The sequence below is a fragment of the Rutidosis leptorrhynchoides genome, chromosome 2 (genome assembly GCF_046630445.1).
Source record: "Rutidosis leptorrhynchoides isolate AG116_Rl617_1_P2 chromosome 2, CSIRO_AGI_Rlap_v1, whole genome shotgun sequence".
NCBI lineage: Eukaryota > Viridiplantae > Streptophyta > Magnoliopsida > Asterales > Asteraceae > Rutidosis > Rutidosis leptorrhynchoides.
In genome coordinates this window covers 323,374,978-323,447,066 of record NC_092334.1, presented here as the reverse complement: position 1 = coordinate 323,447,066, position 72,089 = coordinate 323,374,978, and the positions used below count along the sequence as shown (strand labels likewise).

Sequence of the window (72,089 nt, the reverse complement as noted above, 5' to 3'; positions counted from 1 at the left end):
AGAAGTATAGCTTTTAAATCAAAGTTCTTCTTAGCTTTTAATTATCCCAACCAAAACAGCCCCCGGTTTTACTACGACGGCGTATATCCAGTTTTATGGTGTTTATCATGTTTCTGGGTTTTAAATCATTAAGTTAACATATCATATAGATATATAACATGTGTTTAGTTGATTTTAAAAGTCTAGTTAGAAGGATTAACTTTATTTGCGAACAAGTTTAGAATTAACTAAACTATGTTCTAGTGATTACAAGTTTATAACGTTAAATAAGACAGCTTTTTATGTATGAATCGAATGATGTTATGAACATCATTACTACCTCAAGTTCCTTGGATAAACCTACAGGAAATGAGAAAAATGGATCTAGCTTTAAAGGATCCTTTGATGGCTTGAAAGTTCTTGAAGCAGAATCATGACACGAAAACAATTTCAAGTAAGATTTCCACTCGAAATAAGATTGTTATAGTTATAGAAATTGAATTAAAGTTTGAATATGATTATTACCTTGTATTAGAAAGATAACCTACTGTAAGTAACAAAGGTTTCTTGATCTTGGATGATTACTTGGAATGGATTTAGAAAACTTGGAAGTAAACTTGCAATCTTGGAAGTATTCTTGATTTTATGAAACTAGAACTTTTGGAATTTATGAAGAACACTTAGAACTTGAAGATAGAACTTGAGAGAGATCAATTAGATGAAGAAAATTGAAGAATGAAAGTGTTTGTAGGTGTTTTTGATCGTTGGTGTATGGATTATATATAAAGGATATGTAATTTTATTTTCATGTAAATAAGTCATGAATGATTACTCATATTTTTGTAATTTTATGAGATATTTCATGCTAGTTGCCAAATTATGGTTCCCACATGTGTTAGGTGACTCACATGGGCTGCTAAGAGCTGATCATTGGAGTGTATATACCAATAGTACATACATCTAAAAGCTGTGTATTGTACGAGTACGAATACGGGTGCATACGAGTAGATTTGTTGATGAAACTGAACGAGGATGTAATTGTAAGAATTTTTGTTAATTACAAGTATTTTGATAAGTTTCTTGAAGTCTTTCAAAAGTGTATGAATACATATTAAAACACTACATGTATATACATTTTAACTGAGTCGTTAAGTCATCGTTAGTCGTTACATGTAAATGTTGTTTTGAAACCTTTAGGTTAACGATCTTGTTAAATGTTGTTAACCCAATGTTTATAATATCAAATTAGATTTTAAATTATTATATTATCATGATATTATGATGTACGAATATCTCTTAATATGGTCTATATACATTAAATGTCATTACAACGATAAAAGTTACATATATGTCTCGTTTCAAAATCATTAAGTTAGTAGTCTTATTTTTACATATGTAGTTCATTGTTAATACACTTAATGATATATTTACTTATCATTTAACATAATTAACCAAGTGTATCAATATCTTAATATGATTCATATGTACCTAGTAAGACGTTATAACGATAATCGTTATATATATCGTTTTCGAGTTTCTTAATTTAATAGTCTCATTTTTATGTATATAACTCATTGTTAAAATACCTAATGAGATACATACTTATAATAAAATCATGTTAACTATATATATAACCATATATATGTCATCGTATAGTTTTTACAAGTTTTAACGTTCGTGAATCACCGGTCAACTTGGGTGGTCATTTGTCTATATGAAACCTATTCCAATTAATCAAGTCTTAATAAGTTTTATTGCTTAACATGTTGGAAACACTTAATCATGTAAATATCAATTTCATTTAATATATATAAATATGGAAAAGTTCGGGTCACTACAGTACCTACCCGTTAAATAAATTTCTTCCCGAAATTTTAAGCTATTGAAAGTGTTGACGAATCTTCTAGAAATAGATGCGGGTATTTCTTCTTCATCTGATCTTCACGCTCCCAGGTGAACTCGGGTCCTCTACGAGCATCCCATCGAACCTTAACAATCGATATCTTGTTTTGTTTAAGTCTCTTAACCTCACGATCCATTATTTCGACGGGTTCTTCAATGAATTGAAGTTTTTCATTGATTTGGATTTCGTCCGACGGAATAGTGAGATCTTCTTTAGCAAAACATTTCTTCAAATTTGAGACGTGGAAGGTGTTATGTACAGCTGCGAGTTGTTGAGGTAGCTCCAGTTGGTAAGCTACTGGTCCGACACGATCTATAATCTTGAATGGTCCAATGTACCTTGGATTTAGTTTCCCCCGTTTACCAAATCGAACAACGCCTTTCCAAGGTGAAACCTTAAGCATGACCATTTCTTCAATTTCAAACTCTATATCTTTTCTTTTACTGTCCGCGTAGCTCTTTTGTCGACTCTAGGCAGTTTTCAATCTTTGTTGAATTTGGATGATTTTCTCGGTAGTTTCTTGTATTATCTCCGGACCCGTAATCTGTCTATCCCCCACTTTATTCCAACAAATCAGAGACCTGCACTTTCTACCATAAAGTTCCTCAAACGGTGCCATCTCAATACTAGAATGATAACTGTTGTTGTAGGAAAATTCTGCTAACGGTAGGTGTCGATCCCAACTGTTTCTGAAATCAATAACACATGCTCGTAGCATGTCTTCAAGCGTTTGTATCGTCCTTTCGCTCTTTCGATCAGTTTGTGGATGATAGGCAGTACTCATGTCTAGACGAGTTCCTAATGCTTGCTATAATGTTTGCCAGAATCTTGAAATAAATCTGCCATCCCTATCAGAGATAATAGAGATTGGTATTCTATGTCTGGAGACGACTTCCTTCAAATACAGTCGTGCTAACTTATCCATCTTGTCATCTTCTCTTATTGGTAGGAAGTGTGCTGATTTGGTGAAACGATCAACTATTATCCAAATAGTATCAAAACCACTTGCAGTCCTTGGTAATTTAGTGATGAAATCCATGGTAATGTTTTCCCATTTCCATTCCGGGATTTCGGGTTATTGAAGTAGACCTGATGGTTTCTGATGCTCAGCTTTGACCTTAGAACACGTCAAACATTCTCCTACGTATTTAGCAACATCAGCTTTCATACCCGGCCACCAAAAAATGTTTCTTGAGATCCTTGTACATCTTCCCCGTTCCAGGATGTATTGAGTATCTGGTTTTATGAGCTTCTCTAAGTACCATTTCTCTCATATCTCCAAATTTTGGTACCCAAATCCTTTCAGCCCTATACCGGGTTCCGTCTTCCCGAATATTAAGATGCTTCTCCAATCCTTTGGGTATTTCATCCTTTAAATTTCCCTCTTTTAAAACTCCTTGTTGCGCCTCCTTTATTTGAGTAGTAAAGTTATTGTGAATCATTATATTCATAGATTTTACTCGAATGGGTTCTCTGTCCTTCCTGCTCAAGGCATCGGCTACCACATTTGCCTTCTCCGGGTGGTAACGAATCTCAAAGTCGTAATCATTCAACAATTCAATCCACCTGCGCTGCCTCATGTTCAGTTGTTTCTGATTAAATATGTGTTGAAGACTTTTGTGGTCGGTATATATAATACTTTTGACCCCATATAAGTTGTGCCTCCAAGTCTTTAATGCAAAAACAACCGCGCCTAATTCCAAATCATGCGTCGTATAATTTTGTTCGTGAATCTTCAATTGTCTAGACGCATAAGCAATCACCTTTATTCGTTGCATTAATACACAACCGAGACCTTGCTTTGATGCATCACAATAAATCACAAAATCATCATTCCCTTCAGGCAATGACAATATAGGTGCCGTAGTTAGCTTTTTCTTCAATAACTGGAACGCTTTCTCTTGTTCATCCTTCCATTCAAATTTCTTCCCTTTATGCATTAATGCAGTCAAGGGTTTTGCTATTCTGGAAAAGTCTTGGATGAACCTTCTGTAGTAACCACCTCTGGCGTATGTGTTTCGGAGTTTTCGGGGTTTCCCACTTTTCAACAGTTTCTATCTTTGCTGGATCCACCTTAATGCCTTCTTTGTTCACTATGTGACCGAGGAATTGAACTTCTTCCAACCAAAATGCACACTTTGAAAACTTAGCGTACAATTCTTCCTTCCTCAATACTTCTAACACCTTTCTCAAATGTTCACCCCCGTTCTTGGTCATTCTTTGAGTAAATAAGTATGTCATCAATGAAAACAATGATAAACTTGTCAAGGTATGGTCCACACACTCGGTTCATAAGGTCCATGAACACATCTGGTGCGTTAGTCAATCCAAACGACATAACCATAAACTCGTAATGACCATAACGCGTCCTAAAAGCAGTCTTTGGAATATCATCTTCTTTCACCCGCATTTGATGATACCCGGAACGTAAGTCAATCTTTGAATAAACAGACGAGCCTTGTAGTTGATCAAATAAGTCGTCGATTCTCGGTAGTGGGTAGCGGTTCTTGATGGTAAGTTTGTTCAACTCTCGGTAGTCGATACACAACCTGAATGTACCATCTTTCTTCTTGACAAACAAAACAGGAGCTCCCCACGGTGATGTGCTTGGTCGAATGAAACCACGTTCTAAAAGTTCTTGTAATTGACTTTGCAGTTCTTTCATCTCGCTGGGTGCGAGTCTGTAAGGAGCACGAGCTATTGGTGCAGCTCCTGGTACAAGATCTATTTGAAATTCAACGGATCGATGTGGGGGTAATCCCGGTAATTCTTTCGGAAATACATCGGGAAATTCTTTTGCGACGGGAACATCATTGATGCTCTTTTCTTCAGTTTGTACTTTCTCGACGTGTGCTAGAACAGCATAGCAACCTTTTCTTATTAGTTTTTGTGCCTTCAAATTACTAATAAGATGTAGCTTCGTGTTGCCCTTTTCTCCGTACACCATTAAGGGTTTTCCTTTTTCTCGTATAATACGAATTGCATTTTTGTAACAAACGATCTCTGCTTTCACTTCTTTCAACCAGTCCATACCGATTATCACATCAAAACTCCCTAACTCTACTGGTATCAAGTCAATCTTAAATGTTTCGCTAACCAGTTTAATTTCTCGATTCCGACATATATTATCTGCTGAAATTAATTTACCATTTGCTAATTCGAGTAAAAATTTACTATCCAAAGGCGTCAATGGGCAACTTAATTTAGCACAAAAATCTCTACTCATATAGCTTCTATCCGCACCCGAATCAAATAAAACATAAGCAGATTTATTGTCAATAAGAAACGTACCCGTAACAAGCTCCGAGTCTTCCTGTGCCTCTGCCGCATTAATATTGAAAACTCTTCCGCGGACTTGTCCATTCGTGTTCTCCTGGTTCGGGCAATTTCTAATAATGTGGCCCGGTTTTTCACATTTATAACAAACTACATTGGCATAACTTGCTCCGACACTACTTGCTCCGCCATTACTCGTTCCGACACCATTTGTTCCTTTCGTTCTGTTAACCCCTGGTCCGTAGACCTCACACTTCACCGCGCTATGACCATTTCTTTTACACTTGTTGCAAAATTTGGTGCAGAACCCCGAGTGATACTTTTCACACCTTTGGCATAGCTGCTTCTGATTGTTATTTTGTTGCGGTTATTATTGTTGTTAGGATGATTATTGTAGTTGCTGTTGTTGTTGTTGTTGTTGTTGTTGTTGTTGTTGTTGTTGTTGTTGTTGTTGTTGTTGGGCCGTTTGTTGTAGTTGCGATTGATGTTGCGATTGTTGGGATATTTGTTGCGATTATTGTTGTAATTGTTGTTGTTGTTGTATTGGTGATTCTTATCACCGTTTTCCTCCCACTTTCTTTTGACTTGCTTCACATTGGCCTCTTCAGCAGTCTGTTTTTTAATTCTTTCTTCAATCTGGTTCACTAGTTTGGGAGCCATTCTACATGCCTGTTGTATGGAGGTGGGCTCGTGTGAACTTATATCTTCTTAGATTCTTTCCGGTAATCCTTTCACAAATGCGTCTATCTTCTCTTCCTCATCTTCGAACGCTCCCGGACACAATAAGCACAATTCTGTGAATCGTCTTTCGTACGTGGTAATATCAAATCCTTGGGTTCGTAACCCTCTAAGTTCTGTCTTGAGCTTATTGACCTCGGTTCTGGGACGGTACTTCTCGTTCATCAAGTGCTTGAATGCTGACCACGGTAGTGTGTACGCATCATCTTGTCCCACTTGCTCTAGATAGGTATTCCACCATGTTAACGCAGAACCTGTGAAGGTATGCGTAGCGTACTTCACTTTGTCCTCTTCAGTACACTTACTTATGGCAAACACCGATTCGACCTTCTCGGTCCACCGTTTCAATCCGATCGGTCCTTCGGTTCCATCAAATTCCAAAGGTTTGCAGGCAGTGAATTCTTTGTAGGTGCATCCTACACGATTTCCTGTACTTCTAGATCCAAGGTTATTGTTGGTATGTAGCGCAGCCTGTACTGCGGCTATGTTTGAAGCAAGAAAGGCACGAAATTCCTCTTCACTCATATTCAAGGTGTGTCGAGTAGTCGGTGCCATTTCCTTCAAAATAGTCAAATGAAACGAGTTAATCATATAGAATATCAAGAGTAGTCAATAGTATTTCGTAGCGTAATATGAACTTATTTATAAAAGCTCTTTCTTCATATTAGCGTTTTATACTCTTTAATTCGGGTAGTACCTACCCGTTAAGTTCATACTTAGTAGCTAACATACCATTTCAACTTCTACAATTCTATATGAAAAACTAATCACAACAAAAAATAAATATCATATTCAAACCTTTATACAATAACTTGCAAACTTACAATACCGCTATTTTACATATAGCATGAAATATAGCACATAAAACTTTGATACAAAGTAGTTGCGAAGATAATTCTAGTTAATAAATAAGGCGTTCAGCAAAGGCAACAAAGACACGTAATTCATACGTCCAGAAACAAGTCATGCATTCTGGTTTTACTAATACCACTTCCCATCCTTGGTCTTGCGGAACGTAACCATTGTGACCGATAGTATGACAACGTGTTGTAACGTCGTCAAAAGGGCGAAGGTTACGTAATGACCAACAGTCTCGTAATAACCTAAAAACCTCATTTCTTACCCCAATTACCGACTCCGTCACTTGTGGGAACGTTTTGTTTAATAGTTGTAGCCCGATGTTCTTTTTCTCACTTTGGTGAGAAGCGAACATTACTAACCCATAAGCATAACATGCTTCTTTATGTTGCATGTTAGCCGCTTTTTCTAAATCATGAAGTCCTATATTCAGATACATTGAGTCAAAATAATTTCTTAACCCGTTGCGTAAAATAGCATTTGGGTTCCCCGCAATATATGCGTCAAAGTAAACACATCGTAACTTATGGGTTTCCCAATGTGATATCCCCCATCTTTCAAACGAAAGCCTTTTATAAACCAAGGCATTCTTGGAACGTTCTTCGAATGTCTTACAAACTGATTTTGCCATAAATAGTTGTGCCGAGGAATTCTGACCGACTCTAGACAAGATTTCATCAATCATGTCTCCGGGTAAGTCTTCTAAAATATTGGGTTGTCTATCCATTTTGTGTTTTTATACTGTAAAATAGACAAGAGTTAGATTCATAAAAGATACTTATTAATACAAGTAATTTTTACATATATCGTAAAGCATAAGCACACTATATTACATATATTACACCGCACAAATACAACTATCTTATTCCGACTCACTCGTTTCTTCTTTTTCGAACTTGGTTCTTTTTGCTAAGTTTTTAGGGATATATGATGTTCCCCTAATACGAGCCGTCGTTTTCCACATTGGTCTAGAAAAACCTGGTGGTTTAGAGGTTCCCGGGTTATTGTTACAACTTAAGAAATACGGGTGTTGACAATACATATAAAGTTCATCGGGGTTGGAATCAGATTTCTCTATTTTTATGCCCTTTCCCTTATTGTTCTCTTTTGCCTTTTTAAATTTAGTTGGGGTAATTTCTATAACATCATCAGAATCCTCGTCGGGATCCAATTCATCGGAGAATTGGTAATACTCCCAATATTTTGCTTCCTTGGCGGAAACACCGTTGACCATAATTAACCTTGGTCGGTTGGTTGAGGATTTTCTTTTACTTAACCGTTTTATTATTTCCCCCACCGGTTCTATTTCTTCTTTCGATTCCTCCTCCTCCGGTTCCGATTCTTCTTCCGGTTCCTCTTCGGGAACTTGTGAAGCAGTCCACGAATCATTTCAAATTACATTTGACTCTTCATTATTATTAGGTGAGTCAATGGGACTTGTATTAGAGGTAGACATCTATCACATAATATCAAACATATTAAGAGATTAATATATCACATAATATTCACATGTTAAAAATATATAGTTTCCAACAAAATTTGTTAAGCAATCATTTTTCAAGTAAACACGGTCGAAGTCCAGACTCACTAATGCATCTTAACAAACTCGATAAGACACACTAATGCAAAATTCTTGTTCTCTAAGATCAACGCTCTGATACCAACTGAAATGTCCCTTTCTTATTGATTAAAAGCGTTCCATATTAATTGATTTCGTTGCGAGGTTTTGACCTCTATATGAGACGTTTTTCAAAGACTGCATTCATTTTCAAAACAAACCATAACCTTTATTTCATAAATAAAGGTTTAAAAAGCTTTACGTAGATTATCAAATAATGATAATCTAAAATATCCTGTTTACACACGACCATTACATAATGGTTTACAATACAAATATGTTACAACAAAATAAACATGCTTTAAACGGAAGCTCTTAGTATGCAACAGCGGAAGCTCTTAGTATTCACCTGAGAATAAACATGCTTTAAACGTCAACAAAAATGTTGGTGAGTTATAGGTTTAACCTATATATATCAAATCGTAACAATAGACCACAAGATTTCATATTTCAATACACATCCCATACATAGAGATAAAAATCATTCATATGGTGAACACCTGGTAACCGACATTAATAAGATGCATATATAAGAATATCCCCATCATTCCGGGACACCCTTCGGATATGATATAAATTTCAAAGTACTAAAGTATCCGGTACTTTGGATGGGGTTTGTTAGGCCCAATAGATCTATCTTTAGGATTCGCGTCAATTAGGGTGTCTGTTCCCTAATTCTTAGATTACCAGACTTAATAAAAAGGGGCATATTCGATTTCGATAATTCAACCATAGAATGTAGTTTCACGTACTTGTGTCTATTTTGTAAATCATTTATAAAACCTGCATGTATTCTCATCCCAAAAATATTAGATTTTAAAAGTGGGACTATAACTCACTTTCACAGATTTTTACTTCGTCGGGAAGTAAGACTTGACCACTGGTTGATTCACGAACCTATAACAATATATACATATATATCAAAGTATGTTCAAAATATATTTACAATACTTTTAATACATTTTGATGTTTTAAGTTTATTAAGTCAGCTGTCCTCGTTAGTAACCTACAACTAGTTGTCCACAGTTAGATGTACAGAAATAAATCGATAAATATTATCTTGAATCAATCCACGACCCAGTGTATATGTATCTCAGTATTGATCACAACTCAAACTATATATATATTTTGGAATCAACCTCAACCCTGTATAGCTAACTCCAACATTCACATATAGAGTGTCTATGGTTGTTCCGCAATATATGTATAGATGGGTCGACATGATAGGTCGAAACATTGTATACGTGTCTATGGTATCTCAAGATTACATAATATACAATATAAGTTGATTAGGTTATGGTTGGAATAGATTTATTACTAACTTTCACATAGGTAAAATGAGTAGTTTTTATCAATCTTGTTTTACTCGTCATTTCTTCGTTTCTAATCCGTTTTGATTGATTCCAGTGGCCACGGTTTCGTATTGAACTTAACTTTATGAATCTAAATAGAAAAAGTATAAGTTTATAGTCAGAAATATAAGTTACAAGTCGTTTTTGAAATAGGTACTCATTTCCTTCGAAAGAACGACATCTTGATGACCATTTTGAAAAACATACTTTCACTTTGAGTTTAACCATGATTTTTGGATATAGTTTCATGTTCATAAGAAAAATCATTTTTCCAGAAGTATAGATTTTAAATCAAAGTTCTTCTTAGCTTTTAATTATCCCAACCAAAACAGCCCCCGGTTTTACTACGACGGCGTATATCCAGTTTTATGGTGTTTATCGTGTTTCTGGGTTTTAAATCATTAAGTTCGCATATCATATAGATATAGAACATGTGTTTAGTTGATTTTAAAAGTATAGTTAGAAGGATTAACTTTATTTGCAAACAAGTTTAGAATTAACTAAACTATGTTCTAGTGATTTCAAGTTTAAACCTTCGAATAAGATAGCTTTATATGTATGAATCGAATGATGTTATGAGCATCATTACTACCTCAAATTCCTTGGATAAACCTACTGGAAATGAGAAAAATGGATCTAGCTTCAAAGGATCCTTGGATGGCTTGAAAGTTCTTGAAGCAGAATCATGACACGAAAACAATTTCAAGTAAGATTTCCACTCGAAATAAGATTGTTATAGTTATAGAAATTGAATTAAAGTTTGAATATGATTATTACCTTGTATTAGAAAGATAACCTACTGTAAGTAACAAAGGTTTCTTGATCTTGTATGATTACTTGGAATGGATTTAGAAAACTTGGAAGTAAACTTGCAATCTTGGAAGTATTCTTGATTTTATGAAACTAGAACTTTTGGAATTTATGAAGAACACTTAGAACTTGAAGATAGAACTTGAGAGAGATCAATAAGATGAAGAAAATTGAAGAATGAAAGTGTTTGTAGGTGTTTTTGGTCGTTGGTGTATGGATTATATATAAAGGATATGTAATTTTATTTTCATGTAAATAAGTCATGAATGATTACTCATATTTTTGTAATTTTATGAGATATTTCATGCTAGTTGCCAAATGATGGTTCCCACATGTGTTAGGTGACTCACATGGGCTGCTAAGAGCTGATCATTGGAGTGTATATACCAATAGTACATACATCTAAAAGTTGTGTATTGTACGAGTACGAATACGGGTGCATACGAGTAGATTTGTTGATGAAACTGAACGAGGATGTAATTGTAAGCATTTTTGTTAATTAGAAGTATTTTGATAAGTGTCTTGAAGTCTTTCAAAAGTGTATGAATACATATTAAAACACTACATGTATATACATTTTAACTGAGTCGTTAAGTCATCGTTAGTCGTTACATGTAAATGTTGTTTTGAAACCTTTAGGTTAACGATCTTGTTAAATGTTGTTAACCCAATGTTTATAATATCAAATGAGATTTTAAATTATTATATTATCATGATATTATGATGTATAAATATCTCTTAATATGATCTATATACATTAAATGTCGTTGCAACGATAAAAGTTACATATATGTCTCGTTTCAAAATCATTAAGTTAGTAGTCTTATTTTTACATATGTAGTTCATTATTAATACACTTAATGATATATTTACTTATCATTTAACATAATTAACCAAGTGTATCAATATCTTAATATGATTCATATGTACCTAGTAAGACGTTATAACGATAATCGTTATATATATCGTTTTCGAGTTTCTTAATTTAATAGTCTCATTTTTATGTATATAACTCATTGTTAAAATACCTAATGAGATACATACTTATAATAAAATCATGTTAACTATATATATAACCATATATAAGTCATCGTATAGTTTTTACAAGTTTTAACGTTCGTGAATCACCGGTCAACTTGGGTGGTCATTTGTCTATATGAAACCTATTCCAATTAATCAAGTCTTAATAAGTTTTATTGCTTAACATGCTGGAAACACTTAATCATGTAAATATCAATTTCATTTAATATATATAAACATAGAAAAGTTCGGGTCACTACAGTGTTGGTTTGTGGTTGAACTCGAGGTGAAACAGAAACTGCAGCAGCAACAACCGAAGGTGGAGGTAGTTCTTGGTGGTGTTTGGTTCCTGTTTTTGGTGTCTGTTCGAACTCGGAATAATACAGTAAGTAGTAGCAACAGTCGTGCATTGCAACCGTAAATTAATGGTGTAACAAATGTTGTTTATGAGCAAAGTAAAAGAGAGAGAGCTGAGTAAAGAGAAAGATGGTGGCGTGTGGGTGGTTGTAGGGTGGTGGTACTTGGTGGCTCTGGTGACCAACGGTTTTGAGGGTGAAAGATTGTGGAGGTCGATTAATCAAGGAAAAAAATATACACTGGGTGTTGGTGGGTTTGGTTGTAAAGATAGTGGCTTGGTGTTATATATGTATCATATATATATATATAGAGAAGGAGTACGTATATGAATATTTATATTTTCGTTGGAAAGACAACACAATAAACAAAAATAAATATAAATCAAATATCAAGAACAGTAACCCATAATCTCAAAGCAGCAATTAAGCACAGTTTAAATTGTTGAAAATGTCGAAAGAAATCAAAGTAGTGGTTGTAAAGTAACCTCATAATTAAACTTTTTAATATAATGAATATTATAATTTAGAATGAAAACGTGTGATTATACTAGCCGTCGTCATTTACGGACTGGAATTCGTACTCCGTTGTTACTAAGTGGCGAATAAAAAGTCTTCGTAAAAATCTCGAATTTTTTTACAGTGATTATATTTATTTATTTGATTCATTATGGTATAAAATTTGGTCACTAATTATTAAATAAAAATTACATCGACTGTCCCTCTCGATTCTGGGAAAAATATAAAAAGTGTTAAAATTAAATAACTAGCTCTTAAATACATTTTTAGTAAGCCTAAATTTTATAGAACTCATTTTCGGATCACCATTTATTTTAAAATCATATAAGTTCGAATTAAACATCTCAAAATAATAATCAGAATGTCAAACATTTATTACAATCAATTAATTATTATTTTTACTTTACTTATATATATATATATATATATATATATATATATATATATATATATATATATATATATATATATATATATATATATATATATATATATATATATATATATATATATATATATATATATATATTCATAACAACTTAATTATATCGTTTATTATTTTACAACTTAATTCTTACAATCAAATCATCTATTATTATATTATATATCATATATTTATATATTTACATATATATGTATCTATTTACAAATAGTGGTTCGTGAATCGTCGAGAACAGTCGAAGGTCAAATTGAATGTACAAAAATAGTTCAAAATATACTAGACTCAACCTAACAGACTTTGCTAATCGTGTCAAAAATATTACATCGTATCGAGAGTTTGGTTTAAAATTAATCGAAATTTTTCGGGTCGTGACAGTACCTACCCGTTAAAGAAATTTCGTCCTCAAAATTTGATAGAGGTCATCATGGATAACAATAAGAATGTTTTCATGACGAATATGAGGTGATAATGGAGTTTTATCATCATTGAGTAATATAGATAAAACAATTCGATCATGCGAAGCGTACGAGTGAAGCTATCACAAAAGAGTGTAAAGTTTCGTCTTAACTTTTGATGTAGTCATGGTGGATTTCCGAAATTCAAGGAATTTAAGGAAACCTTCTAATCAGAAAGAAAATGTAATAGCACGATTTATTAGCAACTGTTGGAATTACGGAAGAACATAAATATCAAGGAAATAATTCCGTGATATGCTTAGAGATTAAGTAGAATGAAAGAGTCGTGTAACATGGCACATGATGAGGGTATGATCTGTAAATCATCACGTTCCATTACAAAATCAGCATGATTTACTGTAATATAATCACGTTGGCCAAGTGTCATTATATTATACTAACTCATGCATCAGTTCCCAACACTACTTCAAAATCATTCATATTTATACTTAGATTTTACAGAAGTTTCCAATATAATGAAATGCCGAAAACACGCAGAGGTAGATAATTTCGAACAAGAATATTTATGAAAATATCCTCAGAAATATCGAAGATATTTATGATGATATTTTGGAGTTTCTAAGTTCGAAGGTTGATGAAGAAAGATTTTTCGCAAGATTTTAACATGACTTCGGAACAAGATATTCTCTAAAGATTTCGGTGGATCCAGAATTACCTGGATTCTTTAAATATAGGGCTTGGTCCTTGTATTTGTCCTTGGTCTCCTTCATGGTTAGCTCAATCCGTTTTTCAATATCAAATTTTCTATCGAGCGTTCCCAACACTCCATTCTTTATCATCAAACTCTTGGCCATTAGGCCATCTACAATTTTACTGTTTCCTCTTCATTTAATGCAGCCATATCTGAATTCATTGGTTAGCAATCCGAGGTGTTTTTAAGAGAATTGTGTTTTTAGATAATTAAACGCTGATGGTAATATGGTGGAATATAAAAGGTTCTCCGGTAACAATAAAAGAGCACGCATATATATCAAAGTTATAATAAGGTTGTTTCGAACGAAAAGTCAAAATTGTCTCACTGAAGCTGTGACAAAATTTGCTACTTTGAAAGGAATTATTAAGTTATTTTGGGTAATAATAACACTAAAGAATTAGCACTGCTACGTGTTAAACGTTTACTCAGGTTTCGAGTGTTTTTCAGGTGCATAACTATATGCATCAATCTTTTCTGCTGTAGATGAAGTGTGGTTGGTTCATTCTCTCGATTGAGGTGTTTTCAAGAATCATGAAAGGTTTGAACGCAGATTGTAATCACCAAGATACAAATGAAGTTTAAAATGAAATCAAGTGGCAAACTTAAAGAAATGTTTAGTTTCATATGTTATAATCAATATTTTAATTCATTTTAATTGTCCAATATTATTAGTCCACAGTCGATAGTCCACAGTTAACAGTCCAATAATTCATATATAGTTTAATATATAATATTCGAATTAATTAATACGTTTCGTGACCCGTATACGTCTCAGACTCGATCACAACTCAAACTATATATATTATTGTAGAATCAACCTCAACCCTGTATAGCTAACTCCCGCATTACTGCATATAGAGTGTCTATGGTTATTCCAAATAACATATATAGATGCGTCGATATGATATGTCAAAACCTTGTATACGTGTCCCGATATTTAAAGTGCGTAAAAATAAATAACATAAATTAAATGACGATAAATAAAGTGCGTAAAGTAAATAACAGAAATTAAATGACGATAAGTAAAATTGCGAGAATGTAAATTGCGATAAATAAATTGCGATCACTAAAATGTAATCAGTTAGCTAGGAACAATTAGCTAGGAACAGTTAGCGTGGATTCTTAACAACATTTTTTCTCGTAGTTAATTTGTTTGTTTCTAACAAGTTTTATTTTGTCCAGTGTTTTCTTCATTATGCCACTTGTTGGATTCTGATAGATTAAAATCCAAATATGAAATTGAATGAAAATGGTTATTCTGTGATGAACGGATACGTATATCGATGGTTGTAAATAGGATCGTAAATGACTATTGAATTAGATTTGGAAGAATGTACAGTATACTTATTAATGTGAAATCTGAATATTCCTCGGGTATTACCTACCCGTTAAAATATTTTCAACATTAACAGTTTGTACGAAAGAATTTTTAATTACAATTTTTATGAAAATATACTTACATATATATTTTCTTCAGATTTAATCATGGATTTAATGAACTAATATGATATTAATCTCATTTGCTTTTCGGTTTGAGCTAGAAAAGCTATTCTCTAAGACTTTAGAGATTACATAATCGCCATGTTCTATGAAGATAAATGATATAGAACAATTCGTAGAACGAAAATTAATCGATGTAGAACAAAGTGTAAAACGGAGATTATGCTCGAGGTACAGAATGAGATGTTGAGGCATGGATTGTTGATGGTACTGGTGCTGTTACTGATGGTACTGTTGGTGCCGGTGATGTTGTTGAAGCTGGTAACTTTTGCACCGTATTCTCCCAATTGATTACTCGAGCGCGAAATTCGTTGACTTCTTCTATTATTCCGGGATGATTGTCGGTCGAAATGAGCGGGTGAATAAGGTTCAGAATTGTGGATAGAATATAATCGTGTCGAACTACTCTGGAACTGAGGCTGAAAATGGTATTACGAACAGGTTCGCCGGTAAGTGCTTCAGGTTCTTCATCAAAAGGTGAATTCTGTTAGTGGAAGGGATTCTGCGCGTCTCCATTGATTAAGTCGACAACAACCCATCAGATGAATTGGGGATGGATGATTGGTTAATTCATTCTGGTGACACTACTTTCGGAGCTTAGGTGAAACTCCATATTAGAATAGCTGTCGGAATCCGAGGAATTCTAACTGGTTAAGGGATTCATCTCGTACAATCAGATGAAGGATTTTCGATAAGAAATAGATTATAGGATGTAGATTAGTACCCTGCAATACATAATTTACATATGCATATATAATACTAAAATCCCATAAGTTACGGAGGAATCTACTGAAGCTGTCAGGGAAAGGTAACAGTAACAGATACGCTAAGATATGAATTTATCTATATACTGTCTATGCAATAGAGGCATTAAGACGTGTCTAGACTTTAAGGATGATAAGCAAATAATTTTCGACACTAAATGATAAGCAAAACTTTTGACATGCAGACACGGTCGAAGTCCAGACCCACTAATGCATCTAAACAACTATTAGTTAGACACACTAATGCAAGACCTGGTTCGCTAAGACCATCGCTCTGATACCACCTGTAAAGACCCGTCCTTATCCACCTGGATGAAGTCATCAACATTTGGTCCCATTGCGAGGCGTTGACTTAATATGCCATGAATGACTCCAAGTAATATCTCTAGAATGAGCAAATGCACAGCGGAAGGTTTCTTTCATACCTGAGAATAAACATGCTTAAAAGTGTCAACTAAAAGGTTGGTGAGTTCATAGGTTTATCATAACAATCATTTCAATATCTTAATAGACCACAAGATTTCATATACTCAATCATTTTAATAAAAATATTCGAAGTGTTTGAGCAATTGGTGACCATACTTAACATTTAATCAACGTCTCATATTCCCTTTATTATGAAATCTCACTACACTGTACCAAGTGTAGTCACTGAAACGAAGTACTGTGCAACCGTTGAATACTGGTCATCCAGCCCGGTTGGGGTTGTCAGGCCCGATAGATCTATCAACAGGATTCGCGTTTACAATACCCATGTAAATAGTAGTTACCAAGCTACAGAGAAGTATGCCAGTGGTACAACTCAACGTAGAATATATTTTTAAGTACTTGTGTCTATTTTGTCAAACATAAAAGCAGCGCATGTATTCTCAGCCCAAAAATATATATTGCGAAAGCAATTAAAAAGGGAGCAAATGAAACTCACCATACTGTATTTTGTAGTAAAAATACATATGACGTCATTTAACAAGTGTAGGGTTGACCTTGGATTCACGAACCTATATCATTTATATATATATTAACACATATAATTGAAGTCGAATAACTTTATATATTATTATTAATATAACTGTTAGTTTTAGTATTTCATATGTTTCATTATTAACTTAAATATATTTACTTTATATACTTTAAAAAAAATGTAGTTTTATTAAATATAACAAACTTTTATAATAATAATATTAATAGTAATATTGATAATAAAAATAATATAGTTGTAATAATAATAATGGTAAAAGTAATAATAATGATAGTAATAATACTAAAAATGATAAAGATATTAATAATAGTGTTAATACTAATAATAATAATGATAAAATAATAGTAATGATCCTAAAAATATTAATTTTAATAATAATGATAAAAATGATAAGAATAATAATGATAATTAAATAAATAAATAAATAAATAAATAAATAACTACCTTAATGGAGTAATCCTAAAAAAATGCCCAAGTCCGGGTTTGAACCCGCGACGTCCCGCTAACCCGATAATATCCTTAACTGCTGCACCATTGTTTCACTTCTAATCAAATTAGGATTTTAATTTCTTTTAAATTTTTGTTTCCTTTTTCTGCTTCTTCATTAATCACTTTTATCATTCATCATCCATCATCTTTATTACCATGAACAACAATCTCATTGTCAAAGTCAATACCCTAATCATCTTAATCACCAACCTCTTCGTTATCATTTAACATTATCTATATCATAACGTCACTGATAATTATCATTATCTCGTTCTCATCATCATTAAACCGTATCATCTTCACTATCATAAAATTATCATATCTTCATCATTCTAATCCTACTATCATAGTATTATCATCATCCTTATTGTCACCTTCATCCTTAATACCTAAATATAATCGTTATCTCAAATTCATCTATAAACCTACATATAAACTCGTTAGTCCTAGTGTTCATGGCTAGGACAAGGTATGGGCCTCGATTACTAGCTAGGCCCAACAATTAAACTAAGTCCAAGGCACAATGAGTAGTTCAATTGTTATCGGCCCACTCGATGGGTTTTAATCTGAGCAGCGAAGAATCTTAATAACAGATAATACTTATACCATTATTCTATCAAGTGGGGTTACCCCTTTGTTGTTTGTTAGCCATAAAGGAAATCAAAACGTAGTTCAACAGCGATTTTAATCAAAACTCAGTTCCTAATTTCTTCGATAATAGTTGTTAAGTTGGTGAAGGTTTACGTTAAATCAACGGTATAACGGTAGTGGGTATTAGCTGCAAGATCAAATTGGGTGTGGTGGCGGTTATCGAATGGAAAGGCTGCTGCTCTTAATCGTAACAAAAAAAATAATATAAAAGATTAAGCATCAACGGTTTATAGCATCAACGAGTTAATAACAGTTTTTGTGGTGTTGGTTTGTGGTTGAACTCGAGGTGAAACAGAAACTGCAGCAGCAACAACCGAAGGTGGAGGTAGTTCTTGGTGGTGTTTGGTTCCTGTTTTTGGTGTCTGTTTGAACTCGGAATAATATAGTAAGCAGTAGCAACAGTCGTGCATTGCAACCGTAAATTAATGGTGTAACAAATGTTGTTTATGAGCAAAGTAAAAGAGAGAGAGCTGAGTAAAGAGAAAGATGGTGGCGTGTGGGTGGTTGTAGGGTGGTGGTACTTGGTGGCTCCGGTGACCGACGGTTTTGAGGGTGAAAGATTGTGGAGGTCGATTAATCAAGGAAAACAAATATACACTGGGTGTTGGTGGGTTTGGTTGTAAAGATAGTGGCTTGGTGTTATATATGTATCATATATATATAGAGAAGGAGTACGTATATGCATATTTATATTTTAGTTGGAAAGACAACACAATAAACAAAAATAAATATAAATCAAATATCAAGAACAGTAACCCATAATCTCAAAGCAGCAATTAAGCACAGTTTAAATTGTTGAAAATGTCGGAAGAAATCAAAGTAGTGGTTGTAAAGTAACCTCATAATTAAACTTTTTAATATAATGAATATTATAATTTAGAATGAAAACGTGTGATTATACTAGCCGTCGTCATTTACGGACTGGAATTCGTACTCCGTTGTTACTAAGTGGCGAATAAAAAGTCTTCGTAAAAATCTCGAATTTTTTTACAGTGATTATATTTATTTATTTGAGTCATTATGGTATAAAATTTGGTCACTAATTATTAAATAAAAATTACATCAACTGTCCCTCTCGATTCTGGGAAAAAATATAAAAAGTGTTAAAATTAAGTAACTAGCTCTTAAATACATTTTTAGTAAGCCTAAATTTTATAGAACTCATTTTCGGATCACCATTTATTTTAAAATCATATAAGTTCGAATTAAACTTCTCAAAATAATAATCGGAACGTCAAACGTTTATTACAATCAATTAATTATTATTTTTACTTATATATATATATATATATATATATATATATATATATATATATATATATATATATATATATATATATATATATATATATATATATATATATATATATATATAGATTCATAACAACGTAATTATATCGTTTATTGTTTTACAACTTAATTCTTACAATCAAATCATCTATTATTATATTATATTTCATATATTTATATATTTACATATATATGTATCTATTTACAAATAGTGATTCGTGAATCGTCGAGAACAGTCGAAGGTCAAATTGAATGTACAAATATAGTTCAAAATATACTAGACTCAACCTAACAGACTTTGCTAATCGTGTCAAAAATATTACATCGTATCGAGAGTTTGGTTTAAAATTAGTCGAAATTTTTCGGGTCGTGACATTTTCTCTCTCCCTCATAGTAACCATCAATACGATCATCTCTTTACAATCCCTTTTTGTTTTAATTCTACACAAACAACCTTTACATTCATCCATCATCATCATGAGGGTTTCCGAGATTGAAAAGAAGGATGACACCAAACAATTTCTCGCAGAGAGGCTAAAAAGCCCTTAATCGAGATCATCATCAAAACCTGTACAAAAATCTCCCACCACCAGCAGCCAGCAAACAACCGCGACTCCCAGCAAACGACCCACTACATCTCCTCTTACAGGTTCTGCAAAGAGGTTTACGCGGTCTAGTTCAGTTATTCCCACTGCATCCGAGACTGGTAATGTTCAAATTGCGTATATTATTATTTTTGCTTTACGTAACACCTATAGTGTTCGATTATGTTAATACATCTTTCTCTTTGTCTCTTTTTTTTTAACTTTTACAGACCATCAACACAGACAAGCTCCCCACCAACATTTGATTTATCCAAATACGAAGACATTTGGCGCACTCCACCCAGCGCTGTAAAATCAATTAGAGTGGATGTCCTTCAAGGCTATTTATGCGCCTCCCCAGAAGTTGCGCTGGATCAACGGCAGCATATGAAGCTTGCCCTTCCTCATGATCTACGCGCTGAGTTTAGCAAACTCTCTCATAGCGACGCATTCAACTGTTTTGCCCAGAACATGTACATAACATTTGCATCCACGTTTGATGCAATGTCTCGCCAAGAAAAGTTGTCTGAGTATCTAAAAAAGGAACAAACCAAGCATGCAATCGTTCAGTCTCAACTATCTTCCACCACCACCACAGAATTACAAGCAACAAAAAATTCTGTGAATGATTTGAATAAACAACTGTCTGAGAAAGCCATTGAAATGGATAATCTTCAAGCCGCCCATGATACGATGAAAACCAAGCTCCTTCAAACTCAAACTGAGCTATCCGCAGCTTTATCCGCGAAAACAACTGCAGAATCTAACTACGCGAAACTTCGCGAACATCTGCCTGAACTTGGGCAAAAAGTTATGGATTCTGTCGACGTTTCTCAGCGATTTGATACGTATGTCACCGCACTTCAACAGCTTGAGCGGGTGAAGTTTTTGCAAGAGATTAGCAAGGTTACTGCTCTACCGGAACCAATGCCGGAGTATATTGAGAAGTTAATCTGCCCTCTTGAAGAGGCAGAAGAAATGGTCGCAGTATATTAAGTACTAAACGATCAACAACCATGTCCCGGTCTTCGTAAATTACCTTAACCAAACAATGATCAAGTCTCGGGCAAAGTCACGAGAGAGATCAATATGGCTAGAGCAATTCTTCCAGAATCAACAACCTAAAATGAGAGGTCAAACTCCCTATTTATAGGTTCAGGAGTTACGCAGAAGTAAGATGTGCGGGCACTTAGGCATTCCACACAAACATTGCGAGAATCCTTCGCACTCTTTAATATTCTGCGTAATCCTACCGCGTTCTATAGGATTCACCGCGGTTTAGCTGTCTATTGCTTTTGCCTTTAAATGGCCTTACGCACTAAAAATATACATATACATAAGTATGTATATGATCAGATTAGTTTCTAGAAATTGGAAAATCTTCTTTCAAATAAACACACAGATTTTCATACAAAAATTCTCTAATATTTTCATTTTTTATCTTATTGTCTAGATACATTTGTTGTTCTTATATTACTCTAACATCATCTATTTCGCAAACCCAAGGCAGAAAATACTTTATTCAAAAATATTTTACGATTCACAAATAATTCATAAATATCAATCTTAAACTCGTTTTCAGATTGTAACTTGGTTAAGGGTGTGTATGGATGACACAGAGCTTATGGGAGCTTAAAAAAGTAGAGCTTGTGATTTGAAGAGTTTATGATTTTTAAGCTTCGTTTGACCCAAAAAAAAAAAAAAAAAAGCGCTTATTAAATAGTAGAGATTAATAAAGAAGCTCCTTACAAGTAGTTTAAAAAATAAGCTCTTAAAAAGTAGACCTTATGATATGTGTTATTACTAAAAGGCCCTCCATTATTATTTTATATATTATTATTAATATCCTTTTTGGTCAATTTACAACAATAAATCGAGTACTTATGAAAAATAATAAGCTCCAGCTTTCAACTTTCAAAATAAGCTCCAACTCCATCTATAAGCTCCAACTTCAACGCCAGTTAGTTTCGTCCAAACATACCTTAATTACCTTCCTACGCTGCTTGTTGATTTACCATGTTTTTTGGGCCAATTTAATAACACATGTTAGAATAAATGTCCGATGGTCCAACTATTTTCTTCCCCACACCAGGGGTCAGATGTGGTCCTATAAAGTCACTTGCAAACTTTCAACATTGTGAATTATTTATTAAATTTCAATATCAATGTATTTATTTTGTAGGTAACAATTATGAGATACACAAATAATTAAGTGAAAAGGAAGAATAATAGAGGTATGGTCTGGTGTATAAGGACCACATTTTTCGTTTTAAAGATAAGAGTGCGCATGCATTTGTACACCATGTTACAAACTGGACCACATTCCTCATTTTGATTTTGATCCGTCTTTAAAATAAAACTTCAAAACTACAAAGTCATGAACTTTGAAACGTATTTACATACTCCCCCTTACATATTTATTGTCTCCCAAAAAAATCACACAACTTAACAAAAAATAAGTCACACGTATTTTTTTTTGTTAACTTTGCAGTTTTACTCCTTATTTTTTATTATTTTTTCGTTTTACATGCATAAAAAAAGAATATAAAAAAATTTATATTATTATATATCAATAGAAATGGACAATCAACTTTGAACGTTTTAATAATAATGAACAAAAAAAAAAAAAAAAAAGAGACGGATGGAGTAATATATATTATATACCATCTAGAATTATAAAAACCTTGATAAGTAACAAACATATCATACTAAATCCAAATTCTCGAACACAATTTGAAATTTCAGTGTGTTACATATTCCTTACAAACACTCACCCAGTGAAGTATTTAATCCAACGGTTGAGATTTACCTTGTTCCATGTACGGCCTCACAAACGTCACCAACCATACCTTAGAAGCTTTTTGAAGCTTCGCGAATTTATCGCTTGCTTTAAAGAAACTGCTTAACCACTCGAGTAATATAATCTGTTGCGTGGCTATTAGCTAATATATCAAGTAACTAAAGCTTGGTTCGAGTGGTACGAGGGTTGGATCCAACTTAGAGTACTGCCAACCCAAGTTCGGTCTCACTCCAAGCAGAAAATTTTCAACTTTTGATGGTATTGCCAACATCAATGCGATTTGGGAATGTCTCTGGGGGATTTCCTAACCTTCGATGGTACTGTCAACATCGTTGCGAATTGAGTTTCGTTGTCTCCTAACGCGTGGGCGTGTGTGGGTGACAAATGAAAGCATTCGATGTCAATATCGTCATTGAAAAAAAAGCTAATATATTAAACAAGTAGCCATGATATGTTATCAGCTTCGGAGACCATTTATTTGACTACCGGCCCGTGTGGTCCATGGGCTGTTGACAAAACTCGGGTTGGGCTACTTTTTCTAAATAAAAACAATAAATAACTCGAACAAGTTGTACACGAGGCGTAAATCGTAAATAGTGTCGTTACAGCTTGTTATTTGCTTATAAAAGTTTTAAGATGTTGTAAGACGATTGATTTCGTTTCACGGCGTCTGTTTTCTTGGGTGTTTTTGAGGACGAGTTGGAGGACATGAGAGAGGGTGTCTTTTAACGGGTCGGGTAACGTCCGTTTTAGTATCGGGCTGACTTTAATGTTTTTGCTTTGAAGATGTAGTACGGATGAAACTACACGGGCTTCTTCTTCTTCTTCGCCTACCCATGCAAGTTTTAAATCCGAGTTGATTTGCAACCTACAATTAGTTTCAAACGATTGTGTAAATTATAGAAAGTTGATTAGCGTTAAATACTATTTTCGCAATCAAACGATCCTGACAATTAGTACAGAAAGTAAAGTTTCTAAAACAGGAAAAGTAAGTAGAAAATTAGAGGTAAAGGATATTTAAGAGGTAAGCTACACTGAACCAATTAGTCTCGTAGCTACATGCGTTCTCAAAAATAAATAAATAAATAAATAAAATAAAATAAAATAAGTTGTAGTTATCAAAATCGCTCAACTAAACAAATACTTGAAGGGAATCTATGTATAAAAAAGTTCGCAAAATCATAGAAGGTAAACAGAGGAGATTTTTCCTATGGCGAGTATTTGATTTATTCAGATGTACACAAAATCAAAATTTTCTTATTTTAACAAAAGCTATAAAGAAGTGCATCATGTACAGGTGAACAATCTCCATTCTTCGCATGATATAATCAATTTGGATGCTGTTAACATATGGTAGTGATGACACATTTACTTTTCTAACTTATCATTGCACCATTGAAGCATTCACTAAAAAATTGGGTTCATCATTAACTTTTCTAACTTGTCGTCGCGATTTGGGTTTCCTCCTAATATGTGTGTGGGTGATATGATAAATGAGAGCGTTCGATGTCGATATCGCCGTTAAAAAAAAATAATAAAATAAAAAAAAATGTGTGGCTCTGTTTAACCCGTTTTAGAACACTGCTTACTTCCATTTTCGATTTTTTATCTTAATTATATGTATACTAGCAGCTAACTATTTAAATAGATACTAGCAGCTAACATTTGAGAGTGTTTTTGAGTCGACAACAAGCGTCGATTTATTGGCGACTTGACTGACTCTTAGAGCCTAAAGTAATTTTCAGCCTGTATATAAAACCAATGGAAATTTGATTTTACCATTTTCATGGCGTGTCAATTTTATTTTTAATTCTACTTTATTTTTTAAACAAAATTTTTCTACATTTTGGCCGGAGGTCCACTCGGAAGCAATCTCTCTATCCGTCGAATAGAGAGAGTGATGACTTATGTAACAACCTCACATTGGGCCTAATGGTAATTGTCCTAATTGCCCTTGCGTGTTATTATATGTTATTTTAATAGTTACATGTTTATAATTATTTAATTATATAGTTGAGACCAGCTCATGACAAGGGTCACGGAATAGGTTTGCTTATTTAAATTGGACCTCGTTTGGACCACTTAATGAGGTGTTTCGTATTTCTGAAAACTGATAAATACATGTGTGTGATACACGGAGTAGGTTTCCCTCATGTGAAGGAAACCCTTGAACCTTAAAACCCTGCTTGCTTCTTCATTTTCCATTTTTGGAAACCTCCCAAATCTTGTGTTTTTGATCTCGTTTTTTAACTGGAAATCGTGTCTAGTGATTTCAGTAACTTCATAAGGTATTTAACAAGCGATTTCATATTTTAATTCGAGTTAAAATCAGTGATTTTATTAGTTTTTATGTCAAGGTTTTGAATCAAAACTTGCATTTGAAGTGTTGTTTATATCAAATTGAAGTTAGTAAACGCTTGTATATGAGTTATGTATGTTTTCTAAGTGATTTTTAGAGTCAAAACAGTGCAAAAACGAGATTTGGGGCTTAAAATCACGAAAACAGCGACCTGGTGCTGCTGAACAGCATCCGTACGGATACGGGGTGTATCCGGGCCATTTTGGGTGCAACCGTACGGTTACAGATGCAACCGTACGGATACAGATGCATTCGTACGGTTGCAGGTGCTTCCATGCGGTTGCAGTCTGTCAGCATTTTGCAAAACTTGTTTTAGCCATAACTTTCAAACCGTAACTCCGTTTTTGATGAATAAACTACCGTTGAAAATGTAACGAGGTCTACTTTCCAATGTTAAAGTTTTAAAACACTGAATCAAACTTTAATTTGAATCAAAATGATGGGATAGCGTGTATGCCTCGTTTTACACGCGTGTGATAGTTGCAATTGATTGGGGAACCATGTAAACTTGTCATATATAGATATATTAGGATATATGATGTTGTTTAGAGTATGAATTGATGATATTATTGATTGGATATATGCTAACTTGAGATATGATATTCTCAGGTAATAAAGGAACGGAGAAGACTCAGTAACATTAGATTTCTGAGTTCTTGCTGTTTTCAGGTGAGTGGGACTATCTTAACTGTTATATATATGTAGTAGCGGGTTATGCTACTGTTATCTTGCTATGTTATACCTGATGAGTTAGCATATGATGTTTATGCTTATGTGCACTTGGGTATTATCGGCTATGATGTCTAGTCAGTAATCAGCTTTGGGTATAAATCTAAGCATAAGGTCAACCTTGCTGTCAGGTTGGGTTCAAGAGTTACTATTCGTGTAGTGTAGTTTGAATGACGCATTCCTTGCGTCTGGATTACTATGTGAGGGAGACAGTAACAGGAACTTCCGGTAAACTCTAGCCCGATCAGCTAGTAGTTAATGGCCCGTACAAGCCGCCGAGCCTAGTGTTACCATTCTGGTTTATCTTGTTGCTGTATGCAATTGTGCTTAGCTTGATGCTAGATGCCTATGACTATTAGGATATTTCCATTCACTTAGCTTTATGCTAATCCCCCACAGTTCCTCCCTTGCAGGTTACCCCTTTGCATGTTAGAGCTTTGGGAGAAGTTGGTTGTTGGATATGTTTGACAGGCCTCACTCTGATGTCTATATTTTGATATACTATTAAGTAATGGTTTTTGTAATAACGTAAAACCTGGTTACTGTAACAACTGTGCATTGGGTTATTACTTAATTATGTTTGTAAATATAATATATGTTTATGTTTCCTCTGTTGAAAAAAAAAAAAAAAAAAAAAAAAAAAAAAAAAAAAAGTACGGTGTTACAACTTATGATACTCAGTAAGGACTTTTTTGGGTGTAATTGGAAAATCGTGGAGTAAGTTTGACTTTGACCGATTTTCCGTGCAATCCTTAGTTTAGGCAGAGTTTTGAATGAGTTATGAGTGATTTTCTGAGTAATACAGAGTTTTGACCAAGTTTCGACTGTGTTTGACCAATTTTGACAGAGTTTGATTACTAGTCTCGGAGATATCTATAAACGGAGTACTCGACGAGTAATTTCAAGTTCTCCAACCTTGCCATCAACATTAACATTAGGATAAAACTGCTATTGGTAACTTAGCTTTTCATTAAACACATATGATGAAAATTTGTATATCTGTTCTTAGAAAATGGTTAATTTGTTATATTTCTTATTATTCTTTATTTTTGTTTGTTTATCTGTTTCTTGTACTTTTTTTTTGGCCGGAGGTCCTCACGGAAGCAATCTCTCTACTCTGAAGTAGGGAGGGGATGACTTTCTCTTCCCGTGGGTAGAGAATTTTTTTTTTTCTCGACCCGTAGTTAGAGAAACTTCTCTTCTATTTCTAGGGTAGAGGAAGGATTGTCTACATCTCACCTCCCCATACCTCGCATGTGCGGGATTGGGTATTGTTGTTGTTGTTGTTGTTGTTGTTGTTGTTGTTGTTAATTTGTTGTATTCATATCGTTATTAATTTCCTTTTATGAGTTGTGAAACTCCTTATTATCACAAAAATAAAATGCCACATTGTCATCAAAGTTTAACTCTTTTTTTATACTTCTTCATTTTATTGCAGTAACTCATTGGTCACTTATAATCACTGTGAACAGATGGCATCCAAACTACATTAGGCGGATTGCATACCTTTTAATACCATTTACAGCAGTCACAATCCACTCTACAGAGGTAGCTTTTTGGAAATGCAGTCAAGGTTGTAAACGTCGCTAGTCGGTCGGGACCTTGGAGGGACAAGTCAGTCGAGTCAGGGACAAATCGGTTGAGTCGGGGACGAGTCGTTCGTTGACCAACTATGACTTTTAGTAATCAATAAAATAACATATATATATATATATATATATATATATATATATATATATATATATATATATATATATATATATATATATATATATATATATATATATATATATTACACATATCTATATCAAACATAAAACATACTTTTTTCAAACATAGAAATATGGCACAAAAACTAATTTTAAAATATACATTTTTGACCTAGCTTTGAGTTTGACCGACTCAGGCACGACTTGGCCAACTCAGCCCGACTTTGACCCAACGTTTTAGCGTTTCCCGACTTTTAAGGCGTTGTTAGCAAGTCGGGACGGGTTAGTCCCTAAATCGAGGTGTCGGCCAACTCTGCCAACTTATACAACAGTGTGCGCAGTTGACAACATTTGAAAGTGCATTGTAATTGAACTTACTTATATGATATTTACATTTGCATCCATTGTCTGAGTGTATTCTAATCTTTTAAGGAATTCAATGTCAAATGGCCCCTTATTTTTATGGAATAACTATAAAGCAGTAGTATTTCCTACTCCTAAATCAACTAACCAAAACTGATTCTTTGATCCATGAATAATCAAATAATCAGAATCCATTTCAGAATGGTTCAGAGAGCACTTTTTTCGTTGAGAATTCCTCGTTCCCTCTCGATAGACCAGCGGCGAATTCAAAACTTGTGGGGCCCTATCTCTCGAGCCCCGAAGAAAACCCCCCTCCCCTTCGGATTCCATATCTCTTTTGACTCTATATATGTGGGCACCTGATATCTATGAGGGCTCACCCACCCCGGTACCCAAAGTCCCAAATACAGGAAAACAACTTATCTACAGCCCAAAATCACAATGACGGAAACACTTTTAGATCAAATATTATATTCATAACTTGAAGCACATAGAATTAAAGTAAGATCTAAGTTCAAAAGGAATCTTATATCAATCAAATTATCAAATATTAAATTAAAAATAAAATCCAGCATCAAGAAATTACCTTAAGTAAACGAAGCACCCATGAAATACTTTGTTTGATCAACCTTTGTTTCAAATCCTTGCAATACATCAGCCCAAGTCTCAACATACGTTTCAACATCCTCAGAGTCATCAACTTCAATACTATTGAAATTCGGATGCTGTGCCAATAAACTTATCAGCGAAAAACGTACTATTCTCCTCAACAACATTTTTATGAACACTCAGTTTCACGATAAACCCTTGTTTACCCATTAACACTACTTTCATATCACCTGTTCCAAGTTCACCAAATTCAATAGACACCTTTTTTGACAAATTTTCAAGTATTCTGTCTCACATCGGTCCTTTCAGCCCCTATTTTCATGTGATCATCAAAGAACAACACTTTTTCTAACTTTAAAGATGCAGCTGATGGTTTTTTGAAACATTACAGGTGAAGGACAACACCAATATCCTTCAAGGGTTACAGATATTTTTTTTTTTTTTTTGAAAGGCAAAGAGCAATTCTATTAAAAATCAAGAAACATGTACATCTAGATGCATGTGAGGGCATGCATACATACAGAGCATATGAATATCCTAACCAATCTCGAACTACAGAAAAGGATTACAACGATTTACAGATATTGGTACATTTCTAATCTTGGTTATTCTAATATCACCCATTTCATTTCATTACATTTCAAACATCAAGTAACCTCAAAAAAGAAGACATGGAAATTGAGGAAATTAACCAAGGATTAAAACCCACAAAAAAATTTCAAATCTTTCACATTAAAAATCTATACTTTTTAAAAATTTTATTTGTGGGTTTTCAAGAAACTAGAAGATTAATACTATAATTTACAGAATTGCAAGAGATCAAAAGCCTTAGCAATGAATAATAAAACATGGAAATACATTGAAGATGTAAAAGCCTTACCAAAGTTGATCAAGATTTGTTGAAACCCCAATGGTAAAAATGTAAAACATGGAAAGTATGAAAATAAGAGGTTGGAATAATAAAAGAAAAGTGTGAATAATAATAACAATAAAATACATTGAAGATGATAAAAAGAAGGAACAGAGTGACCCAACAAAATATACAGGCGTGAAGACTGTGATGATGGTTGATGCTTTTTTCAGTCACCGGGTTATGCTTTGTAGCAAATTTCAGCTTTTGATATAAATAAGTAAATTGGAAGTGTAGGGTTAAAAACTGCTTGTCCTCCATGAGATTATCACTATTTTCTGAGAGTGAATGTGATGTGGCTGTCTCAATCTTGTTTTTGCTTTGTTTGCTTTCAAAGTACTTAAATGCTCTATTAGTTTTTGCAAAGAAGATGGCATAAAATGTGTGGGATTTATTATTTATTTTTTGTTAATAACTACAGTATTATCAATTTTTTTGAATCGGGACGGAGTCACCTCCTCTAACAATTGATATTAGGACAAGTTGCTTTAATCTTTGCTCAAAATTGTTTTTTAGTGTCTGAAACTCTTTTGTGCAAAAAGTTGCGTTAAACGATCATATAATCAACTCAAACTAATTCAAGCCTTGATAAACTTTTGAGAAATCCATCAAAGGTACGGATTTTTATATATGGAAAAGGAGGTTTAAAGTCTATGTAAAGACAAAGATCATCATTTGTGGAAAATTTTTAAAAAACACATCATCACTTTAACAAAATTTTCAACTCTTGAAAATAAAGATGTCGTTTTGAAAAATGAAGTTTGGAAGATAAGGTTAAAATGTCCATAAACTATCAAGCCAAATTAATACTTTACAATAGTTTTTCAAAGGATGAACTCATAAGAGTTGCTCTCTTATGTAAGTGTGTCAAGGTGTGTTGAGATACACTATAAAATCCTGTCGCGAGGGAAGTCCACAATCGGATACTCTGTTTTTGTGTCAAATTTTTAGTTCTGATTTCAATTCGGTTTACACCAGACCAACAAATATACTATTAGACTGCATGCCAATCAAAAATCATGTGCAGTTTCGTACCTCAACATAGTTCTAAATCTATGGAGCATCAGATGATGTAAGCTAGGACTAAAAGATTATGTTCCAAAGAAGTTGACTAGTACATATAAAAATCTAGACAATATTTTTATTTAAATCTAACGCTAATTTCCTGTTTCTAACAAAGTTAAAGAAGAAACATGTAAAATCTACGAGAATTACAGTTCACTAAAAGACAAGAAAACCAAGTCTGATCACTGCACGCGGCCTCTGCAATTAACAGCGCCACATCTGCATTGACTCCCTTCACCGAGTTGTGCCTTGCGCATGTAATCGAAGCTCAATTCTTCACCTACTTCGATCTGTGCAAGAGTTTTTATATAACACACAAGCAACAGTAGATGTTTTTATTAAATATATTTATTAATTATTAATTGAATTAATAATGGTGTATAAAAAAAAAAAATATTGTAAAATCTTACATCTCGACTAGCGTAGAGACCAATGTGTGACAACTGAGAATCCATACTTTCGATAAGAACTTGATGATTCTCAAGGTTTGGAGAGCAGCTACAAACGTCGCATGATCATCAGAATAACAAACTTAAAATACAAGATGAGATTTAGACTTTAAAGAGATGCAATTAATATGGTATACAAAATTTTATTTTTTATACAAACCACCATGTCGGTCTCGACAAGGCTCAGTCGGTCAAAAGTAGCCGGTTAACGGGTTTAGATTGGTAAAAAAAAAAAAAATCGAATATATTTGGTGAAAGTCGGTCAAAAAAGTCAAAGTTAGTCGACGTCCGACTAGTCCCCAACTTGACCGATTAGTCCCTACAAGGTCCCAACCGACTATTGCCCGAATAACGACTTTTACAACCTTGCAAACCATATAATTTCCCTTTATATCTACTTTACTTTCTACGGAACGTAGCATTAGCGCGTGTGAGAACAAAATAAAAAATAATAAATAAAAAATACTTCCAGCATCGTAGAAGTAGTAAACACGGATGAAGTTTATCTCACCTGTGATTTATGTATCGCGAAACATTGCCATACTTTGTGGCATCAATAACATACAAAGCCTCTCCTTCAATTAGTCGAACCATGTCATTAAGCCGAGCATCAATCTCAAACATAAAGCTGCAACCTTCTCTACCGTAGCTGGTATTTCATTTTCATTATTCATTATTAATAAATATAAATACATTGAATATCTTGGTTATTAAACTTTTTCTTAAAAAATAGATTTTAGTCATTGGTGAAATGGATAATAATTAAACCTTTGGCGCCTCTTATTTGCTTCATGCTCGTCTATAACCTCGCCAATATACTCGCAAACAAATGTACCACGACGGATTGGTTCCCCAACTCTCACTGCCCAACCCTGTAAAAGTTTAATGTGTGACGACAAAAAATATTATAAAATAAAAGAAAAATGAATATTGAAGCAAAAATTAGATATGAATTCACCTTGTCCTCTGTTTTGAAGACCTCCAACCTCACCCTAACACCATTTTGCAAAACCCTGTTCTGACAGTATTTATTGCAGCTGCAACTGTTATTGCATTCGTAAACCAAGTAGCCCTCCTAATGAACAAAACAAAAAAACGTAATTTGCAATTGAGCTTGCAAGAACAAAGGACAAACATATATTTTCATGATGATAAATATTTAGAAACACCAATTAATAATGTAAACAGAACTGAAAACGGGTCAAGGTTTCAAAAACGGGTCAAGGTTTCAGAAACGGGTCAAGGTTGCAAAAATCGCTACTCGGGGAGTACTTGGTCGGGACTTTTTAGGGAGTACTCGGAAACTCGGGAGTACTCGGATGTTGATCAACTTTGACTTTGACCAATTTTGACCGAGTTTTGGCTGATTTTCCGGGTAATCCCGAGTCGTTTTGACTGATTATCCAAGTTTTGGCCTAGTTTTAACCAAGTTTAACCGAGTAATTCCGAGTTCTGCAACCCTTAAATGGGTCATAATCATTATGAGTTGATATACTCACCTCCAAAATGATTCGACCTCTGTCATCATACGGGAACCTTCCGGTCATCGGTTTCCCATATACATCTTTAGCATCTTCATAATCAGTATCAAAAAGATAAACATGATCACACAATTTCGGGGAGCACGTTGAATGCGCACAACTGCAACCCAATTGTATACTCTGCCAACAAGCAAAAAAAAAAAAAAAAAAAAAAAAACACCATTAATTCACCAAAAAATTAACCGAAATCGATACAGGAAACAATTAAAATTACCTGTGATCCAATATTAATAGACTGATCAATTAACGATTTTGTCACATAAGTAAAACTTTCCCACGGCAAGAAGCAAGTGTTGTTTTGCCCGTCATCACTATGAATAGACCCGAGCAGATGTTCATCGACTACACACGCAATCGCTACCGACTCCTTTCCGAAGCTGATGTCATCACACAAAACAATCCCCGATCGGTCGTTTGATTCTTGTCGAGAATTGTTGAAATTAATAATATAATGAGACTCATCCATAGGCCACTCAGACGGTTCGTACGTTTCGGTAACGGGTTTTACGGAACATTCCGGAAGAGATTTCAAAGTCGGCAAACGATTCGAATTTGTAATTGATTTACATCCTTTGGAGCAAATATATCCTTTTCGATGCCACTCGATTACAACGTTATGTTCGCTACATAGTTTTGCTGCTTTAAGGTACAAACGTTCGGGTAAAACCCCGTATTTCTTCTCTAACGATTCGTGAAAGCTCGTTTTGCAACACGCAAAACGAGCCGTCGCTAAAATCTCGAGATTATTAGGATGAGGTTTGGTTCGATTAACTTTGATAAACAGTAACCTAGCAACGTCTGAACATTCAGATTCAGCTAATCGACCAAGGCTTATTGATTCAGACGACTGAATCTCACTTTGGCTGAATGGTTCATCAATGTGTTTTTTTATGGGTCCCGCACCGAATTTTCTCATTCCGAGTCCTTTTTTGAACCGTCTCCCGGGTTTTAACTTATTAGAAAAAAAGGATAAACCCACACCCTTCTTACGTGGACCACTCGGGTTCGAATTCATGTGTTCCGCTTGATGGTGTCGGCCAAGATCGGGAAGCAAGTCGAATCTCAACCCGCAAAACCGGCATATGAACCGTTGCAACCCGTTTCGACTATGCGAATGATTCACGATTTGTAATTGCTTATTCAAGTCGTTATCCCCGTTTGGTTGATGAACTTCAACGACGTTTTGTAGATGCTTGAAATTAGACGAATGATGCGCGAGCACGTGGGCCCACAATTGTTCGAGATTCCCGAAACGGCTACCACAAGGAATACATTGGTAAAGCTTGCATTGTTCGACGAACTCAACGTGATGCCTTTCTTGAACATGCGCTTCTAGAAGGTTATTATTCGTGAAACCATCGAAACAAATCGCACAAACGTAACGTTTAAACGCCGATTGTGCCTCCTTTTTATGATTATCGATCCAGTGTTTCGCAAGCATTTGATCGTCAACAAATTCCACTAAACAAATGTTACACTTGATAACAATGTTACCACTCTCATTATTATCATTACCATTATTATTATTATTATTATTATTATTATTATTATTATTATTATTATTATTATTATTATTATTATTATTATTATTCGGTGTCACAAAACTAACCGGTTCTTCAATCGAGCTAAAAATTTGCGCATTGCCGTCGGTGTTAAATCCCCATAACCTAATCAATCTTTCTTTTTCACTTTCAACCAACTTCATTAAAAATTCTCGGGTTTTTACATTTTTCGAAGCTTCCGAAATCACCCATTGAAGCTGAATTTCCTTAGGAACAGGGCTACGCAACGATAAAACGCTTTTAAAAAACTTGTAGAACAGTTCACACGCTTGGTGTAAATGCAATTTCTGTTCATGTAAATCACTACTTTTAAGAAGATCTACAAATACTTCTTTCGAAATAATCCTACACTTTCCATTTCTCGCACGTTTCAACCAATTTGGCAAGTGTTTTTCGCAATACAACGTATGCTTCTTCGGTATTTCACTACAACCAACACCATCACCTATACAAGATTCACCCGATTGTTCGGTACCCGTTGTATCCATATTTCCAAAATGGGTCGATAGTACGATTTCTTTGCAATTATTAGGCTCTGAAAATTCTTCGAACCCGTCGTCTAACTTTCGCTTAAGTTTATTTTCGGGGGGCGAAATTGGAAATATCACGGTATCCGTATTCGATCGGTGTTTTTTACAAAAAGATGTGCCGGGTAGGGACCGATGCTTGCATTTAGTACCTAAAACGGTTGTACCACCGCACATTTGTGCGTCCGTTTGCGGAGGAGTGAAATCCGCTTTTACGAAATTATTAGTTGAAAAACGAGACGCCGAATGCACGCAACAATAAATGTCACCGTCACTTGCCCATCTAACACATTGTCTTCCTTTAGCTTCAATGAAAGCACTACATTGTTTAGTCTTACTTGACGATGATGATATCGTTACTAAATCTTTAAACCGAGTTTCTTGATTATTCCCGGGTTCTACTACAATTTCACCCCATCTATCACTTACATCATCGTTTGTTTCAAGTAGAGAAACTTCATCCCGAGGCTCGTTGAAAAATCTAGAGTCGATTTCGATTGCCGCGGGTCCCAAATTCGGCGAGGGTTGTATTTCAGCTCGGCGGATTTCAAGCTTTGGCCTTTTTCGGCTGACTTGAAGACCTGTATTAGCGAAAAGATCGTTGCTTTGTTGTGCGGTTTCAGTGATGTTAGATGAAGGAGTTGACATTGAAAACCATTTCATAACTTCGGGTTTTATAATTTTCCACTCGGAACCAACTTCGGACTGCAACGATGAATTTGTAAGTGTGTTCACTTCGTTCCAGTTGATTGCATCACCCAGCTCCTAAATAATATAAACCCAAAACCAACATATCACTATCTTCAAAAAAAAAGAAAAAGAAAAAAAAAAGTAATAAATTAATAAAAAAAAAATAAAGTTAGCATACCTCCTTCAACATTTCGATCATTTCAGCACTGTGAGCATTCTGACATTGTTGCACCCATGTTTCCAAAGAACGTTCGAGCCACGATGAATTTATAAAACGCTGCAATATCATCTGCAAAAAAATATACACATAACAATTAATAAAAACTATAACAAAAATAAAAACTCGTCTTCAAGCAAGAAAATTACATTTTCAAGTTTAAGAAGCATATTCCCAAGTTCGGAATAATCTTTACATCTAGAAGCTTCCAATGCAAAATCCTTCCACACTAACACGCTGCGTGCAGTCTCCGTAAGAGCCTAAAGAAAAGAATTATAACAATATTAATTAATTACAGTATTAATTTTTAATTATTAATAACAATAGGAAAGGAAATGAAATAAGTGAAGAAACAAACCTCAGAGGTTAACTGTTCAATGGTATTTATCATGCTAACAGAAATCTTTTGCATAACATAACGACGTGCAACAGTCAAATCTTTGACCACCTTTACCCCAACCTTATGTGACCTATATACAATAGGCTCCGGAAACTCATTAATTGGGCGAAGAAGCAACACATCAGCCCATGAATAGTTTCGTTTTCTTGGAAAAAATATTACAAGATATTGTTTCCTATCATGAGTAGGTTTTGCTCTTATAGTTGATAATGGCCAATCGGATCTTGCGCACCGTATCCCTGCTTGCCAATTCCCCCTCCACTATATCGTGAAAAAACAATGTATCGATCATCAATAATTCCGGTTTTTGTTAATTTATTGCATATAAAAATGGATTTTGCTAACTAGGGTTGTTGTTAACGCGCTTAATACACTTGTACTATTAGGTAACTGACCAACTGCTATGTACAAGTGGTTTAAGTGTGTTAACGACAACCCTATATCGTTAAAAAAACAAATAACGTCTCGATGATCAAAAATTCCCTTTTCTGTTAAATTATTGCATATAAAAATGAATTTTGCTAACGATGGCTCTTACTGTTGTCATGAACGCGTTTAAAACACTTGTGCAAGTGGTTTAAGCGTAAAATCCAATAAATAGAGCAAAAAAACAGAACAAATATATTAGCAATTCAATACCTTGACCCAAACTGCCATTGGTTGATCTTGTTCTAACCACTTAGCTTCCGATGGAGAAGGCTCACACTCGTGATTGCCACCTGGAAATTCTCGTCCAACTGTATCACCATCTAAACTATCTACTCCAGAATCACGATTGTTATCGTCACCCACATCAACATCGTTATTGGGATGAACATCATCAAATTGTTCATCATCTGTTAGTTCGACGTTATCTAATTTAGTATAACCATCTTTAATTATATCATCTTGGAGGCGGCTATTGGCCCGACCATCGTATACAAAAGGTGTTTCGGAACCTTGATTTGGACTATCATTAGATTCTCCAGCATAATGTACATCGTTACACGCAAGAACTTGCATAATTTTTCAATAGAATCTGTATTACCATAAAAAGTCTGCAATCATAACTGATTAGTCAAAATTGGTAACAGAATATAACTTATAATACAAAATACAAATTATATATATAGAACATGTAACTAAGATAACAGATCATATTGTAAACATATTACATTTACATTTGTATTTATAAGCATGAGCAAAATACGCAAACCTGCAAAACTGCTCATATTTACGTAAAAAGTGATTCTTTCAGACGAAAAACAGAACAAATCACAATCTGAAAAACTTCTCAATCAACATAAGATAAGCTGCACATGATCTTTCTATTTACTTAAATGAGAAATTCGGGGGAAAATTACTTAGTTTACAAAAAACATCAAATACACAATCCATTTGTTGATAAAATGTCTAGTTTCCTATTTTATAGTAATTAATCAGATTTTATATACAGAAAAGTATCTACTTTCAGTAAGGAAAAAGGTAAAAATTATATTTAAATAAAAATGGTAACCAGATGTACAAAGTACATATATTCTAGTACTGAGCTACAGAATTTCGATCGTTTTATAAACAGAAACGTAGCAATATAAATCCTTTTAACCTATATAGTTCACCATTTCGTAATACAGATCGTTCACACTTAACATTACATTCCTTTTTACTATAACGTAAAGCGTTTTTTCGTTACCAAACAACAACAAATAAATCTGTCCAATTCAGATGTGATAAATACAAAACCCCTAAATTGCAAAGGTTATAGCTTTATGGAATATTGTTTAAAATAGGGCAACAGTTATACATAGAACATGATAAGTTAAGCCAATACTACCCAATTCAGCTCCAAATGTCATTAAATCAATAAAACCAAAAATACCCACAAATTAAAATCCACTAATTAAGATAATGTTGGAGTGAGACTGAATAAAAACCCTAAAAGAAAATCAAAAATAAACCCCCAAATTTAAATACATCAATTGCATGTCAAAAACATGATTCAATCCACTTAGACAAAATTAGGTTTTTTTTTGGTGACCTAAAAACAAAAGTGGGTCCAGATCAAGAAATCACATCAGTTAATTGACCCATCTACAAAACCCAGATTGAAAAATTGAATTATCGGTCAAGAATCTCTAAAATTAACACGTTGTTGAATCAAAGTTACAAACTTTATACATTTACTAGCTTAATTTATTTGTTGGTTTACTTAAAAATCAGTCCTTTTTGTAGTCTTAGGGCATAAATATTATTGGGGGTAAAAGTCACCAAGAACATGTATGTACATATGATATGACATATATATAGATAGATAGATAGATATAAAAGTTGTATGTGTATGTATACATGTAAGTGAATTAGAAAAAAAAAATGGTGGTTACATGTAAAATGTACCTTTTGCAGTTCGAGGGTGAAGATCAGTTTTATGCCATTGTAAGTGGTGGGTGTAGATTTGGTATTTTTTTGTGGTGCAATTTGTTACAAAAAATAATTAAAAAAAGTAATAATAATAAGTTCTTATTTTTTTGGGTTTGAGGACTAAAAAGTGGGCATGTACCAGGTCCAAAACGAACAGGAAGACCTTATAGAGAGAAAACAAAGTGATGAAAGAGAAACAAATAAAAAAAAGGTACAAATTAGATGGTGGTGATTTTTGTGTGAAAATGAAAAAACCCTAGACACATCTACTTTAGATTTAATTGATTTAATGATATTTTACTTTTTAATAATAATAAAAAAAGGTTTAATAAACGAATTGATAAATGTATCGTAACAGTGGTATAAAGATTAGGAGGCAGCCGGTGCGGTCAAGGTGCGCCCCTCGTTTTTCTATTTTCTACAAATAATAAATACGGTGTAATAAATAATATATAAAATAAATAAAACCAGGAGAAACCATGAAACCCGCGTTAGATCCACCCCAAACCGAAACTAAAACACAGCACAGAATCACCCATTCAACTCATAAAAACAAGCAATCAAACTCCACATCGTGACCAACCGAGGTGAAGAGAAATGTACCGGCGCCGGAGACAGGAAACCCACAAAAGTAGGGATGCCACGCATCTTTGAGCCACACAAACCTGTACCAAGGTAGAAAACAGGAAGCAGAGAAGGAAGGTCTGTAAGGAAAAGAGCCGGTGATGGGGTCGCCAGAGTGGTGTTTCTTCGGGGTTTGATGGTCCCGATTGGCGGATCTGTTGATTGCAGCTTCATGGTTTGTCCCCGTTCGCTTCTCCTTCGATGCCTTTCGCGTCTCGTTTTCATTTTTCTCCGGACATTTATCCCTGTGCCGCTGCTCTCCCGCTCGTTCACCACTTGTTCGTGAGTTGAATACGTGGTTTGGGTGATTCCGTGTTCGGGTTGGGGTGGTTTACGGTGGATTTTGGTGCTCTTGGTTTCGATTTCGGGTCATCAGATTGGCCTTCGAAGTGAGTTTGGTGAACCTCATTGGAGCGTTTCATATTCTCCACCGCCGACAGGTTCGATTTTTGTGGGTTTCGTGGTTATGGATTTCGATTCGTGGATTTGTGGTAATTTTCGTGGGATTATGGTATTCGGTAATCGTGAGTGAGTTGATTCGTGGTTGCCAATATGTGATTGTCGATTGGTTTCATTTCTGGATCGTGCTCATCGGTGGTTGATCGTGGTGGTTGCCGAGAAGACTTGAAGTCGTGATTGTTGATTCGTGGTTTCCGATTTGTGATTGTCGATTGGTTTCGTTTGTGGATCATGGTTATCGGTTGTTGATTCGAGTGTATTGTTTTAGTCGTGTGTTTCGAGTGTATTGAAGTCGTGAGTTTTAGAATCGTGATGGTGTAGGTTGCCAATTAATCGTGTATTGTTTTAGTCGTCTCGTGTTACATTGTAGAATGATGGTCGGAGGTCGTGTTATGTATTCGAGTTATGTAATCCCTAGCATCTTGCTAGTTTTATAATTTTAATAATATAATTATTGCCTTTCGAAAAAAAAAATGATATTAACAATTTGTTTTTATGTTATTTTTTCCAATTTATGATAACTTAATTTAATTGTGATGATTCCACATCACTAAAAATATCCCACCAGTAAAAATGCATTAGTGTTATACCAAGTAACTAGTGAAATGACTTGTGGAACCACGAGTTTGTTTAAACGAAACAGTTTAATGATATGTTTTAGGTATTAAGTGAACGTAAATGCTAGAGTCATTTAGTTTAATGACCCGTGGAACTACAGAGTCCGACTAAGAAACTCATTAGCTGAACATTTCATCAAACACCTAAAATGCATATTAAACAATCCACATCCAATCATATGAGATAATATTGGTTGTCATTTTATTTTAAAAGTGTAAATTAAAATATAAATTTAGAATTGGTTTCCTTCTGCCTAGCTTTTATACATTTTCGTACTTAATTCAAAATAATTAATTAAAATAATATAAAATTATTTAATTTTAATAATTAAAATAATTACTAATAAGATTTAATAATAATAATAATTAATTAATACGATTTAATTTTAATTCAAAATTATTTAGATTAATGATATCACTCATCATGCTATATTTTTTTTCTTTTTAATTTTTTCTTAACAAATAAATTTGTCTAATAATGACATCATCATTATAGGATTTAAAATTAACTATAGATGTATAATCTTCTAAGGTAGTTTTAGTGTTGTATAAATAAAATTTTAACACTAAATATTTAAATAAACGAAGATAGACAGCTAAAATGTGAATATGAATACATATCGATATTTTTTTCTAGTATCTTTAATGACTTTCGATCTCACAATAATTATTGGAGAATGCTAAAACCTAACACTAAAAGCTACGTTTAAAAATTTATTGAAAAGTGTTAATTTTTTATATTATAACATATTTTCCATACTTAAATTTAGGGAAGTCAATTTATTAGTGGAAGATAAAATGTTGTCGATGATCCATGAACTTTACCAAACGTCTTAGATGACCTTAAACTAATTTTTTTTTTTTTTGACTTCGTTGACATCCATCTATCAAGATATCTAACGGATGACCGCGGTGCTAACGATAGTAAACTTTTGACCGTTAACTTTAATCACATGCACAACACGTGAGGGTATATCAGTCTACGTACATTAATACATATCCCAAATTAGAACATGTGTTTAACATGTGACCCTACCTTATTAATCCAACCCATTCCCAATTTAAACATCATTCTCAAATTGTAAACCCTAATTTGCACTGACGACCTTCTTGCTCTAATTCAAATTCAAATTCGAAATGGTTGTATATTTTGATATTTTGGTGTGGTTCACCGAGTTCCGTATCTATGTTGACGGGTAAGGGTTATTTTAATATTTTAGGAGATGTAGATCATTATATGCTTATTATCATATCATAAAGGTTTGATTGTTAAAGTTGAAAGTCAATCATAAAGACTTTGCCTATCATTTGAAGGTAGAGTGTATAATGAAAATTTTTCTTATCTTTTAAATCATTAGTTTTAAGTTTTTTCTCTAACTTCGTCGTTTAAGAATTTCTAAATTATAAAAATTGTTATTGTTATTTCTCACGTTTAATCGTTGTGTATATTGTCGTTTTCGCTTTAAGCTTGACTGTTTGCTTGCTTTTAAAGATTAAATTTGATTGGAATTGTAATATTTGATTGTAACTAAACATGGAAATATTTTACTAAGGATGGTGCTACAACTCGAAATTTTCAGCCTGTATCATTCGTTTACAGTGTTTTTTTTTTTTTAAGAAGAAGAAGATGAACATGCGACCAATAGGGTTTCAATCGAATGATTGATTAAAGGTTTAAAAGCAAAAAGGCGGTTATTTAGGGAAGAATACAAAAGTAGAATGACCAAAATACTCCTCACGTGCAGTTCACGTGAGGTCACTTAACGGCTCAGATTTAACGACTGTTAAATCCAGGGTCATCCAAGGAATAAAAAGATTGGGGCAACAAAGTCAAAAAATTAGTTTAAAGTTACCTACAATGTTTAGTACAAAGTTCATGGACATAGTAACTGGAACAAGGTTCCGTCTTGGTGGTAGGTCCCCCGGCTGATTCCATAACCTGGGTGTTAGGTGGTTGACTTCCTTGTATATCATAAGTTGATGGTCATGACAAAGTCGTTGATTACCTGTTAAAGGAAAAAATTTCATTTTTCCAAATTTAGGAACATAATAATATAGCTTTATAATTCGTAAACAGCACTTGTTGTTCGTAAACGTATTGTAGTGCTTCGAATAAGTTCATCTCCTAATAAAAGCACCAATGGATAATGCATTGAGTTTCCATAAAGAATATCATCCATAATCTACGAATAATATGGTGTTTAAGGATCTTTGGTATTTAGGTCTCCGGTCCGGCTACTGTGATAATCCTAGCCGAGATGATGATCTCGAGAGGGTGACTAAATGTTAAGTCCACCATCAACGACGTTCGTCAGTTTATGGCCCCGAAAAGATTGTAATTTATCGCCGAGATAGACTGCCTTATTAACCTTGAAGATGTGATGAATGTTGATATAGTATTATGTACTCCAGCTATCAAGTTGATAGAGTATGATCTACGTAATGTGTTGTCGATTATGAGATTTAACTGAATGTATTTATAGGCATACCATAATTCTACAATCATCTATGATTGTGTTAATCATTTCCATAACAAACTTCCCCAAATCTCGAATATAATTATAAAAAAGATATGATACTTGTGTAACACCCCGTTTTTTCAGTTACATGTTATTTGGACGTCATTTGAGTTACAAGGTATGTAAAAGTATCTTTTGACCTCAAATAAATTTGAGTTAATGTTCTAAAACCATACCATTGGAAAGTAGGCCTTATTACGTTTCCAACGATATTTGATTCATAAAAAACGGAGTTACGGTCTGAAAGTTACGACCAAAACAAGTTTACCAGTTCTGGAGTCTGATCGCGGTCGCGATCGGATGCATCGCGGTCACCATGCGGGGTCTGGCATGAGCTTTTTGAACGTATTTTTGGGGGTTTTTAGAGGGATAAAGTGGTCTTTCCACTTGTGAACGTTTATATGGCTGGAGAACTGATCTAGATCTCATCTTATCTTCATTTCTAACCCACCAAACTCCATTTTAGAGAGAGGAAGCAAACCCCCGAGAGAGAAGGAGCTAGATGAAGAAGAAGGTGTTGATTCTTGCCCAAATTGGTGTGCCATTCTTGATTCTAGCCACTAGAACCCGTTTTGATGCTAAGGTAAACCCTATATCCGAATTTTAGTATTTGATTCTTGATTTGAGTTAGGGTTTTGTAATGACCCAACCCGTTATCCAACCGAATATGCAAGATAATTTTTTTTTTATATACAGGAGGGTGCGCGGTGCGCAACCCTCAATGTGCGCGGCACGCACAAAGCCAAAACAGTTCTGTCCGAAATTTCCAATTTTCGTTTAATGATCTCCCACTTCCCGACACATTTAGACCAAACGCTTTTCACAACATTTTATATTAGATAAAACTAACACGTTCCAATAATAAAACAAGTTTTACGACACCGGGCCCATATCGGCCGTTTTACGACTTTCGTACAAAATACAAGTTTTCGACTACATGAGTTTAAGTTCCAAACACAACCACGAGCATGATGTTTGGGGATAAACTACCCAATCCTAAGTCGAAGCCAAAAGTACTCCAAGCAAGCAACCAAAAAGGGAAATCATCTAATCCCGAGCAAACCCTTGCCACGTCCGCTTCCGAACCTAAAAATGTAAACAACGAGAGGGTAAGCTAATGCTTAGTGAATGCAATACTTATACGCATACATACATAATTCAATTACTTGCATACACCTACACAAACAACACACGACATTAGCAATACATAATATCACGTATTCAATTGTACAGCAAGCCAACATCGATAACATAAAGGTCACATCAAAATTACAATGCTAAATACGAATACGTACAAACCACTGGTTAAAATCACGATCACGAGGGAATAATCCCCTTAAAAAAGCCACAGATGTTCATAACATCAAATAGTACCAAGAATCCAATTCCATGAGTTGTATCGTCTCATCGAACTTCAAACTCACCCTTCATGCTTCATGTGGTATCATCTCATCGAACTTTAAGCCCACATATATGAGGTATCGCCACATCGAACTTTAAGCCCTCATCAAGCAATACAAAAGTAGTATGGCATCGTCAATATCAAACTTTAAATCCATATATGAGGTATCGTCACTATCGAACTTAAACCCTCATCAAATAAATAATCGTGGTATAGCATCGTCAATATCGAACTTTAAATCCATACATATGAGGTATCGTCACATCGAACTTTAACCTTCATCAAACAAACAATCGCGGTATGGCATCGTCAATATCGAACTTTAAATCCATACATATGAGGTATCGTCACATCGAACTTTAACCCTCATCAAACAAACAATCGTGGTATGGCATCATCAATATCGAACTTTAAATCCATACATATGAGGTATCGTCACATCGAACTTAACCCTCGTCCCGCATCGAATAATACAATAGTAGTATGGTGTCGTCATCATCGAAGTTTAAGTCCATACATATGAGGTATCGCCGCATCGAACTTAAACCCTTATCCCGCACCCCGGTCCCAATGTGGCCCAAGAGAAGTGTATTCTACCTAATAACACTCGCCACATCGTACACAAGCAACCAAATTATATACATAAACGTATAAATATTTCACTCACCTCGGTTACTTGAAACGCTAATCCGCTTGAGCTTCCAATCAACCACACGTGAATCACCTAAGAAATTCACAAATAAATAAGCTAAACACTCTAGCTTATGCCCAAAACACCATAAGTGCAATTTCGTCCCATTAGCACTTACCTCCAATTTGACTAAGTCAAATCTCACCCTAGAACCCCCATAATCACAATCGACTAGTGATTATGTTCCAACAAATAATTTTACTCAAGGTTTCATCATCAAAACACATTACTCGCATCAATTTACACAAAACCCATTTTGACCTAATCTCAAGTCAAAACACCCAGTTGCAAGCTTACATAATTAATCAATTATAACCTAAGTTAACTAGTGATATTAACACCCGAACATGATTATCAACTAATCAATTTCATCATCCAACCCAAAACCCACCCACAATGGTCATCGACACCATTTACTAGCTTAATCACCCATTATCAACTAGTGGGTTTACTCAAGAACACACAAGTCAAAACACTAACTTGGAAATCAAATCTAACAATTGAAATTCGAAGTTAGAACTTACCAACACTACCAAAACGTAGCCAAGGAAGAGATGAACAACTTTAACACTTGAACTTTTGATCAATTCAAGCTCCTTCTCCTCCAAATCAAGCTTTCTCTCTCTAACACTTTTTCACTCTAGGGTTGGAGGTTGAAGATGAGAGATGGAAGATAAGATTGTGGACTTGAATGAGTTCACCAACCTGCCATTTTGTGGCCTAAAACCGACCCTCAAGTGAAAAGACCAATATGCCCTTCATATAACTCAAAACAGAAAAGTTGAATTTTGTAGCAGGTCAGGTGCGCGGCGCGCACCCCTTACTTTGTGCGGTGCACACGAAGGTTAGAACAGTCTGCCAGCTTTTAAAACACACCACGCTTCACACACTTTACGTACACCATATCTACATTATGTGCAATAAATATTTGGGTCTTACATGTTTGAGTTAGTGTTAGATTATAAACCTCATTTCTTATGAAATTGAGGGTTTTCGAGTATGTATTGTGTAAGTAAACCCGATTATTATGGGTTTAAGGTATAACAGCCCGCCAAATTCCATTTGACGAAATGTTACCATTCGATCCCACACCATAACGGTTACGCCCTCTATATGAGACGTTTTCCAAAAGTATTCGCATTTATTTTCCAAAAATTTCAAAATAAGTAAGTAATTCAAAAGACCATGAATTACACTTGTAAAACATAATTAGTAAATGTAAAATGCGAATAATAGTGTTTGAAACAAAAGCTTAACTCCAGCTATGCAAACATGCAACCTCTAGCAAACAGCGGAAGCAAATCATCTAGTACCTGAGAATAGACATGCTAAAAGGTCAACACAATGGTTGGTGAGTTATAGGTTTGTTTTCACAATAGTAATTAAGATAGACTACAAAAGTTTCGTAGTTCAAAAGTTTATAGACAACGTAAGCTCATGTTTTCAAATCTTTATAGACAACAAAGTGTCTTAGTTTAAATCTTTTGTATACAACAAAATGTCTTGTTTCCAATGTTTGTAGACCATGATATTTAGTAATAAAAGTTTCTAAAGCATATGCATCTCGTGAGCACTCGAATTATGAAGCTTAACACCGCACATGGTATCCTACGCATCTTCCTTTTACCCTATAATAGTGTACACCGACCAAGTGTATCATTTACGAAGTAATATGAACCTCATTTAAGGTAGGGTGGGGTTTGTCAAAACCCAACAGATCTGTCCATATGATTCGCGCTTACATAAATAATTTAACATATTCGAGCTAAGGGCTTTTCGGTCTGTAACTCATGCAATATAAAGTTTGTTTCTAAATCATCGTGGTTGTAAATCTGTTCCAACGACGTGTATCCACATCCCGAGTATAAACAGTAAAAGTTTAAAAGAAATTAGGACTGTGAACCTGCGTATAATAAACTTTTTGGAAAACTAGAAACTATGTATTCTCACCCCAAAAATAGTAGAGAAAAAGGGGGCTATAACTCACCTTTAGCGCAGCTACAAATTACACAATAGATAACCAAGATGTAGGTCCTAGACCTGTAGACTCAACCTAGAGAATATAAGTTGGTCAATATGTATCTAATAAGCTAGGTCAGTCCATAGGGTATACACAGTCCTAATGCTCAAACCGACTCATAGTCACAGTAAAAGTCAACACATAGTCAATAAAACTCATGCAAGTCAACAAAAGTCAAACTTGGCAAAATGGTTAATCTAAGGCAAACACATCAATAGGTTAGTAAATCTTGGTCAGTAAGTCAAACCAAGTTCAATCGACCACTTTCAGATTTCTGTTTCATAGTTTTAACAGTTTCCGGTTACGTATCGTATAAATAGTTCGTTATTGTCCAAATAGAGTTCCATAAAACACAAAGAAGTAATGTATGCCTATGGTGATTCACATTTCAGTAGGTAAGGTTCATACCATTCTATAAATCTAGTTCATATGGTCTATACATTCGCAGAAGCACCTTTACAGTCATACATTGCACGCAGCAGTTTCAACAAAGTCAACATAAGTCAAAGTAAGTCAACCGGTAGTCAAACATTGCCAATGAGGTCAACATAATTCAACCACATCAGTAGGTCACTCATGTTGTTCTAAAAAATCTACATATGTCATTCGATAAAGTTTCGCTTGCAGTTTAGCGTTCTAGTTAATCGACGAAGTGTTCATGTCAACCGGCTCTCAAACAGATGAGCATAAATCACAAAATACACAACATGATAAAATAATTCTTTCTAGATCAGTAACTTATGTTATTATATTTCTAAAAAGTCTAACCACGCTATCATAGGATTTCTAAAACTCAAGATATACACAAATTACACCAGTTCAGTTTCTGCACGCGCAGTCAGAGCATAACGCTTATAAGTTGAGTATAAAAATTCAAAACAATATGAGACCAAGGGAGAATTTTAAAAACAAGTTCCTCTACCTACTTTAAAGAAATCATAATTATTGGTTTAGCCAACTAGTACAGTTTATTCATGCAAGTCAGTCGTTCTATTTTCAAAGATATTTCGTTAGCATGTTATCTTGTATAGCATTACCGCCACATAACACAAAAATTTAATATACCAAAAATTAGAAAGTCTTCCTAATCATGTTCTAATTAATATTCCAGAAAATCATGACAATCCATTTTACCAATTAGTCACAATCACATTTTATTCATGCAAACGTCGAGTAAATCTTACAAAATGATGTTTCGATCATAACTTAAGTTTTACAAATCGTAATCACGCAATATCTTGGATAAACTTATTATTTTTAATAATCAATCCATTTATCAACATTTCATGAATTAATTCATAAGCATGCAATTCCAGAAAATTAAATTACACATATAATCTTACCGAATTTGTTTTAATCCTAACTTTCGAACCAAAACTCGAAAACATGCGATATCTAAATGTAAGTGTAACGACCCGAATTTTTCGAATATTTATACTTTATACTTTTACAAATCAGCGTATATGTGCGCACTGAGCTAGATAACATTCTGGAGTCATTATCCATGTTAATTACTTCCGTTAATACCTTAAAACGTGTTATTAAGTACTTAATTACTTAACTTGATCCTCAAAAGCTTTTACGACCGTTAGTGTCATTAGTTGTTTAAAACTAGATACGTACTTAGTACACGTTAAACTTTTGTCATAATTGGAGCGTTATGACTACTTAATCATAATTGTTATTTCTTAATGACAATTACTTAACTTGTTGATTTCTTAATTATGCTAAGTGTTTTACTAATGCATACTAGTTAATCACATGGGCTTAACTGTGACGACCCGGAAATTTCCTACCAAATTTAAACTTAATCTTTACATGGTTTCGACACGATAAGCAAAGTCTGTTGAGTTGAATCTCAAAATTTTGAACTTTGTCCATGTATTTATTTTAACCCTTGACTATTACCGACGATTCACGAACTGTTAATTGAAAATATATATATATATATATATATATATATATATATATATATATATATATATATATATATATATATATATATATATATATATATATATATATATATATATATATATATATATATTTATAGATATATAAATGTAGGTGAATATAATAATTTGAAATAATAATAAGTAATTAAAATAAAATACAAGACAATAAGGTTGTTAAAATGAATATATATATATATATATATATATATATATATATATATATATATATATATATATATATATATATATATATATATATATATATATATATTTATATATATGAACATGATTCTTATATAATTGATGATTATATGTCTATTGTAATATATTAAAACGTATAAAATATTAAATATATGTTATTATACATATAATTAGTAAATAATATATAAGTAATAAATGGTAATATAAATATATTAAATGTAACTACAAGTTAAAAATATAACATGTTAAGACAAATATTATTATTACTACTTTCATTAATATCAATATTAGTAATATTAATGAATATTAAATATTAAAATTTTAATAAATTTAATGTTATGATTATCAAAATAAATACTTAAAATATAAGTATTACTATAAGAATGATTAAAATTATTATTTAGTTATAATTTAGATATTGTTAACTATTGTGATTAATACTATTATTATTATTATTAATATTATTATAAATATAATTTCCATTATTATTAAAATCATTATTAATATTATCATAAAAATAATACAATTTATCATTAATATCATTTTTAAATATTGATTATTATTATTTTCATAGTTGTTATTATTATTATTATTAATTATTATTATTATTAGTATTAATATTATTAATATTAATATATTTATTTATTTATTTATACAAATTATATATAAAATCAGATAAATGTATATCTGAATTCTGTTTTACATCGCCATCGACTGTATCAAATTGGTACTTCATGCTTCCAAAAAAAATTTTCATATCACTTTCATTAGTACAAATCAGATAAGAAGCAGATTCGATTTTATCTTGTTTTATTTAATTTCTGTTCTTTTTTTGTCTGATTGATAAATTGATACCCACATCCCTTATATAATTGATCAATTTCAGTGTTAGTAATTCATACGACTTTCTATCATCAATTATAACTGATACATTTCACTCACCTACTTCAAATCAATCGAATTAAACCAAAAAAATCAAGAACACCCAGAACCTTCCCCTGTTCTTGCTTTATTTAATCAATAGCTCGAATTCGAAATTTATTTCAAAATATGTTAATGTAGTCTTGTTAGGAATATTCTAAACAATCTTTCTGCAAAGTTTAAAGTTCCAATTCCTCATATTAATCGAGAATTTTGGAGTCAAAGTTCGTATTTAAAAAGTCAAAGAATTTGTTCATCATGAAATTCGAACTCGTTTTGATATTTTAGATTAAATTGATGATTCCAAAAGTTTATATGAGTGATTTAGTATCTATCTCGTGTTATAATCATAACCTAATTGGGTCCAAATTTTAAAATCAAGGTTTGAGTTCAAAATTTTTTTTCACGAAGCTTACAACTTCTTTTTCTGTTCTATTTGTTTTTTTTTTTTTTTTTTTGTGTTTCTAGTGATCAAGTCATAACAGAAGGTCGTGTATATTTCAAGTTCAAATCGTTAACCAAACAAATTATTTAATGTTACAATGGGTTTTGGTCGATTGTTGTGAGGAAGATGAAGGAAAAGGGGAAACAATTAATACGGGTTATATATTAGGGGAATGGGATTAAAACAGAAAAACAGTCATAGCAAAATGGTTTAAGGGGTGTTCGGGTAATCGGGTGGTCTCAGGTTCGAGTCCCGGCTCTGGCGGTTTATTTTTTTAAGCCTTCAAAGGTAGTTTTCATAATTATTATTATTATTATTATTATTATTATTATTATTATTATTATTATTATTATTATTATTATTATTATTATTATTATTATTATTATTATTATTATTAAGATTAATATTATTATTAATTATTGTTATGTTAATTATTAATATTAATACAATGAATATTATTATAATTATTATTATTATTAATACAAGTATTAAGTAACATTTATTATTATTATGATTAAGATTACAATTATAATAATTATTATTATTATTATTAAGTATTAAGTATTATTATCTTATTTATCATTATTATTATTGTAAGTATTATTATTATTATTATTATTATTATTATTATTATTAATAATAACATTAGTATTAACATTATTAGCATTGTTATTATTAAAAATTATTATTTCTACAACTATATTAGTATTATTGTCGGTTTTACTACTAGTATCATTATAAGTGTTATTATTATTATTAATATTATTATTATTATTAAGATCATCATTATTATAATTTTCAATATTGTTATTATTAGTATTATAAGTATAATTATTATTATTATTACAAATATAAGTATTAGGATAAAAATTATCATTTATTATTATTATAATGATAATAATAATTATTATTAGTATTATTATAAAAATAATAAAATTTATTATTATTTTCATCAATATTAGTATTAGTATCATTTCTATTAGTATTATTAACATATTTAAAATTTTAATATCATTACTATCATTATTAGTAATATTAAGTATTACCAATATTAATATTTTTACATGACAAATATTATTTAAGTGTTATAATAATTACTAGTTTCACAAGCAAATATTATATATATAAAAACATATTTAATATACATAACCTAATTATATTAATATTTCTATATTTAAAATGAATACATTTAATTAAATAATGATATATATATATATATATATATATATATATATATATAAGTTATTAATATAAAAATTATATCACTAATAATATATATATATATATATATTTATTTGATTATGATTATATATATTAATGAATATACAAATGATATAGGTTCGTGAATCCGAGGCCAACCCTGCATTGTTCAGTTCAGTCGTATGAATATTTTTACCACAAAATATTGTATCGTGAGTTCATTTGCTCCCTTTTTACTCATTACATTTTTGGACTGTGAATTCATGCATAGTTTTAATAAATATTTTACAATACTGATATGCGTGAGTTCATTTGATTCCCTTTTACTCTTTACATTTTTGGGACTGAGAATACATGCGCTGTTTTTATAACTGTTTTATTAAATGCTTTTGCAATCTATATTTTTGGACTGAGAATACATGAAATGCTTTTATAAATGTTTGACGAGATAGACACAAGCAAAACATTCCTCGAATAAATTATTATACAGACGAGAGGTTCTGTTGATTATTGTATCTGAATTAGTTGGACGTTATAATTGCCACTAATTGATGTGAATATTTTCCCCTGATTATTATAGCTTGGTAACCTAAGAATTAGGAAACGGGTATGGCCCCTAATTCACGCGAATCCTAAAGGTAGCTACCGGTTTTAACACCCCCACCCAGAATGTTCACTAGATGGAAGAGCTAGTGTGCGTGGTGTTTAGTACTTCGAGGTTTATATATTTATTACAGACTGAAAGTTCTGTTTATTTTGGGGATATTTATGATGCGCATTAAATGTTAAGGTCGGTTACCAAGCAAAGAAAGAAATCAAAGTGAATGTTATATATCGAGAGAATGATTTTATACGCAGGTTATGTGTATGTTATTTTGTATACGAGATATGTGTACGGTTACTAAGATTTATGAAAAATGGTTTCGTACACGAGAAAGGTGTCTAGTATTTAAAAGATATCGCATGTACATTACAGGTGGGTATAGGATTCGGGTCCATTTGTACCATGCACATTTAAATCTTGTGGTCTATCAAAATTATGAATTTTATTGTTTATGATAAATCTATGAACTCACCAACCTTTTGGTTGACACTTTTAAAACATGTTTATTCTCAGGTATTAAAGAAATCTTCCGCTGTGCATTTGCTCATTTTAAAGATATTACTTGGAGTCAATAATGACATATTTCAAAAGACGTTGTATTCGAGTCGTTGAGTTCAACAAGATTATTATTAAGTCATTTATAGTTTGGATATATTATGAAATGGTATGCATGCCTGTCAACTTTCGATGAAATGAAAGTTTGTCTTTTAAAAAATGAATGCAATGTTTGTAAAATGTATCATATAGAGGTCATATACCTTGCAATGAAATCAATTATTATGTAACGTTTATAATCGATATGAACGGGGCATTTCAGTTGGTATCAGAGCGGTGGTCTTAGCGAACCAGGTCTTGCATTAGTGTGTCTAACTGATAGTTGATTAGATGCATTAGTGAGTCTGGACTTCGATCGTATCTGCATGTCAAAAGTTTTGCTTATCATTTCTAGTCGAAAATCATCTACTTATCATCCGTAGGAAATTACCTACTTATTATTCTTAGTCTAGACACGTCTTACTGCATTGATTGCATGAATACTGTATAGACAAAATTCATATCTTAGCGTATCTGTTACTGTTACCTTTGCCTGACAGCTTTCGAAATTTTCTCCGTAATCTGCGAAATCTTTATGCTATATATAAGTATTCTATGTAGTTAGAATATCATATAATATTTGAAAATCATTTCGTATTGAAAAATCCTTTATTTGAAAGTACGAAATGGAACTCGTCACTAGTTCAAGTTCCTCGGATTCCGACAGCTATTCCGATATGGAAACACACTTGAGCTCCGAAAGCAGTATAACCGAAATGGATCAACAAATCAGTCATCATCAATTCTTGATGAATTGAGGATGGGTTCTGATAATGCTAAAAACGAACATATATTTCATAGCATTATTCCTCAAGAAAGACAAGCTTTTAGTTGCAATTGTTCTATTTACAAGTGATATTCGTTTAAATAATAAAAGGTGAAGACAAAAGACAGATTCGACGAATTGAAGACGCAAACGACCAAAAAGCTCAAAAGTACAAAAGACAATCAAAGAGGTTCCAATTATTGATAAGAAACGTCTCGAAATTACAAGAGTACAAGATTCAAAACGCAAAGTACAAGATATTAAATTGTACGCAAGGACATTCGAAAATCCGGAACCGGAACCAGAGTCAACTCTCAACGCTCGACGCAACGGACTAAAAATTACAAGTTAACTATGTATATAAATATAATATAATATATAATTAATTATATAAATTATATATATATTATATTTATATAATAAATCGTTGGTAAACAAAGAGCCAAAATGGAGTGAGCGGTATTTACAAACTCCGCGACTCGCGGAGTTTGAAGGCAAAAAGGGCCGCGAGTCGCGGAGCCCCAAATTCTGAAACTCCCTATAAAAGCAAACGAATTCTGATCGCAAAAACCAACATATATATCCATTCTCTCTATATCTATACGAAAATATTTATATTTATATTTATATTTTAATTTTAATTTTAATTTTAATCCTAATAATAAGGGTATGTTAGCGAATATTGTAAGGGTGTAAGTCGAAATTCTGTCCGTGTAACGCTACGCTATTTTTAATCATTGTAAGTTATGTTCAACCTTTTTAATTTAATGTCTCGTAGCTAAGTTATTATTATTCTTATTTAATCCGAAGTAATCATGATGTTGGGCTAATTACTAAAATTGGGTAATTGGGCTTTGTACCATAATTGGGGTTTGGACAAAAGAACGACACTTGTGGAAATTAGACTATGGGCTATTAATGGGCTTTATATTTGTTTAACTAAATGATAATTTGTTAATTTTAATATAAAGATTTACAATTGGACGTCCCTATAAATAACCATATACACTCAATCGGACACGATGGGCGGGGTATTTATATGTACGAATAATCGTTCATTTAACCGGACACGGGAATGGATTAATAGCCACTAGAATAATTAAAACAGGGGTGAAATTACATTCAAGGGTAATTGGTGTAATTGTTAACAAAGTAGTAAAACCTTGGTTTACACGCAGTCGATAACCTGGTGTATTCATTAAACAAAGTATTAAAACCTTGTTACAATTCGAATCCCCAATTAGTTGGAATATTTAATTTCGGGTATAAGGATAATTTGACGAGGACACTCGCACTTTATATTTATGACTGATGGACTGTTATGGACATAAACCAGACGGACATATTAAATAATCCAGGACAAAGGACAATTAACCCATGGGTATAAAACTAAAATCAACACGTCAAACATCATGATTACGGAAGTTTAAATAAGCATAATTCTTTTATTTCATATTTAATTTCCTTTATTTTATATTTAATTGCACTTCTAATTATCGCATTTTTATTGTTATTATATTTAATTGCACTTTTAATTATCGTACTTTTTAATTATCGCAAGTTTATTTTATCGCACTTTTATTATTCGCAATTTCATTATCGTTATTTACTTTACGCTTTAAATTAAGTCTTGTATTTATTTATTATTTTACATTTGGTTTTAACTGCGACTAAAAGTTTTAAAATCGACAAACCGGTCATTAAACGGTAAAAACCCCCCTTTATAATAATAATATTACTTATATATATATATATTTGTATTTTTATAAAAGTAAACTAATATAGCGTTAAGCTTTGTTTAAAGATTATCCCTGTGGAACGAACCGGACTTACTAAAAACTACACTACTGTACGATTAGGTACACTGCCTATAAGTGTTGTAGCAAGGTTTAAGTATATCCATTCTCTAAATAAATAAATATCTTGTGTAAAATTGTATCGTATTTAATAGTATTTTCTTGTAAAATTTAATAGTATTTCGTACACCCCGCTGCACACATCAAGTATTTTTGGCGCCGCTGCCGGGGAACAATCTAGCTTAAAAGCCGGAAGCAACGCTAAAAAAAAAAAAAAAAAAACGCGTCAAATTTAAAACTGTACCAGAGTTGAATTTTGGAACCCCGCGACTCGCGGGGTTTGCTGCTTGGAATACCGCAACTCGCGGAGCTACCCTGACACCGACAGAAACCCTAATCTGCATTTAATTACGGGTAATTATTAATTATTATTATTATTTAAACCCTAATTAGTTTATTATTAATATAATTTAGTTTTAATTAATTATAATTAGTTTTAATATATATAAAAATTAATACTTTTCATAAAAATAATATTTTTATAAAAATTGTACTTTTTACAACTTTTAGTTTATTTTTATATTTTGTCCCTTTTTATTCGTTTTTAGCGTAATATTTGTATTTTTCGCTCGTAATTAGTTTTAAGTCATAGTTTTTACCATAGTTATTTTTATTTCTAGATTTTTAGGCTTTGCCGTAAAATCCCTTAAGTGCTTTTTCTTTAGACTAATATTTAGTTGCTTTAGAATTTTGCGACGCAGTTTTAAGATTTTAGTACCTTTTTAAGTTATTTCCATTTGGGATTTAGTTTTTCCTGTAAGCTTTAATATTTTTAGACGACTTTTACCTATGTATCAATTATCGTTCCAATTAGTAATCTCAATTTGCGATTTTAAGTTAGTTGTAGTAATAAGGTTAGGTTAGTCAAGTGTTTTTAAGTGTTATAAGTTTCTTTTATTTTTCCGTCACCTTTTATTTTTCAACCATTTTTCTTTTTCGACCTTTTTCCGACGCGCTCTTTTTCTTTCTTATTTCTCGCTATTCTAGTTTTAGGACATAGATTTTTATTCTACTTCTTATCTAAATTTCTTAAAATGACGAAAATTTATTTTAAGTGGTTAAATTGATAGACATCAAAATTTTCTGGTTCGTAGTAATAGTTGGATTTGTACGTGGACCGGGTTATTGGAGCCAAACAGTCCTCAATTATATTGAGACCAAACAAATCCTGCCCCTCTGCTGCATCTTTTGGCTATTCGAAACGTGGGCAAAATCAGAAAAGTCTATTGATTGGATAGCTTATTATAATTTTTCTTTCCTTTTAAAAACTAATAGGATATTCAGTGAATGCACCGAGCAAGACGTTCACCACCTTTTGTACGTTCACCACCTGTAACTAGATCAAGACATTTAGCAAATATTACTGCCGTTGATTTTTCTTTAGAATCGTCATCCAGTTGACCAAGTACTCCAGTTCAAATTTCCGATAATCCATTTTTTGAACCCGACCTCACAATTGAGAATCCGGAGAATATTCAGGAACGATTCGTAGATCCTGAACCACTAAACTTTCCTCCGGAACCACCAATCATTCAAACAGAGATTGTTGAGGAACGAACCACTAAATCAGAATCCTCTAGTGATTCCGATTCAACAAATTTAATTATGGAGAATCTGGAACCTTTAAGTATGGAAGACCGAATGAGAGCTAAACGCACTGGCCAAGGTCACGCAATTACTCATCCAGACATTAATGCGCCAGATTATGAAATCAAAGGACAAATTCTACACATGGTGACTAATCAATGCCAATTTAGTGGTGCGCCGAAGGAAGATCCAAATGAACATCTACGTACCTTTAATAGGATCTGCACACTATTTAAAATCCGAGAAGTGGAGGATGAACAGATATATCTCATGTTATTTCCCTGGACTTTAAAGGGAGAAGCCAAAGATTGGTTGGAATCGTTACCTGAAGGGGCGATTGATACATGGGATGTTTTAGTTGAAAAATTTCTTAAACAATTCTTTCCTGCATCTAAAGCCGTAAGACTTCAAGCAGAAATTGTTACGTTTACACAGAAGCCGAATGAAAATCTATATGAGGCGTGGACTAGATTTGGAAAGTTATTAAGAGGATGTCCGCAACATGGTTTAGACACCTGTCAAATAGTACAAATATTCTACCAAGGATGCGACATCACTACAAGGAAAGACATAGATATAGCAGCTGGTGGTTCTATGATGAAGAAAACCGAAACTGATGCTTACAAAATTATTGATAACACTGCTTCCCACTCACATGAGTGGCACCAAGAAAAAGATATCGTTAGATCATCTAAAGCAGCTAGAGCCGATTCTAGCCATGACTTAGATTCCATTTCCGCAAAGATAGATGCTGTCGAGAGACGAATGGAAAAGATGACTAAAGATATTCACTCAATACGAATTAGTTGTGAGCAGTGTGGAGGACCACATTTGACAAAAGATTGTCTCAGTATTGAATTAACAATGGAACAAAGAGAGAATATTTCATACATAAATCAAAGGCCTGGAAATAATTATCAGAATAATTATCAACCGCCAAGACCGATTTACAATCAAAACCAGAATTATAACAGAAATATTCCATACAACAACCAACAAGGTCCTAGCAATCAACAAGTATCCAATAATAATTACAATCAGCAAAGACCTAATTTTCAAAACAAACCACCACAACAAACCGATGATAAAAAGCCGAATTTAGAAGATATGATGATGAAGCTAGTTGAAACTCAAACGCAGTTTTTCACATCTCAGAAACAAACTAATGAACAAAATGCTCAAGCATTTAGAAATCAACAAGCTTCTATTCAAAATCTGGAACAAGAAGTAAGTAACCTAGCAAGGTTAATAGGTGAAAGAAAACCGGGAAGTTTACCTAGTGATACAAATGCTAACCCCTGAAATGAAACAGCTAAATCTATTACCACAAGAAGTGGTACAACACTTAAACCACCTGAAATACCTGTAACTTCTGATGAAGCTATTCCTACTCCACAAGAACCCCAACCTAATCAAGATAAGGAAAAAGAACCGGTAGTTGAAAAGGTTAATGAAGATAACACAGTTAAGGCTAAACCTTATGTTAAACCATACCAACCACTACTTCCTTACCCGAGTAAAATGAAGAAAGAGAAACTTGAAGCCGAGCAATCCAAATTCTTGGATATGTTTAAACAAATAAATGTAAATCTTCCTTTCATTGATGTGATTTCAGGAATGCCTAGATATGCCAAATTCTTGAAAGATCTAATCTCAAATAGAAAGAAAATGGAAGAACTCTCGGCTGTTACCATGAATGCTAATTGTTCAGCAGTGCTGTTGAATAAGATACCAGAAAAACTATCTGATCCAGGAAGTTTCACAATTCCATGTTTTCTGGGTAGTCTTAGTTCAATAGAAGCATTGGCAGACTTAGGTGCTAGTATAAATCTAATGACGTATTCACTATACGCTAAACTAGACCTTGGAGAATTGAAACCAACCAGAATAAGCATACAACTAGCCGATAGATCAATAAAATATCCTAGAGGGATAATGGAGAACATGCTAGTTAAAGTTGGTACTTTAGTATTTCCAGTAGATTTTGTTGTTCTGGACATGGAAGAAGATTCTCAAGTTCCTCTCATATTAGGAAGACCATTCTTAAACACGGCTAAAGCAATGATAGACGTGTTAGGTAAGAAATTGACCCTAAGTATAGAGGATGAGAGTGTTACCTTTTCAGTTGATAGAGCAATGCAACAACCACTATCTGTAGATGATACATGTTATTATATTCAAACTATAGATGCACATGCAGAATTATTAGAAGAATTTCCAGAATTACAAGGAACAGGAGAATGTTCTTTAGGAGAAGGTAATTGTGACGATCGCTCCAAATCCATATGGACAATACGTCATTCATTGATTTCATTGCGAGGTATTTGACCTCTATATGATACGTTTTGTAAACATTGCATTCTTTTGAAAAGGCACACCATAAATGAATATTTAAATAAAAGGTTTTCAACATCTGATGATTTCTACATATAGACAATCACTGTAAATAATAGTTTACAATAGTACTTCCGTTGACAGTACAGTCAAAATAAGATACATGGTGATGATTTGGTGAATGCAACGTTTCCTTGAAAAATATGCCATGTATGACTCCATGCACATAGCTTGTCTAACATATAAGCAAACAGCGGAAGACTTCTAGGAAACCTGAGAATAAACATGCTTCAAGTGTCAACACAAAGGTTGGTGAGTTCATAGTTTTAATATTACACATAATCCGTATATCAATGTGGATTACAAAAGTTCAGTTGTTTTATTCAAAACGTTTATCAATAGGTTTTACATAAAAGGGGGATCACAAGATTTCAGTTGTTTCATCCGAAACGTTTATCAATCGGTTCTACAAAGTTGAGCACCCTGGTAACTAAACTTTAACGTATATATAATTTGTACCCTTTGTATAATCATCTTAATAATACACGCAAACGAACGTGTACGCTTATCAAATAGCATACGTCCGTTAAAAGGCTAGCGCTCTAGCTCGGACGGGGATGTCAAGCCCTATGGATCCATATACTACTACTCGCGCCCACCAGTTCTTATAACTGGCAGTTACTAGTTACCAAAGCTAAGGGATTTTCGGTTCAAACTCGGTGTAGAATTTAGTATGTACTTGTATCCATTGCGTTTAAAATAAAGTGTATGTATTCTCAGCCCAAAAATATATATTACAAAAGCAATTAAAATGGGAGCAAATGAAACTCACACAAAATCAGTTTTAGTATTTGTATCCATTTAGTAAAACAGTTTATAAAACTGCGCATGTATTCTCAGCCCAAAAATATATATTGCAAAAGCAATTAAAATGGGAGCAAATGAAACTCACGCATATAAATATTGTATATCGGTTAATAAAGCATTTGCATGTATTCTCAGCCCAAAAATGTAGAGAGTAAAAGGGATCTTATGAAACTCACCGTTTAATATTGATATACATTATTGCAGGAAAGCACGTAGACGCATCGGAGATGATAAACACGAGGTTTGATTCACAAAAATACCCTCGAACATTACCCATAACCTCCATGGCAATAACCCATAATTTCCTTAACTCTATCCCGCTTGAAAACATATTTTGAAAGTGACACGCTCATGACCTCGTCGTAGTATTTTAGGTATAATACTAATAATAATAGATTAATATTAATCTTAATAATAATAATAATAATAATAATAATAATAATAATAATAATAATAATAATAATAATAAATAATAAATAATATTACGGAGTATATATATATTTGTGTATGTGTGTGTTTTTTTTCTTTTCTTTACTCGGCAGAAAATGTTGCAATTTATAGAACCTGGCCTGAAATCTGGAGTCATGCGACACGCATGGAAATGGCCTTCTGGCCATGCGACTCGCATGAGGACCAGGGACAGCTCACATTGTTTTGGCTCCTAGCTTGTCGACATAATATAAAATAAATATAAATATATAAATAATTAATATAATTATTTATATATTATATTTTATTCTTGTGCATAGTAGACTAGATATTTTTGGTCCGTTGCGTCGGGCGTTTCTTCTTGACTCGAGTCCCGGTTCCGGATTTTCGAACGTATTTTCGTACGTTTAGAAAACTTGCATTTTACGTTTCGTGACACGTACCTTTGTCAAAATATAGACTTAAACTATCCATAAACTATGTCACTCAAAGTGTATCTTATACGTTTGAGTGTTTTGGTCATTTACTTCTATAAATCATCGTTTCACTATTTGTTAAAATACATTTTTAAAATAGTGTTTTACTGTAGCAATTCACTGTAGCAAAGTCAATTTTACTGTAGCAAATAGTGATTTTCGAAAACACTGTAGCATTTTGGGTACTGTAGAAATTTGAAAATACTTTAGCAAATTAGTGTTTTACTGGTTCATCTTAAACGTTTTAGTTAACTTATCTAAATATCATTTGAATCAATAATCGAATGTTATTATCATTTACTAAATAACTTGAGATCATATATATTCAAATAGATATATAAACCAATAAGTTTAATGTACGGTATCATTTTCATAACACTTTGTTACGTTTTCAAGTTATAGCATATGTATCTATTTACATATAATTGTTCGCGAATCGTCGAAAATAACCGAAGGGTATTTAAATATATAAAAGTAGTTCAAAAATTTTGAGATTCAGTTTTACAGACTTTGCTTATCGTGTCGAAAATGTTAATCATACAAAGATTAAGTTTAAATTTGGTCAGAAATTTCCGGGTCATCACAGTAATGAACCAATTGATGAAGCTGAAATGTTAGCTACACTTATAGCTAATGGATATGAACCAACAATAGAAGAAATTCAAATGCTAAAAGAAGAAGACAGATATCGATATAAATCATCGATAAAAGAACCACTGAAATTAGAGTTAAAGCCACTTCCAAACCATTTGGAATACGCTTATTTACATGGTGAATCTGAATTATATGTAATAATATCGTCTTCTCTTACTGAAAATGAGAAATCACAACTCATTTCTGTGTTGAAAGCTCATAAACCAGCCATTGCATGGAAGATTCATGATATTAAAGGAATAAGTCCTTCGTATTGCACACATAAAATCCTTATGGAAGAAGGTCATAAAACGTATGTGCAACACCAACGAAGACTAAATCCTAATATGCAAGATGTAGTTAAGAAAGAGATTATTAAACTGCTAGATGCAGGTTTAATTTATCCAATTTCTGATAGTCCATGGGTAAGCCCAGTTCAATGCGTGCCTAAGAAGGGTGGCATGACTGTCATTACAAATGAGAAAAATGAGCTTATTCCTACTAGGACTGTAACAGGATGGCGTGTGTGTATTGATTATAGAAAATTAAATGACGCCACCAGAAAAGATCACTTTTCCTTACCTTTCATAGATCAAATGTTGGAAAGATTAGCCGGAAATAGTTACTATTGTTTTCTAGATGGATTTTCCGGATATTTTCAAATTCCAATAGCACCCGAGGACCAAGAGAAAACCGCATTCATGTGCCCTTATGGTACTTTTGCTTACAAACGCATGCCATTTGGACTTTGTAACGCCCCTGCAACCTTTCAAAGGTGTATGATGGCGATTTTTCATGACATGATAGAAGAATGCATGGAAGTTTTCATGGATGACTTTTCAGTCTTCGATGATACATTTGAAACATGTCTAGCTAATCTGGAACGAATGCTCATTAGATGCGAACAATCAAATATAGTTCTTAATTGGGAGAAATGCCATTTTATGGTTAAAGAAGGCATCGTTCTTGGACATAAAATTTCAAAAGAAGGAATTGAAGTGGATAGAGCTAAAGTAGATGTAATTGCTAAACTTCCACATCCCACCAATGTTAGAGGAGTTAGGAGTTTTCTAGGGCATGCCGGTTTTTACCGACGTTTCATAAAAGATTTTTCTAAAACTGCCACTCATATGAATAAACTCCTAGAAAAGGATGCTCCATTCATCTTTTCAGATGAGTGTATCAAATCTTTTAATATTATTAAAGAGAAACTCACTAATGCGCCGATCATGATAACACCAAATTGGAATCTACCATTTGAACTAATGTGCGATGCAAGTGATTTTGCAATGGGAGCCGTTTTAGGACAAAGGATTGAAAAACGATTTCAACCTATATATTATGCTAGTAAGACGTTACAAGGAGCACAAACGAACTATACAACTACTGAAAAAGAACTCCTTGCTATTGTCTTTGCTTTTGACAAATTTCGATCATATCTCGTTCTAGCAAAAACGGTGGTTTATACCGACCATTCTGCTCTTAGATACCTATTTTCGAAACAAGATGCTAAACCAAGATTAATCCGTTGGATCTTACTCTTACAAGAGTTTGATATTGAAATCCGAGATAAAAGAGGAGCAGAAAATCTCGCCGCTGATCATCTTTCTCGTCTTGAAAATCCTGAATTAGAAGTTCTAAATGAATCGGCCATACAAGACAACTTTCCTGATGAATATCTATTGAAGATAGATTATAAAGAAATTCCATGGTTTGCAGACTATGCAAACTATTTAGTATGTGGATTCCTTGAAAAAGGATTATCGTACCAAAGACGAAAGAAATTCTTCAGTGATATAAAACACTATTTTTGGGAAGATCCACATCTGTTTAAAAATTGTCCCGATGGAATAATACGCCGATGTGTATTTGGAGATGAAGCAAGTAAAATATTAAATCATTGTCACACATGACCAACAGGAGGACATTATGGGCCTCAACTAACAGCAAGAAAAGTTTATGATGCTGGATTCTATTGGCCTACAATTTACAAAGACGCACACCTTCTTTGCAAATCCTGTGATGCTTGTCAAAGGGCCGGAAAAATAAGTCAACGTGATGAAATGCCACAAAATGTCATCCAAGTATGTGAAGTATTTGACATTTGGGGTATTGACTTTATGGGTCCATTTCCAAAATCTCATAATAATCTATATATACTCGTAGCCATTGATTATGTATCTAAATGGGCGGAAGCACAAGCTCTCCCAACTAACGATGCACGAGTTGTAGTCAACTTTTTAAAACGTCTTTTTGCAAGGTTTGGAACACCGAAAGCTTTAATAAGTGATCGGGGTACTCATTTATGTAATAATCAACTTGAGAAAGTTCTTAAAAGATATGGAGTAACTCATAAAATCTCCACCGCATATCATCCACAAACAAGTGGACAAGTTGAAAATACCAACCGAGCTTTAAAACGTATTCTAGAGAAAATCGTAGGATCAAATCCGAAGGAATGGTCCATTAAATTGGAGGATGCACTCTGGGCTTTTAGAACAGCCTACAAAACTACAATTGGAACCACACCTTTTAGACTTGTTTATGGAAAAGTATGTCATCTTCCAGTAGAAATTGAACACAAAGCATTTTGGGCTTTGAAGACATGTAATCTTGATTTACATGAAGCCGGACGTCTACGATTAAGTCAACTAAACGAATTAGAAGAATTAAGACATGAAGCATACGATAATTCGTTAATCTATAAGGAAAGAACGGAGAAATGGCATGATAAAAGAATCAGAAGTTCAAAAGAATTTAAAGAAGGAGACAGAGTTCTTCTTTTCAATTCACGATTCAAGCTATTTCCTGGAAAATTGAAATCAAGATGGTCTGGACCATTCATAGTTAAAAGAGTTTTTCCATACGGAACAGTAGAATTGATAAATTCAAATGGGATTGAATTTAAAGTTAATGGTCACAGAGTTAAACATTACATACATGGTCCGATGGAAGTTGACAACGAAGTTAATCACAATTTCGATACCACAGCTAACTAAGTGTGGGGAGAATCAAGGGGTTTATGTATTTCTGCTAGAGTTAGATTGTCTGTTTTCGTGTAGTTCTCGAAAATGAAACCCGAATGGTCTTTCCCTAGCAGACCCTAAAGAACTAGTCTTCTCCCCCCATTCTGAATTTTTATTTTTTTTAGAAAATGAAGACTGCCTGTGAACTAAACCATGGTCTAATGCTACACGCTTTGATCACTAAACGTAATAATGACACACTACCGAGTGAAATAGTATCAGTAATCAGAGAAAGATTGGACGGAGTTAGAAAAGAATCCAGATGCGAAGATAATAAGTTACAATTTGGTAAAGGAAAATCAAAATCTGCAGCGAAAAGAAGAGCACGACACCTAGAAAGATGTCACAAATGCGGAAAATGGTCACATGGAGGTAAATGTTCAAATAATCAAACCTATTCAAACACCGAATTTGTTACTTTATGCAGAGATGGACCGTTCATATGTTTAGAAGAAAAGACACTGAATGCTCGAGGTTACGCCTATGTAGCCATGGAAAACCAATTAAACCGACTATTTTATGAATGGGATAGATCATATAACTAAGAATACTATCTCACAGGTAAGTCTGTACAGTTTTTATTTTTTTTATTTTTATTTTTAACCTTTTGATAATAAACGCTAATTTGTTCACTATAAAGTATTAAATTGGTATTGAATAAAATTAGGTTTGGCGACCGAAATTATTGATATCATTCAAAAATTTATTACATCACTGCAAAATTTAACGTTTATTCTTAAGGTATAAATATCTTTAATCAATCAACCCAAAATATTTCAAAAATTCGTCATGAGTTAAATTAGGTCTTGGAACCGAAATTACTTTACCGAAAAGAGGGGCGCATATTTTTGATAATATTTGATTGATTAAAGTGGAATAAAAAGCCAAAAAGATTTTTAATTTTATTTTTACCATGTTTTTAAAATTAATATTTAAATCTTAAATTAATATTGTAAACTTTGTAAAAACAATATATTTAAAATTGTAAATATTTGAAAAATTAATATAAGTTTGGTGTGAATTTATAATATGAATTTTTAAATTAAGTTTGGTGTGAATTTTTAATATTAATTTTGAATTTTATATTTAAATTGTGTGAATTTAAAAACAAAAATTTACTTTATCTCATTAAGTTAAAAATATGATTTTTAAAATTCGTCGTAAGTTGTAGACTAGGTCTTTAAACCGAAATTGCTTTACCCAAGGGAGGGACGAGAACTTTTATTATCATTATTTTTAATCTTATTGAATTAAAGTATGCCAAAAACATTAAAAAAACCCAAAAAACTTGGCTTTTAAAACAATCGCTACAAAAAGACAAATTTTAAAATTTTGTCGAAGGACGGACTAGGACATCGATCCGAAACGACCTCGTCCTAAATAACAAGGGAAACAAAATTTTAAAATTAATTACTTAATTGTTTTAATTAATATAAGATGTTAAAAAAAAAAAAAAAAAAAAAACTCCGCGACTCGCGGAGTTTGAAGGTTTAAACCCCGCGACTCGCGGAGGGACCGAAATATAGAAAAAAAATAAAACGCAAAGAATTGATCAGTCCACACCACAACTCAAACATACAGCGAAAATACTGCCGAAAAAACCCCCAAAAACACCCCCAAAATCACAATTTTTAACCGTTAATCATCAAATCTTTTACTAAAATCATGTTGAGAAGGATGCTATCAAGGAATTACTCAAGAAAAACGGTAAATTTCTATACCTAAACACCATTTAATTCGAAAATTAGTGTTCTTGAGTAATTTTTTCCCCAATTTGATTTTGATGCTTTTTAGTGTAATTATGCTTAAATTGCTTATGTATTATGCTTGTATAACCTAGATTGATGTTATTTAACATGATTAGAAGCCTTAAACTTCAAATTTTGAGTAATCTAGGGTTTGTGTTCTTGAGCAAATTTGGGGCTTTTTGATATAAACAGGTTATGGCCGATTTTTGTCATGAATTGTTGCTAAATTAAGTAGTGTAACATGTTTAGGTAGTTAAATGATCCAAACTTTGAGCCTAAACATGATTTTGAGAATTAAAGTGGACTTTTTCAAGTCTAAAATTCATGAACTTGATTTTTGAAAGATAATGCCATTTGAAACTTGTTTAATTGCTAGTAATGATTATTTTGACATGTTATTTGAGTTAAATGCTTATGAACTTGGCGAACATTTTCGTATATGCTTATTTGAAAAAGTGTAGATTTGATAAAAATATGAAAATGAGCTTAAGTTTGATATAAATTGATCATGTCATTGTAATTATTTTGATTGATGATTTTGCTGACACTAATGCATATTTGGATGCACAAAAATTGTGTTTGATGTGTTTTGCAGACTGAAAGGGGTGAATCTTCATCCCAAGCTCGCAATGCTCCTGCTGAGAATGCGGAACAACAGGAGGTGGATAACTTCTACAAACAAGATATACCTCATCCAGTCATGACATTTTCTGATATGCACTTGGAAGATTTGCACCCGAACCTGAGATTTGACAGACTTTGGATAGATTATCCAAAATACCAAAGGGGTTTGCATACTCTTCATTCTAAAGTTGTTGAGGTACCTAGGGTCATAGAATGGGGACCATTAGAAGCTGTAGAATTGGCCGGGCCAATTAGGGAATTACTTGCACAGAGGTATGGTAATTCTACTTTTAATGACTGGGTACGTTTATTCACCATGCGTAGACCTGTATATAAAGTATGGTGTGAAGAATTGTTGTGTAGTATAGAATTAAATGATCAGGTAGCTAGTTTAACCGATCGATCTTTTATTAGATTTTTGTTAGGAGGTTCGATGCACCACATGTCTTTACTAGACATGGCTCAGGCTTTACGTATATATACGCCTGAGGAGTTAGCATCTGCCGATTGTAGAGGGTTGATACTAAATGGTAGAAAGATAGATGAAAATTTTGATACACATGGTGTATGGAGTCAAATGAAAAGCCATCACCGATTCAAAGGGGGAAATTACTCTTATTTGGATATAGATAGAGCTGAATTTAGAGTGATTCATAGGTTTTTAGCTAATTCGATTACACAAAGAGGTAAGAACAAAGAAAAGGTAAATGAACAGGATTTGTTTTACCATATGTGTATTCGAGACCCACAAAGCGCTGTAAGTATACCTTATTGTGTAGGTTATTATTTATCAGCTATGGTTAGGGGGATGAGACCGCATAGCATAATAGGAGGTGGTATTTTTATTACTTTGATTGCTGAATATCTCGGTGTGGATATAAGTCGGGGGGGATTATTAGTCGAAGAACCAGAACCCTGCGATACAATAGGTTTAAATGTATACCATGGTGCAAAAGTTTTGAAGAGGCGAAATAACGCGGCAGTACAATACCATGGTAGACATCCACAGGTTGAGAGAAACCAACAGCAAGGTAATGTAGGAGGGGGAAATGAAATGCAAGAAATGCAAAGGTTTATAGCTTCACAGGAGTACGAAAATGCTAGACAGAGAGCATTTGAAGATTGGCAAGTTCATCAAAACCAAATCATAGCTCATTGCCAACATATAGGTAGAAACTATATTCCTACTCCAAAACCCATATTCCCTCCCTGGTCTATAGAGATGCAACCATCGTATCTTACATATAACCCAGCCGAAGCATTTTATAGCACCTATGGTTATGCGTGGAACCCCTATTGGTATCAGTATCATCCCTAGTCTACTTAGTTTTATTTATTTTGTAATTTGTAATGTTGATACGTTTAATACTTATGTTAATATTGTAATAGTTTTTATAATTTTCTAACTTTTATTCTTAGATTTTAATAATTTTTGAATGTGGGGTAATATACCAAACTTCAAAAATATGTATATATGTTTGCAGTTTATCTTATGTACACAACAGGGTAAAACAACGCATTTTCAAAGATTGGCATTAAGTTCAGCAAAAGCAACTAATTTTGACGACAAGATGCAAAATATATGTGAAATAACAACAAGACGGAATGAACAAATGATGTGCACCATTTATCATTCAGCAAACAAACGCCAATATATTTGGAAACTTTGGTAAAATTTAATCATTTTCACACAAATCACCCTCAATAATTTAAATTATTACTGATTTCTTGCAAATGAGGGCATTGCAAGATCTTAAGTGTGGGAAGGGGTTAAATTCTTTCGGATTTTAAAATTTTTATCTTAAACACTGGGTTACCATTAAAAATATTAGTAAAGCAGTAGTTGTATTAGAATCTAGTGCTCTCTGATAATAAAGAACAGCCCTAGTCTTATATACTGACTACCCAAATCTAGTAAAATTTTTCAAAATTTTCAATTAAATGAACTCAAAATCATGTTTATACATATTTATGAACGATAAAACTATGTTTTAACACCGAAATTATTGTAACCTCGGAAAGGACATAAATTGAGAAACAAACTAAAATGTTAAAATTCATTTAAAATGGAATAGAGGACAATAAAAAGGAAAATAAAAGCCAAGTGTGGGAAAATTCTCCAAGTTATTCAAAACATATATCACATATTTTTGTACAAATAACTGAAAATACTTTTGCTTTGGACTAAACTAAAAAGTTTTACCTGATTTACTGTAAGAAAGATGGATCTACACGATGAATCAATTCCATCATTAAAAGGAAGTAAAGTCTTCCGAAAAAGACACGCGCTTCTTGATTTAGGTCAAGAAGTTGTCGTCCAGACCAGCTGTAGGTTGACGAAAAATCTAGAAAAGTCATCACTAAAATCAGCAGAAAATCCACGGACCTCAGCATTAAACAGGGTCGCCAAGTGGTCAGATTTATCCTAACCATGAGAAGGATTTATCTCATAAAATGGGGGGCACCATGCAAATTAGCTGGATAAGACTAATGAATCAGATCCCCAGAAAGGATAATCTCCTTAAAAGATCAAAAATCAGCTTTTAAGCCTGATATTACTCAATCCTTGAGATTGACCTTAAAGATTGAGAATTACAAACTCATGGAATTCAATGATATCTAAACTCGAGCTTGAACGAGAAAATATTTTGATCAAAATTACAAACCGATTTGTTTTCTGAAAACCCTATTTTCAATGCGTTCATTACCATTGAACGTAAAATCCTAGGAATTCACTTGGAATTCATTAGGTCACCTGAACTAAATAGGGTGTCAACCGTAAGAACGGTGGTTGCATAGTGGTCAAAGATAGGACCTTGTGCCAGACCGAAAAATCATAAGGGTGAGCTTTACTATTGCTCCTACCAAGGATAGTAATTGCGTCCGACACGTTATAGACCATAATTAAAAGCATGTCAGGGGACATTGCCTTAACAGTTGCTTGTTCAACGCTTTTCTTTACAACCGGACGGTAGTTTACCGAAAGGTAATATACGGGACAAGTAAACTGGACGTGTTGCTTTCCAAATACATGGTTAGCAAGTGGGTGACACAAAACCGCAAGTTTTGAGCTAAAATTTTCAAATCTGAAACCCACCAAACCCACAAAAATATTTTGCAAACACCGGTAAAGGGTTATTCCGGAAAACTTATCTAGGGTAAAAAAACTAGATTTAATTTTCAAAAGATCAAATGTTTTCATAAAGATCCAATTTCCTTAATGGATCTAAATTTTTATAGTCATGTGGGACTGTAAATCATATCGTTACTACCATTGTTTATACCGCCGTATAGAAATCACTGATGTAGAAAGTGTGAAGAATAAAGAAGTGATTCTAGTATTTCAAGATGATATTGCTTGAGGACAAGCAACACTTAAGTGTGGGAATATTTGATAATGCTAAAAACGAACATATATTTCATAGCATTATTCCTCAAGAAAGACAAGCTTTTAGTTGCAATTGTTCTATTTACAAGTGATATTCGTTTAAATAATAAAAGGTGAAGACAAAAGACAGATTCGACGAATTGAAGACACAAACGACCAAAAAGCTCAAAAGTACAAAAGACAATCAAAGAGGTTCCAATTATTGATAAGAAACGTCTCGAAATTACAAGAGTACAAGATTCAAAACGCAAAGTACAAGATATTAAATTGTACGCAAGGACATTCGAAAATCCGGAACCGGAACCAGAGTCAACTCTCAACGCTCGATGCAACGGACTAAAAATTACAAGTTAACTATGTATATAAATATAATATAATATATAATTAATTATATAAATTATATATATATTATATTTATATAATAAACCGTCGGTAAACAAAGAGACAAAATGGAGTGAGCTGTATTTATAAACTCCGCGACTCGCGGAGTTTGAAGGCAAAAAGGGCCACGAGTCGCGGAGCCCCAAATTCTGAAACTCCCTATAAAAGCAAACGAATTCTGATCGCAAAAACCAACATATATATCCATTCTCTCTATATCTATACGAAAATATTTATATTTATATTTTAATTTTAATTTTAATCCTAATAATAAGGGTATGTTAGCGAATATTGTAAGGGTGTAAGTCGAAATTCTGTCCGTGTACCGCTACGCTATTTTTAATCATTGTAAGTTATGTTCAACCTTTTTAATTTAATGTCTCGTAGCTAAGTTATTATTATGCTTATTTAATCCGAAGTAATCATGATGTTGGGCTAATTACTAAAATTAGGTAATTGGGCTTTGTACCATAATTGGGGTTTGGACAAAAGAACGACACTTGTGGAAATTAGACTATGGGCTATTAATGGGCTTTATATTTGTTTAACTAAATGATAATTTGTTAATTTTAATATAAAGATTTACAATTGGACGTCCCTATAAATAACCATATACACTCAATCGGACACGATGGGCGGGGTATTTATATGTACGAATAATCGTTCATTTAACCGGACATGGGAATGGATTAATAGCCACTAGAATAATTAAAACAGGGGTGAAATTACATTCAAGGGTAATTGGTGTAATTGTTAACAAAGTATTAAAACCTTGGTTTACACGCAGTCGATAACCGGGTGCATTCATTAAACAAAGTATTAAAACCTTGTTACAATTCGAATCCCCAATTAGTTGGAATATTTAATTTCGGGTATAAGGATAATTTGACGAGGACACTCGCACTTTATATTTATGACTGATGGACTGTTATGGACAAAAATCAGACGGACATATTAAATAATCCAGGACAAAGGACAATTAACCCATGGGCATAAAACTAAAATCAACACGTCAAACATCATGATTACGGAAGTTTAAATAAGCATAATTCTTTTATTTCATATTTAATTTCCTTTATTTTATATTTAATTGCACTTCT

The 72,089-nt window shown here is 33.2% G+C and overlaps 1 protein-coding gene across 5 annotated transcripts; it reads right to left on the bottom strand.

The window, feature by feature from the left end:
- Positions 1–30,789: 30,789 nt before the first annotated feature.
- LOC139894430 (histone-lysine N-methyltransferase SUVR5) lies at positions 30,790–38,749 on the bottom strand. Of its 5 annotated transcripts, none has more exons than XM_071877716.1 (12): positions 38,599–38,749; positions 36,865–37,262; positions 36,184–36,486; positions 35,975–36,085; positions 35,787–35,897; positions 33,044–35,683; positions 32,788–32,949; positions 32,247–32,363; positions 32,057–32,160; positions 31,800–31,937; positions 31,250–31,337; positions 30,790–31,129 (listed from the first exon to the last, which is right to left on the bottom strand). In XM_071877716.1, exons 2-12 carry the CDS (start codon positions 37,225–37,227, stop codon positions 31,022–31,024), a joined length of 4,245 nt encoding a protein of 1,414 aa, XP_071733817.1. In that variant the 5' UTR covers positions 37,228–37,262; positions 38,599–38,749; the 3' UTR covers positions 30,790–31,021. The 5 variants fall into 5 exon arrangements, with proteins under 5 accessions (XP_071733817.1, XP_071733818.1, XP_071733819.1 ...); XM_071877717.1 differs by lacking the exon at positions 38,599–38,749 and adding an exon at positions 37,380–37,649; XM_071877718.1 differs by lacking the exon at positions 38,599–38,749 and adding an exon at positions 37,380–37,395 and having other exon boundaries at positions 36,865–37,243.
- Between the last annotated feature and the right edge of the window lie 33,340 nt (positions 38,750–72,089).

Excerpts from the sequence above, each read along its gene's own strand:
- LOC139894430 (XM_071877716.1), bottom strand. The coding sequence starts at position 37,227 with ATGCAAGTTCTTGCGTGTAACGATGTACATTATGCTGGAGAATCTAAT. Across the intron at positions 36,086-36,183 it reads TTGAACAGTTAACCTCTGAG|GCTCTTACGGAGACTGCACG; the intron begins GTTTGTTTCTTC and ends TCTTTTCTTTAG. Across the intron at positions 32,364-32,787 it reads GAGGTCGAATCATTTTGGAG|GAGGGCTACTTGGTTTACGA; the intron begins GTGAGTATATCA and ends TTTGTTCATTAG.